This window comes from Erithacus rubecula, assembly GCF_903797595.1.
Source record: "Erithacus rubecula genome assembly, chromosome: 1".
Lineage (NCBI taxonomy): Eukaryota > Metazoa > Chordata > Aves > Passeriformes > Muscicapidae > Erithacus > Erithacus rubecula.
Window position 1 is genome coordinate 17586153 of NC_136658.1, and position 72089 is coordinate 17658241.

Here is a 72089-nt window from a genome sequence, read left to right on the forward strand (position 1 = left end):
ATAATGTAACACAACCTGTCAAACAATGGGGTGGGAAATACTGGAAAAAAAATTCATATTTTTTTCTTTTTTTTCATATTGGGTGCTTGCTGCTATTTGGCTCCATCTTAATTCCAAGTTTGAGCAGAATATATAAATAATAACATATAAATAATTCCATTCTTCAGGATAGCCCTCCTCAAAACAGATAGACCATCTGCAGAATCACATCCACTATTTCTAAGCCATCTGTTGCTGGGATATTTTGCTTAATGCATTCTTGTGGTAAAGAATGTGCATGTACCTCTTGTTCCCTTTCTTTTATCAGTTGATACAATAAGAAATATGAGTGACCTGTAAACAGGGCAGTAAAGCAATGTTCTGTATTAATGCTAGTTGGGAATGAGATTTCCTGCAACATTTGCATGCTCCCTGAGATGAACCAAATTTGCAAAGAATTGCAGGCCAAGCCCAGAGACAATTGTGATTAACCTGATTTAACAAGTATGATCACAGAGAGAGAGGTCTCTCTGACAATGGCACAAAGAGGTTCTGTGTGTATTTAACACAGCTGCCATCTAAATTCAAAAATGCCATGGAATAACTAGGGATGAGGAAAAGGTTGATATCTGCCTCTGAGAGGGACAAACAAGCTGTCATAACAAAGCATGAAGTCAGCAAAAATGTTGTCCGAACTATCATGGGCTGGATCGTGACAAGGAAAGGACAACAGAATTTATTGGGAATCAAATGCAATTCTGCTAACAACATTTTGGCACTGAGTATGGACCTTTTGCCACATCACACTGATTTAAGAGGAATAAATTGTACCACCTAATTAAAAAGAAGAGAGATAATACAAAAGGACAGAGGCAGGGTTAAAGCTGACATTGGAGAGCTGTAATTTGCAACAAAAATCTGGAAATCAACATCCTGCTGGCAAGACATCCACTGAAATGAATGAGGTGACAAATCCATGTGTTGTCAAGAGGGTGCCTGTACCTCAGCTTGTGTTAGAGTCTACTATTTTAATGAAACAAGTTTTCAGGATTAGGTACAAAGTCAGAGAGTTCAATAAACTTTTTGTTGGCTCATCAAAACTGAAACTCTTTGCAAGCAAAGGACCCAGTTCTTACAAGAATCCTCACTCCTAAAAGCTGTTTATTTATTATTGTTTTTACTGTGGAGGTATTCTGGTTCAGAAGGACTGCCTTGAAATACTGAAGCACTTGGAGGTTTGATGTGCAAAGGATACTGTGCTCTGAGCTCCTAGGAAATTAAGACAAAATTCTGCTGACCAAATCCTTTCCTCTGCCTAGCTTAGTAGTTTAGAAACTGTTTTGAGAACATCAGCATTACATCCCTGTTCAGAATAGGAACTAGTCTGAAACCTTTTGGGATAGGAAGCCCACTTTTGTTTATTTTTACTGAGGATCTTCCACTGTTGCCAGAAAGTCTGTTTCCACACACAATTGTTTTCCTTCACAGTCTGCAAGTGACTAAACACTGCACAGCTCTGTCAGAGCTGGTTTGAAACAGAACCATCTGAACAGAGCTGCTGTTAACATTTCAGAGCAGTATAGAAACCAGCTCTCTTGTCCCAATTCAGGGGTTCTTTCTACTTATTTATTTTTAAATAGGAAAAAAAAAAAGGCAAATACATGAAGAATATAGCCAGAATCTTTAAAAACTTCTCATGAGAAAATGAAGCAGAAGGAGAAAATGTACTTGCTCAGGAACAGCAAGCTCAGGGTAGCAAGAGTGGATGAGAAGTCAGGTTCAGACAAGGAACAGATTTTACTCCTCCTCCCTCTGCTGAATCTCCTTTCCAATATTTATCCATGGGCGGTTTTTCTGTAGAAATCAGTCAACACAGGGCTGGAAAGGACACACAAAACTGATCTGGTAAATTCCATCTCTCCAGGTAGGATTGTCTCTACCTGCATTGTCCTCCCAGCAGCTGCTCCAATGTGCAGCAACTAAACAACCCATTTCCTTCAATATGTTACAATTAATGTTTTTCCTCACTTTTCCCTAGATCATCTTCTGATTCAAATCTCTGGTGAACCACAACACCCAAGATTAGACTGAATAGTTTAGCTCTTGCCCCACCACTTCTGGAGAGGATGGCAGAATTACACCATGTGCTTTACAAATATGTCCCTTGCTTATATCTTTAGTATAGTGTTCATGGAACTGTCATGTTTGTGTGCCATTAACTACAGCCCTTTATTTATTTTCCCTTGTAACAGACAAGTGATAATGGGTACATCTAGGAGATAGAATCTGATCCCCCAAAGCTTCTATTGACAGTAGTTCTGAGACAGAAAGGTAGGACAGATTAATTTTCAGGTGTCTGGTATAGCAACAATGTGATCTTCCCTTGAAAAGAACAAGTTAAATACAAAGTCACTGAGTTGCAGAAAAATGGAAATCCCCAAGACATCAGGGTTTTTTTGTAAATCACTTTTCAGAGAATAACAGTGAAACAAAAGGATTTATAGGTCTAGTAATTTTGTCCTTGATAACATAATTGCCATTACTATTCTGATTCCTAAAGGGTCTGATTTTATAGAGGTGCTGAGCAGCTGCAGTTTTCATTGATTTCTGATGGAACTGTAAATGATCAAGACTTTTGAAAAATCCATACCCACTGTGATTAAATCTTTACCAAAAAAATACTTTCATATAACTTGAAATATAACTTGAAAGTTATTTATTTCCCACAATAGGTATTTCCAATACAATTCTCCAATAAATAATAAATCACAAAAAGAACATCCTTCAAAACATTTTCAAAACATCTGATATCTAGCAAATGCTTTGCATGTCTAGAAAGTGCCTAGGTTTTTTTTAATCTTTTGGAGAGTTGTTTTCTAGTGTCAACAGTCAAAGATTTGTTCTTGGATGCAAGTTCCCTCTGTGTATCTTGGCAGAGCTTGGTAGATAATAGAATGCAGTCCGAACCTTCTAGAGCACTCAGAGTTTTTAAAAATCTCTGGGTCACATCTCAGGAGGCTGTGCAATACCCTGAAGCAGACACCACATGCAACAGGATTTAACACTAAAAGTATTTATGAACTTTTAAGTGGTGTCTTATTTTTTAATAGTTTTAACAGGTAGCAGGAAATAATCCCAACCTCTCCCCTGCTGAGCAGATTTTTTCTGAAGTCACATTATTTTCTGTGTTTTAGAAATTAAAGTTTGGATCTAAACAGATGCTGCTTTTGTTTTGCATTTGGAGGGATGGGATGAGGACGGTGAGGAGCCAATCTGACATAGGAGAATTAAACATGCCTGACTCCTTCATTGGCAAAACTGTCGTGGTGCTATTAACTATAAAGCAAGAAAGTAAAGCAGAATTGTTAGCAATAGGCCATCATTTGAATAATGCACATTTGAATGAATAATTAGGCACAGATCAACAGGAGCAAGCAAATGTAAACACCAAAGGGCACCTCAGTGGAGTCTTAAATCAACACCTGATCATACAAAAGAGTTTGCACAAATACCATTATTAAAATATATTTACATATTTTACATGCTTCCATGAAAGAAAATTTTCCATGATGATTTATAACAATTTATTTGATCAATAAGATGAGATTTTGTTTGTGAAAAAGCTACCAATTCCTCACAGAAAATGTTCTGAGAGCAGATGCACACTCTGTTCACCATTTTGCAAATAAGTCTAATGTACTGAAGCATTTTACCAGATTCAACTTTTTGGTGGCTTTTTTATTTTCCCTTAGGTGGGAAGGTTTTGTTTGTTTGTTCCATAATTAAAATATGCTGGTCTTCCAGACAAATTGCTTAAACTATGTCATATTTCTCATAGTTCAACATCAAAAATGAATAATCTCAAGGCAAACAGTCCTCAAAAACACTCTAAAGGGGCAAGTTATTAATTGAAAAGATTCAGGGACTACTGAAATAAAAATGGCATTCACAGAAATCGGGACTAATTCATGAATGATTCACAAGCAGAAGAAACAGTGGAATTCATAATTAATATTCTTTACTTCAATAGCTGAACCACAAGAAAGAAAACACTTTAAATGAATTAAAAGTAGTGACCTGAGTTGCTTACCAAAATAACCAAAAGACACTATAAAATAGTTTACAGTAGGAAAAATAAGACTAAGGATATGACCAGATATATTGCAAATTGTAACCTGTCAAGTAAGCTGATTGATATTCTTCTGCTGCACACTAAATTGTTCCACATTTGCATTCTGTGCATTGTTTTCTGTTGGAACCTCAAAAACATGTTTTTTAGATTAGGTCTTTGGGAATATAAGGGAACACTTTTTGAACAAGAACAATAACTAAATAAAAATGTTCCAAAATGCTCCCTACCACTGATCTTTCCTAAAAGTAGAAAGAAAAAAGAAAAAAAAAAAAAAAAAAAAAAAAAAGAAAAGAAAAAACCCCAAGAAATAAACATTGATTGCATTGATTGGGACTTTAGCATTAATTTTCCATATAACTTATCCATGATAAGGAAAGTAAGTTAAAATAATAATAATAAAAAAATCAGAATGCCTCATTCACAAAGTATTCAAAAATCTGTCACACTGATCAGGTTAAAAGAAGAAAAAAAAATATCTTAGAATTTTCTTCGGATTAGACTGTTCTTATTAAATCCACTTCTAAGAACAACAGAGTCAATAGAAATGTCATATGATTTGTGTTTCAATTGAAAATGGAATTTTTAAATTCTTGTCCATTTTAAGTTCAGCTGAAATCATAAAAAAGGTTGAAAAAGATGAAAAAAGCAGAGATAAATAAAAGGGGAAAAAATGAATATTTTCCTTCAGGAAACAAATATTAAATATTCAAATTTATTCCAAAACTCAATTTTCTTCTTCTTAACTAATTCTAATACAACTTTTCCTTATGCCATCTCTTCCACCATCATCACCACTCTTTGGAATAATACTATAGCAGAGTGTGCTGGCTCTGGCTGGGGCAGGGTTAATTTTCCTCCCCGTGGCTGCTGCAGGGCTGTTCTGTGCTGTGCTGCACCAGGGCTGATAACACAGAGATGTTTTTGTGATTGCTGAGCTGGGCTTGCACAGAGCCAAGGACTTTCCTGCTCTGCTGCTGCCACCCTGCTGAGGGCTGGGGCTGAATGGGAATTTGGGAGGAGGCACAGCCAGCACAGGTGACCCCAGGTGACCACAGGGATATTCCAGACCCTGTGACATCCTGCTATGCATGAACAGTGGGGTGAAGAAGGAGGAGGGGGGAATGTTTGCAGTGAGGGTGTTTGTTTTCCCCATTAACCATTGCATGTGATGGGCCCTGCTGTCCTGGAGATGGGAAGCAGAGAGTTAATTCCTTGTTTTTGCACCTTGTGTGAATGTTTTTTACTTTCCTTATTAAGCTACTTTTATCTCAACCCACAAGTAATCTCACTTTTACTCTTCAAGTTCTCTCCCCAGTCCCATGGGTGTTTGAGGCTTGGTCTCCACAACAGTTATCCCACAACTTTTTTCTTCTGTCTCGTCATCTTTCTATAATCCACCATCAGAGTCTATACACTTCACATTTTTAATACCAGTCTCTATTCCAGAAATGCTTTGTGAAGCACCCAATGACACTTAGTGTTCTGTGTTCCCTAAAAACCCAAAAACTCTGCCTTCATTCCTGGGGAGACTGTCATGCCTGCAGGTGTCTGCAATACTTTTAAAGAAAATGGAGGCATTTAAAATGAATTTTTCTGAATTTTCAATTGGAGCAGAATAACTAATACTGAAAGCTGAGTGTTTCCTTCCAGGGAAAATACTGTAGGCAGATGAAGCAAGATATTAAAGATTTTTTTGTGATTTTCTTATGCCTCAGCCTTCAAAGTTCATCCATTTCTTCAGCTTTTATGTCTTAATAGAGAGTCAGTATCCCTTCCATCCAGAAAAGTTGTTTTTTAAAAAAGAAAAAGCATAACAGTATTTTTGTGAGTCCCAATCTTCAATGATGAAGTTTCAAAAATGAATCTGAAAACAGAAACTGGACAAAATTCAGTCAAACCTCTGCAAAACTTGGAATCATTCAGAATAAGAACACTGAACAAACTGCAAGAAATGAAATGCATTCAGAAATGTCAAGAGGTCCCATTTTGACATATTCAGTTAAAATATCTAAATTTATTAGAAATAAGTGGTTTGGTTACTCAGTTTTATTCCAGTAAAAAAATTCATTTTTTTATTCTCTCAATCCAGTTTTGTCTTCTGCTTCCATAAGAGGCTGACAGACAGGCCTTAGGACCAAAATAAAACCATCAGTAGCACACATTAGTTAAGGTGAGTCATATGATTCCAAAAAATGCATTACTGAATATGTGTATGACAAAAATCTCAGCTTATAAAAGAATGCAGGTTCTAGAAAGGTAAAATTTATCTATGGCAAAATGCTATTTTATATTTTATTTATTTAATATTGATCTGAAGGAAAATAGTTTAGATCACTGTCAAAACAAAATCAATACTCATATTCAGGTCAACTAACATAAAATAAAATAGCAATTTTAATTTTAATTCTCTATCAGAAAAGTATGACACTTAAAAAATGCTATCCTACTCTTTTTCCTACCTTGGAAATTGCAAGGTGGAATATCATTTCAGTGAAAAATTCTCGACTACTTCTAGCCAAAATCCATGTTCACGTACCTGAATGTTTCTTGATTTTTACAGAGGTAAAATTGTCTGTGCTTCCACCAGCATAGATTCATACACAGTAGAAGGAACATTCCTATTCATTAGCCTGATGTTCCATATAGCCCAGTTAATAGAGATACCCTGAATTATGTTACATCTGGGTTAAAAAACAAATTGCAGGGATGAAAAACTCACCAGTTTTTGGTAATTTCTTCCAAAGGTTCAATAACCTCACTGCTAAATATTTGTACCTGATTTCTAATCTAAAGAGATCCCATTTCCAGACATCAGCTCTCCTGATGCACTCATGTGCAAAGCTGATGAGCTCTTTATTATGGCACTGCTGCTCCCCATGCAGGCAGCTACAAGCTGTGATCAAGCCCCCCCAGCCCTGTCTTTGTCAGGGCAAACAGATTGTGCCCACTGAAGTCTGACCATAACTCATGTTCTGGGAGCTTTATTCATTCTTGTGGCTACTCTTTGATGAGAGCACACTGCTGTTAGCAGACTGAACCCACTGGGTCCATAAATTGGTCACAATTTTGAACACAAGGCCAGCTACAGTGCCCCTGGAGCTCAGCAGAAAGCTTCCACTTGGATGGAAGGAGTTTTGATTGGCAGCACACAGCCCATGAGTTTTGGGGAGCAGAACTAGCCAAATCCTGCCTGCTCACCTGCCTGCTCACCTCCTTTCTCTCCCCACCACTCCTAAGAGATTCCCTGCATCCATTCAGGCAGCTTGTATCTCACTGAGACTTTGCCCTTAACAGCATTCTCATTAAATCAAAATAAAAGCAATGCAAAATACAAAAAGCAATACATGTCCAATGTGCTGTTTTTATTGCTGTGATTTAAATGGAAGGATTTGAAATTCAGAACTGAGAATTTCTCTCCACCCATATGTCTTTATGGGGGAATCAATGGGTGTTCATTATCTAAATATTGTTGACAATCAAAAGTACAATATTACTTTGCTGGTGGAACAGAAGTATTCAATGGTTATTTAAGGATCTTTGACACGGCTATGCAGTTTCTGAGACATAACAAAAGATTCAGTAAAAAAAAAAAAAAAAAAAAGTCATGCTTTTGGCACAAACATTTCATCTCAAAGTTCTGCAGTTTCAATGACTGGTTCCTTGAAGTACAGTCAAAGTTCATTCATGTAATTTTCGTTCAAGGCACTGACAGCTGTATTACTGACTTTTTTTTTTTCCCTGAACTTCATAGTATCTTCTCTGAAACAGACTTCAAATAAATGGAATTATTAGCCTGCTTGTGTTTGACAAGCACTCATTTGTTACCAGTCAAGGAGACACTCTCACTGGCCAAATGGTAACAGCCTAAGAGAAACTTTGTCAAAAATTCTCATGTCAGGGAACGACCCATTGGATACAGAGGAACATTTCAGATATTTTTTACCTGGTGGGATAGCCAGCTTCCCGAACAAATAAAATTATATAAAGTTTCTCACCAAATATGACAGTTTAACCCAAAATCTGGATGTCTCCTCATCAGAAGGACAGAAAATACAACAATTTCTCTTCCAAGTTTGAGATTTTTTTCCTTTGAAAAAGTGTTGCTGCAGTTTTGACACCAAGAATTGTGAGACACAGGTGTGCTGATCTGCCTAGAGTGAACAAACCAGATGAGGAATGTGATTCCCTTGGGCCCTGCTCCCTGAGGGATGCTTTGTACAATTCCATGTCTTTTCCACAAGTCACAGATTTTCCATCAGCATTTTTTTCTGCTGGTTGCTGGAATATGCTTTTTGAAGTAAAATGAGTCTTTGAATAATTTCCTGTTGTCTGAAAGCTCTGCAGTAGCTGAGCTCTTGATCAAGAAGCAATATGAGGTAACTTCACTCGTATTTGTAGTCCAGTATGTTAACATGATCTTTTCATCTCTTAAGGGCTGAGTGTAACTGCCAGTCAAACACTTAATTGAGTCTAATGATCTCACAGGCATTAAGAGATTTCATTAAGCCAACCCTGAGGGTTTTTATTTTACATTCATTTCTCATTGTACCAAAATAAAAATTGCTTTTCCATAAAGCAATACATTCTCACCACTTCACGCTTAAATATCCTTATTGATTGTGCTTTTATTTCAAACAAACAGCACCATCCAATCTCTTTGAAGTACTCTTTGTGGCCAGGTTACCTTGGCAATAGTGCTATGTGGAAAAAGGAAGTATTCTCTCTCAGAGAATTTTCATATTTTGAAATCTGCCTCCAGAAGAAAGACCCATCTGCAAAAGAAACAGAGCCCTGACTTTCTATGAGTGAAATAACCTATTGGTTTTTCAACAGCTCTGAAATCACAAATGAAACATCAATTAGTTCTTTTTTTTTTTTTTTGGCAGACTACTGAGAAGAAGAGAGAGAAACTGGCAAGAAAATACTCTTTGCTGCAACAAAACCTTACTGATGATAAATTTTAGCTTCAGAAAGTGAGAAAATTCTGACACAAGTTGTTTAGTCATGGTTTTGCCAGATAGCTCCACTTGGCAACTCATCAAGTTGAAAGGACCCTTAATGAATACTTAGATGGTTTTAATTTTCTCTCTAGCATTTTAGATTTTAGTCAGCATCTTTACTTGTCATACTTCACAACAAATAGCACAAATATACAACCATATCTGGAAGAAGCACATTAATATTAAGAACTATGCACAATGTATAGCTGGAATGAGGAAGCCTGATCATGACATCCCTTTTTAAGTTTAAAAAACTCCCAAAACCCAATGCTTAGCTTAAGCAGTTGTAAAAACTAAAGTTATTTTGTGAAATTGCAGTACTGATACTTGTTCTTTTGTAAAAATTTAAAGTGTAGCCATTTGGCTAAAGATTACAATTGAAAATTCTACTTGCTTTTAACATTCTAAGTGTGCTGGCTTAGTCTGTGAAAATTTCAGTGTGTCCTCTCCACTTTTGTTTTACCTCTGTTGTATGATGTAGACAGAACACACAGACAGAATTTGATTTAACTGGGTTATTCAGGGCAATGCTCCAGTTACCCATAAGATTCACCTACTCAATCAAGACATCATCTTACATAAGAAAATTTGTCCTATAGAGTCAATAGAAAAGGGTTCTATAATAAAGCAAGAAAGGCCTAAGTTGTGTTGCATTCATGCATATCTCTGTGTAAACATCAGGATGAATAGATTCTATTAAATTCTCTGCCACAAAAAAAAATTCAAAACCCCCTTAAAAACTTCATGTCTGGATAGGACAGGGGACAGAGAAGGATGTGTTCAGCTGAATGGCCACCAACAAAAGAAGGGCACAAACCTGCTGGGTTGGGCCTGCAGGAGAACACAAAGATGATCAGAGGGCTGGAGCACCTCTGCTATGGAGACAGAGCTGGGGTTCCTCAGCCTGGAGAACAGAAGCCTCCAGGGACCCCTTAAGGGCCAGGCAGGAGGGCTGAGAGGACTTTGCACAAGGACATGGAGTGATGTAGGTAGGATGTTAGGAAGAAATTTTTTACTGTGAGGGTGGTGAGTGCCCCTGTGGTGTGTGTCCCTGCCCACAGGGAGTGGATGGGGGTTTCAGAATTAGATTTAGATTTAGATTAGAATTACATGATCTTTAAAGTCCCTTCCAGCTCAAAGCATTCTAGGGTCTATGATCTATAGTCAATTCTGGTGAAAACGAGTTTAAACACATTGAGGAGCCAGCTGTCAAACAAGTATCCTACATAAAACCTTCCTTCTCACCCCCTGGCCTGGGTGGCCAAAAAACAAATTCAAATTTTTCAGTCAACTTCTGAAACTCAGCAGGAGGCATAGACATTGATTTACACCTATAAACCTGTGCAAATTGCTTAAACCTGGCTAATACAAAACCAGATTGAACTCACCTGATGGCTTTTATTCAGTCAGCTGGATTTTTTCTTCAGTAAAAGCTGTTCTGCTAACTCATTCCAGAGAATCTGAAGAATATGAGATTATTTGGGGTCCAAACAGACTAGAGTTGCAACCATGGCTTTGATAACATGAAATCCATAATGGTCAACTTGTTTGGAGAAATATCCACAGTACTGCTCCAGAGATGCAAAACATGACAGAATATTTTGGAAATAATATTATTTTGTGTATGCAGCTATTATGTAATAGTTACTTCAGCAATCATCAGCACAAGTTAGCCTTACCTTATGATGTGGACAATGGCAAGAATAAAAAAGCAAATTTATTTAAAACATCAGTAAACTGGATGAAAGCATTTAAAATGATAATTTATCTCTCACTTAACATTCAAAGAAAGAAAAATTAATCTACTGAAGAAGAGAGAAACAAAAGTAACGAAATATATCATATTCTGTGGAAAAAAATTTGCTGGGTAACTAACCCAGGAAGAAAATTTTGTATCTCAGCTGAATCAGGGCTTGTATAGAACAGTCAAACATTGAGGACTAGAAAAAATATGAAAAAATATCCTCTTGTTAATGTTGCAGAACAGATGTATGTGCAATATTCCAAACAATAAGAAGCGACAACAAGAAGTAAATAAATCACAATAAGGTTTTAATTTAATTTTCTTGGTAGTCAAGACATACAAACACAGATACCAAGAAGAGGAATGTGAGTTAGGAATGAGAGCTTCAGAAATATGCTACTGCTCAGATGAGTATCACTGCTCACAGAAACTCCTGAGGAAAAAAGGATGTTTAAAGTAAGGATATCCTTCTCCTTTAAAAGTCTACTGTCTTTATATTGGGGTTTCTGGGGCCAGGTAAACAGTTTCTCTTAGTCTAGAGAGTTAAGCCAGTTCCACAGGATGCCAAAAATCAACATTCTGCTGATTTATCTTTCTGGCTTTGAAGGTGCTTCCTTGATCAAGAATTATGCAAGCAACATCACCACATTGGGATGTAAGGAAATGTTTAAGTAGCACACAAAATCTTCAGCTTGCTTGTCCAAAGTCATGCAGAAAATCTCAGATAGAACTGAGAAATGAGGCCAAGTATCTTAGTCCTAATTTACTCACCAATAGATCTTGCCATCTGAAAATTCTATAATCAGTATTAGTTGTCCAGTTTTGGTTTTTTTTCTCACCCAGAAGTGACTCTATATGCATTTTGGTGCCAAATGTATTGTTACCAACATCAATAAGACATTGTTAAGATGATGAACAGCCTTTGCTGTTTTCTGAAAAATTAGATGAAACTGGTACATTTCCATTAGATACTTCATCTAGTAGGACCATATTAACAAAGGCTTGTTAAATCCTATAATTTGAATATATGTCTGATGAAATAATTCATTAGATAAATAATTACGTAATTAAATGAGAGTCATACATAATAATGTCTAAATAAAGTCTCAGATATTTTAACATTATTATGTGAGCAAATGGTTTAATGTTGTTGCTGCCTGCTCAGTCAGCACATCTTCCTATTTTTTTCATTGTGTTTCACAAGTAACTAAATACCTCACAAAACAGACTATTCTAGAAAGCTCATATCAACTGCTTGTGCAGTGCCCAAGCATGATGTGTAGACAAGGCAGAAACCCAGCATAGCTGGACTATATGAGCAACTCACAGCCTGTAAGTGTTCATCAGTGAATCATTATCCCCCTTTCAAAGCCAGGAAACTGAAGCCACAGAGCACATGAAGAAGGCCCTTACAGCCAGGCATTTCAAGGTACCCACTGCATGTTTGGTTTTCTTGCCTTACTTTCCCTCCTTGATTAGGAAATTTGAGACTTCTCCTGAGTAGCAGCATTGCAAAAGTACACAGAAAGTCTGAAGCAAAGGAAGACAGTGAATCCAAGTTCTGAAAGAGCTGAACTGATGCTTCACTTATGCCAGATGCAAGCTCTCATCCAGAATGAATGTTTACCTGTGGATGCAGTTAGTCTGGCTGTATGTATGTATCAAAGACCGGAAATAGAAATTAAAATAGGTAGAAAAAAGCACAGTTGCATTTGTGACATAACTTTAAGCACATGTAACACTCAAGAGTTTACCTTTCCCACTTTTTCCTTCTCCCTTTATTTGCAAATCCTGTTCTGTAGTCATACAAACAAGAATGGGACGAGGTCCAAGATATTCTCATTCCTAGAGAAAGTTTATCATCACTAGGCTGAGGAGTTGATGATGCTGATTCTCCTGTTAGCCCACTAAAATCACAGTTATATCAAGCAATATGAAACCACTCCAAAAAGAAAGTTTAAGGGCCCCTTCATTTCACAGCACACGTGCAGGCAGAGTTACAGTATTCTCCTCCCAGGAAAGAAATATAGTCTCGAACACTGGACCAGGAAATGAAGGAACAATGCAGGCATGGAGCCACAGAGCTGTTGGATAACTGAAGAAATCACAGAGGATGAGGACAACACTTTCTCATCGATGGGAGAATGTTCAAATATTCCTCAGATTTAGCCTGGCACATGCAATTCCCATGAAATTATTTTATGCAGTCCTGTTCTTGCTTGTGAATTTACCTCTTCATGACTACTTGAAGGTGGCCAAGTTCTGCCAAATTTGACAGGCTAACAGTGGTTTCAACAGTATTGAGTTCCTACAGGTTCCATGCAGATAAGCAACAGAGCTGCAGCACTGTCTTGGTTTGAAGGACAGGTGTCTGCCAATAAAGGCAGAAGCTTCTCTTTGAAATGGAGAATGTAAACCCCCTCACTCCAAATTATTATAATTTTGAAATTAAGGGGCTCTCAGGCAAAGATAGGGAAATTAGGAATAACAGTTCTTTATTATGAAAATTAAAACAGAAATACAGTATTACAAAGAACAATCCCAAAACACTGACAGAGTCAGAATATAACCTGACACCCTGTCAGTCAGGGTGTTGGTAGCAGTCCCATTAAATGGTGGCTGCATCCTCCTGCAGTGCAGATGTGGTTCAGCTGGAGCAGTGCTCCTGTAAAAGGTGCAGTTTTCCTCTGAAGGTCCAGGGATGATGTGGAAAGGTCTGGCTTTCCTCTGTAATCCAGTGGAAAAAGGCTGCTCTGATGTTCCAAATCTCAGTTTTTATCTAGGTAGGAAGGGCTTAGCTCCTCCCCTGGCTGGAGCATCTCCCAGTGGGATGATGTAATTTTAGCAGTCATGCAGTGGGACTGAATGGGCCAGCAGCAGATGGTATCTTCCTGGAGGGAAGATGGGTTGTGGAAAAGATAAAGATGATTGCTTCACCTTGTCTTAAAGATGGCCCATTAGCAGAGGATATCTCCCACGGAGATATGGGTCACTACCCCACCCAGCTTTAACAAATGGTGTTGGAGCACACATTTCTGGCAACATCCTGTATTGCAACCCAAGACAAGCATATTTTCTCTTCTCACTGAGGGAGAAGCAGCAGTTTGAGCTCTCTTGTGGGTGCCCATACAGAGAGAGCGGGTACCAAAGACCTTGCTGTGCAAAAAGCCACCAAGCAGCTTGCGCAAGCTGGGAGAAAGCAAGCTGCCAGCACTGAGCCTTCTGAAACTGTTTCATAGAAAGTCTTCTGTGCTCAGGTCTCACCTGGGTCCCAGAGCTGGGATCTCCAGGTAGAGCCAGGGAGCTGCTGGCAGGCAGAGCAGGGCCCTGCAGTCTCAGAGAGAGGAGTTGACTCACTACTCTTCAGGAACAGAGCTTTGTTATCTTTGCTTTAGAGGCAGGTGGCAAGATAGAAAAGGTAGAAGGAAAAAAAGGAAGCAGATAAGCAAATTAGATCCAGAAAAAAAGTGATGTAATCCCCACTGGACAGACTATCATAATATGCCATCAAAAACCACTGGGAGGTTTAAGGGAATTAATTAGTTTAGAGTTTCTATAAATATATTCTTGAGTGACAGGTGTTCTGGCATCCATATGCAAAGCTGACTGCCCAAATACAATTCCAAACCACCGTCAGGAAAAAAATCATGTTTATCTGCTGAGAAAATAGGTATGTTTCACCAATCTGTTCTTCTAAGGGTAGCACACATGGCAAACCTCTTAACTCTGTCATGTCCATGTACTTGCAATTGCAGAATGAAATGTGGAAATAGGAAGAGCTAGTATCCCTGCACTGAGGCTGAGAATGAGCTTTGTCTTTCCCTTGACATTCTTGGTATTGATTTTTTCCATCTAAAAAAAGTGATAAATAATTTACTTGCTCATCATAAGACACTGAAGAGCAGATTCCACCCTCTACAGTTACTTCAGTTTTTCACTGATGTGAGTGTGAAGTGATTCAGCTCCCTTCTCAAATATTTGCAAGTCCTTCTCCTGAGTGAAGTCTACAGTTCTTTATATGTGTATATTCTTTTGAGTTGGATTCAGTATTCCAAATTTAAAAAAAGCTAGAGTTCAAAATTCTAGCCTTTAGCATTCAACCCTGCAAATATCAACAATTAATTTGCAATACAAAAGCATTCTCTTGTACTAAGAGATGTTATGTTCATTTGATTACCCAACCACAGAATAGCTGAGGTTGGATGAGGTCTTTGGAGATCATCCTGTCCAGATACCCCTGCTCATACAGCATCAGTCAGAGCTGGTTGCTCAGGGGTTTTGAACATTTCCAGGGAGGGAGGCTCCACACTTCTCTGGGCAACACTTCCACTGTTCAGTGAAAATATTTTGATTTTTATTTTTCCAAATATTTATCCACTTGGAGCAAAAAAGAAGTGCTCATTTGCTAAAAGAATATTAATTACCAGCAAAAGAACTATAGACTACTTGCTATGAACTGTATCTAAAGTATGCTCAGTTGGATAGCTGAACTCATAGAGTGGCTGTACTGCTTTCCACTTCACAAATAATTTATTATCCAGCAGCAAATTTTGGAAAGTACCAGGATGATACCTGTGCATACACATTACATAAGCTGTAGCAAGAACTTTCCAACCATCTGACCAAGAGGTGAACTGCAGAAAGTACCAAATGTTTCCTGGGTGGTAATCTTCACCAAAATCAGTAGCTTTCAGTTTTTACCTCTTGTCTTAATCACTTGCAACATTCCCTGCTGCCAGCTTGACTTTTTGTATGTAAGTGGGCAAGGAACCTGGGCTAGTGCTGAACTGTAGAAAGGCTTGTAATAAACAACACCTGTCATTTCTATTTAAAGAGAAAGTAATCTTCCATGCTAAGATATGACTGCACTGGAATGTCATCCTCCCTTGGCTTCCTTCTCACATGGTTTGGTTTGGCTTCCCTCAGGGCAGGGCTGCAAGGAGGATGAACCACCAGTCTGAGTCACAGAAATCCAGCCCTGGGCTCACATCTTTTGAGAAACATAAATCCAGCCAGTTCTTCATAAAAGGTCTCTCAGTGTCCCTCCCATGAGAACCTCTTTCTTATTTGCAGAGCAAAGGAACCCATCTCTGACAAATATTACCCCACAATACCCACTGTCCTAACATGCCTCTCTCTCTGCATCATGTTACTTTCTCTTCCATCCATACTGAGCTACCCTGCTCTGAACATGATGCTTGGAGCCAGCTTCCCAGAGGAAACACCCTGCTAGGAGGCACTGTGCATTACAGGGCTTCCTTCACAACATGTGAAACACATTTATCTGGTGACGACTGAAGTGACCTTTTCTGGGGGTTGAAGGAAATCATAGATAATTAAGATTAAGCTAGGCTGAGGTAATATCAATTTATCACCCTAGAGAAATCAAAATGCATATTTAATGAAAGAGTGTTTTCCTTGATGCTGAGATCATAGGAAAACAGACCTTGGAAATCTGTGGAAATCTGTCTCTAACTCTCGTTGCCTGTACCTGTTGCTTTGCTGCTAAGAGGAAGCCTCATCCAGTTTCATCACTTCCCTTGTCATTAACACAGCTCCTGCAGTGCCCGCAAAATTTGTTTCTAATTATAATAATAAAAATACATATCTGTGGCTCCAGGCTTCCATAGCACCTCCAAAAATTGTTCTTTTTGGGCTCCTTTCTACAAGAGAGAAATGACAAGTGCTGGAGGTTGTCCAGAGAAGGGCAATAGAGCTGGTGAAGGTTCTGGAGCACAAGATTATGAGAAACAGTTGAGGGAGCTGGGGTGTTTAGTCTGGAAGAGAAAAATGGCTCAGGGAGACCTTATCTTTCTCTGCAAATCCCTGAAAGGAGGTGGTAGCCTGGTGAGGGCTGGTCTCTTATCCCAGGTAACAAGTGACAGGATAAGAAGAAAACAGTCTCAGGTTGTGCCAGAGCATGTTTAGATTTGATATTAGCAAACATTTCATCAAAAGAGCTGTCAGGCACTGGAACAGGCTGCCTAGGGAAGCAGTTGTGCCAGCCTTGCTGCAGTTCTGTAAAAGGTAGGTACTCTGTGTAGATACTGCACAAGGGGACAGGGTGTAGTGGTGGGCTTGGACTTAATGAGACTTTAAGGCCTTTTCCAATCTAAAGGGTTCCATAATTCTATGAATTTATACAATAAAAGAAAATCCAGCACCATTAATCCAATAATTTCAGTGGGAATGAAACAATGAACAGATGCTTCTTTCTGTTCCATGATTCCCATGAGAAGTTTATTCTCAGCTTTCTCCAAATATTCTTCAAATCAATGGCTTCTAAATCAGCCTGAAAATTCACCACACAAAGGCAACTTTTCATCCCAGGCCAGGCAGCAATTTCAGTTTGCTCTTGCAAAATGAGAAAGGTCCAGTTTAAGGATTACAGCTTCTACAATATGGCCCAAATGAGAAATTTTCCAATGTATCAATCTCCTTTCAGACCCAGCAGCTTCAATTTCAACTCAAAGTGCTCATAGTATCCAAAGCACTGGGATCACATATGCCCATGCAAAATATTTCCCATAATACATAGCTGCATTCCTCTTTAGCTGAGATTTCCAAATCTAAGGTTATAGCTCTTTTGTGAAGGATAGTGCAAACATTTAACATTAACATGACAGAATCAGAGCTAAGTGTACTAAGGGCCAAATCCAAAAGGAAAGGCTGCAGTCTTCTAGGCAGCTGATGGTGGTAGGGTGGCAGGAAGAACTGGAGAATGAAAATGGCAATGTGTACTGCTTGCACTGCAGAAACATTACTGTAAACTATTTCCACTGAGCTAAAGCTCTACTTGTACTTGACTTGTTGCTGTAGGTGGAAAGTCACTACTCTTTTAAAGAGATATTAGGTGAAAGGTTTGAAGGACAACCTTCTCCCTTTTGTTGGAGGAAGATTAACCTTTGCAAGGCCACTTTAACCAAACATTATGCAAAGTTCTAAGCAGGATAAGCACTCTCATTTCCATCAGAATCTAGGCAATTTTTCATTCTCATGACTTCCCCTACTGCCCTTGAGAAACAGCATTCAAAAGTCCCAAGGTAGCTTTTAAAATCCATTGCCCAGGAATTTAAACTTGCAAAATACATATTTTTACAGCACTCAAAAAACCCAGACTCTCCTGAATATTTAAATGTAAAAATACCACCCAAGTATGCTCAGATGGGACAAAAATGGCATTTGAAGTCCCTTTATCTTGCCAGAACACAAGCTAGACTGACAGTTGATTTCTATATTATTATTAATTTATATTTATTAGCAGAGAGTTCAAAACCATTAATATTTTATAGCACAGAGGAAGAAATATCCCTTCTCATTATATCCTGACCACGCTGATACTGTCATGGTTATTACTGCAAATTTAAGAAAAACAACAACAAAAACTTCAACACTGTAACCGTGTTTTTCCGAGCTTGTAGATTATTCTCTCTGCTGCCAGCAACATGACAGGGCCTTAGAGAATAGATTCAGGAAACTTGCTTATAGGCAATTTCTACATGTCTTTTAACTTTCCTCTCACATTCCCTTCTAGGTAGAAAACAGAGACAAGGGTAAAAGGATTCAAGTGGTTTCTTTCTGTCCTCAAAGTGTATCCTTTTATTACCAGTCCCTTTTTCTTACTTTGCACCTCATTCCAGATCTCACTGTGCACCACTAAGCATCTGTAGCAGGTAACATGCCAAACAGAAGTCCTTCCATCCAGAGACAGAGCCTTTCCCAGAATCACTGACACACCAAATACAGGGGGAACCTTCTTTGATTAATTGCAAGTCTCATGGCAAACAATATATGATAGCTGCTGAAGGACAAAGCAACCTGAATCTGTAGGAATTATTAAAGTCAGTATGTCTCTTCCGGTATTTTTTTTCTACTTGTTCTTTCTAGTATTTCTCACCTGAGGTCATCACAATAAAGTAATCATCTGCATCTTCAATAAAGTAATGAAGGCTTCTTCTTTTTCTGTGTAATGAACTTAGGTTGTCTTAGACAAAAAAAAAGACATATTTTTACATTTATAGAAAGAATAAATTTTTTTCTCTGCATGTAGTAATTAGTGGTGCAAATGGTCAGTAAGCAATACTTCCATACCTTAATAGAATAAAATCTTTGGCTAATTAGGAGATTAAAACACATAATGAATATGTGAACTCTGCCAACTGTTCTAATAGAGGCCGTCAGCTCATTTATATTGTTAATTGAACAATTAGTATTGCTGAATTGTAAACCCACAGGAGACAGGAGTGCAGAACATGTTCCTGAGACACTGCATTGCTCTGCTGGCAGCAGATATCTGTGACCACAGGTGACTCCATTGCCCTCCAGAGCCCTTCAAAAACATGGGTGGATTTTAACCACTAGGGAGAGAAATTTAAATGTGCAAATATTTGTATTTTGCTAGACTGATTATAGTTCACTTCTTCAGAAATATCTCAGCACATGAAGACTGACAGGTAAGTGAACATAGGAAAAAAAGATGAAATGGTCAAGAGGAATAATGTACCCTGTCCAGAACTTCCAGGCATCAGAGACACCCCTATCCATGACTTCTTTTCAGATGGTGGAAAATAACATTCTCACTGGGGATAATCCTATTTTTGTGCATTGGTGTATATATATATACACACACACACACACATATTTGTTTAAAATATATGTCTATGACTATTCAGTGTACAGATTATAAGCAACTTGCTGAAACACAGTACTTCTGAACTTGCTGCTTACTGCAGGAAAAAAAAATAATAAAAATGCATAAAGAAGAGCATCAGACTTAGAACAGCTGCTGACTGATGGCACACAAGAGGGACTCTGCAGGGGAGAAGTTCCTACTGGGTTTCTATCAGCCTAGAATAATGCATGTGTTGGACTGAAGAGATTCATCTATAAATAGGATCAGTCTTCCTTCTGCATTCATCAGCAGACATAGGCATAACCAGGAATTTAAGGTGAATGATGCATCCAGCAACAACAGAAAGAAAATGGTTTTGTGTCTTAATTAATAGAGTGCAGCAATTTACTCTTGGAAAAGGGTTATTTCTGAAATATTGCTAATATCAGTACCTGCACTGAACCTTTAATCTGTCACAGTTCATGTTGGGCACATAAAGTCACCTAGGAGCTAATTGAACCAGTATTTTTACTGTGTTCTTGCTGTTATGCACTGGGAATGCCAGTTTGATCTGAAAAATAGTATATTGTTTTAATGGTCTGTCAATAAATCATCATCACACTGCTGGAGAACTTTGAATGAAGATGTGTTTCCTTCGTAACACGAAGGCAAAAGAAAGGAGAAGCAAGGGGGAGAGGAAGTGGCACTGTCTCACTTGTCTTTTGACATGGGCCTTGAGACTGGTTGTTCAATCCTTCTCTTCCAGTGACTCAGTAAAGCCACCACTGAGAGTCTTCACCCAAGCCAAATGTGAGTTACTGGTGTCCTCTTCAGAGGATGGTGTCTGGTAACATTAGACAAGTCTGCAATCTCTGTTTCACTGCACAACTCCATCTGTGTTGAGAATCCACTGTTGCCTGAGCATCGCTTTCCTGAAAAGCATGATAATATTTTATTTTTAGTGCTCTGTATCTCTCATGTTACACAGGATTATCATCACCTATGTGGTGAAACGTGGCAGATGCTTAACAGAACACAGTTATAGACAAGTTCAGGAAATTAAAATTGTACTGGGTCAAATTGGGACTCTGTTATACCTGTGAAACAACACAGTAGTTATTCTGTACTGAGCACATTTAAACAAGGAAGTCTTCTTCTGCATGAAAAGTTGCAAAGCAAACTGTAAGCAAGTGGAACACCATTATCTGAGATAGAAAGTGCTCTGTCTGCCTCTTCCTAATAGCATTGATAATGTTTTCATATATCTGTTTTTGGGAGATCCCACATCAAACTTCTTAAGTACCTTACACAGGTAACTGAACGTTAACTGGGACTTGCTTAGAAATAACTGCTATGCTTTAACATTAAAAATACCAAATAATTTTTCAGTGCCAGAGTATGTGAAATCCTGAGTTGTTAACCATTTGGCACACCATGTTTAAATTTAGGGAAGCAAATCCCAAATAGAACTATTCATCCATGGAGAAAACACATCTTTGTCACAGGATATTGTGCATTGTTAAAAAAGTTCACATTTCAAAACAGCAGTTAGACAAATTCATGGAACAAAAGTCCAACAAGTGCTACTCACTGGCAGTGAGAGGATCCTGGTCTGGACTGAACTTTGATCTGACTCACATAGCAACTCTTCTGTTCTTCCACGAGAATTCTGTTCTCACTGTTACTGGACATAGAAGATTTACTGTGTGCAGCTGATACAAGCTATGCAAAAACCATGTAAAACCAGGCACCATTACTGAAAAGACCCTGATCACTAAGTCAATATTCACCTTCACAGTTAAATTTATCACTCTATTGTAGAGGGAAAAAAATGTCTTGTAAGTCTAATGCAGCAAGTAGGGGTTACTGTATTTTTAATGACGCACACCATCATTGCTACCACATATTAATACAGTTGTTTCTACCTTGCTGCAGTCTAACTGAAGCCATACTTTTGAAAAATGACAAAATTTTTATTTGTCTTTATCTCTTCTATGCTAGAGTATTGAAAAATTCTAGAGCAGTATAAGAATTTAAACCAATGTCTTAACACAGAAATAGATAATGAGTTTCATACTGCACTGAAATTTTATACTTTTCCCCTCCTAATCTCTGACAATAAGGGTTCAAACAATCATAGTTGTGCTTCATTAGTAGCTTTAATGTCAGTATACACTGAAAATTTTACATGTTATATGAATAGTTGCATTATTCTCTTGTGAAAGAAGACCTAAACACTAATCTCAAAGTAAAGCAATCAAGTGTGTCTTTACTCATGCACAGAACTGTGATGTATTTGTGAGAATTATTTGCATTAGTGTTAGTCAGAATGGATTTGAGTGTTGAGATGATCAGTGATTAAATCTACAATAACACAAAGGTAGCTCTCAGTGTGTTACACTTCCCCATACTGAGTAAATACTAGGTAAAAAATTACATGCACTAAAAGGTTAGAGCTCTTGGAACACAGAAAAAAATGTAAAGTATACCAGACCTTTAGCTAGTCTGTTAAAAAAAAAAATCAAATCAATCTTTATGACTTCTGAAAATTGATATGTATTAGTTATGAGTCTTCTGTGGTTTCTTCAATTGCTTTTTGTAAAATTTGCCAAGTTTTTTTTTTTTTTTTTTAATAACTGAAGCTGTGCATTTTATGTTAAAATTAGAAACTCTTCCTTTGTGGCCTTTTAAACTTAATTATACATCACAATTGTTTCTGATTTTAGAGCTATCACAGATTCCACCTCTAATCTCTCTTTATTACTAGCTAACTCTTTACTATATAGCATAATAATGAAAATGCTAGACAAAGAAACAGCAGAGGTATCTCCAAAGTTTCCAGCTCAAAAGCATTAAAGCAGCTCCTTTCTTCTTAAAATTCACTGCTAGATTTGGCAGAATGTATGGGATTTATTTGAAGACTGGGCTTTCAACATTGCATTTCCTTTTGGATACTATCAGACAGCCTTAGTCTCACTGAAACCTGGTATTACCTTCATTTATGTAAACCTGGAATAAATCCAGTAAAGTTAAAGTGGTTATATAAAGTGGTTATATAGAATAAAGGCAGTGTAAGATAATAGCAATTCCTCCTCACCTGTTTTATACATTTTAAGGCTGAGTTCACCCTTTCCCCACTGTATGGCAGCTCACCATGTTATTAACAGCTGTGCTGGTGCTTCTTTCTGGTGTTTGCCTCACACACCTTCACCATGGGAGCCATGGCTACACAGGGAGTCAAGCAGTAAAGAGAAGAAGGGGCCATGGCATCTGAAGTCTACATTTCAATCATGTAAATGAATGCTAGATGGGAAGTTTACCAGCCAAATAAATTGCATACAGTTCAGCTACATCCATTATAGCTGGCAGAGAAATAATCCCATTGAGAGAACTTTTCTCAGGTGACTGAAGCTGCTGGGGAGACACTGGAGTGCTGCTGTCCCCAAGACTATTTTTTGGCTAACAAAGGAGAAGGTTTTGAGAATGGTTACAGAGGAGTGATCTTCCAACAGACCAGAAATGCCCTTTGCCATGGACAGGTGACAAGCCCTCTCTTTCAGTCTGCTGTGTTTATCACCTTGTATTGGGATTGTTTCCTGGCGAGCAGAACACAAGAATTTGAACTTCTATAGCCTGATACACGTGACTACCAGTGAGTTACACAACAGTCAGGTATACACTGTGATTTGGTTTTATTTATTTGCTGCTTTTTGTTCTCAATTGCTTGTTTTAGGAGAGGATGTATTTCCTGCACTTTGATTTCCTGCACTTTGATTTCCATGAGTAATTATGTGTACATCTCCCAAGCAGCCAGGCACCACCAGAGTACTTCTCTGCCTTCTCTCTCACAGGCAGGGCTGACACCCACCTGCTGAGTCTTTCCTGCTGTCACCAGGCAGCTGCTGAGAGGGACCTGCAGATCCTCCATCTGACGCATCCAGCTGCAAAGGACAGGGAGATGAGGCACTCATCTTTGACTTTCTGATCTGCTTAGCTTGAGCACCTAAACCATAAGTACTTGCTGCACATCCACAGTGCCTTGAGATTCCAGTTTTCCTGGGGATGATATTATACAAATCTTAAAGTTTTTCCATCACCTCTCAGCAGTGTTCTCTGGAGCACTGCCTTGTCCCTTTTCTATCTGCAATTACAGAAGTTTTGTATTGTAAAATCTCAGCATGAGAACAACTCTTAAAGAAATACTTTGCTCGAGCAAGCCCATTCATCAGGGACATGAAAACTGAAGTCTCCTTCCTTCTTCCAGGTAGGAAAGGATGACTGAAAGGAAGTTCACTGAAAAAAACACTTTAACATGCTTTTCAAAATAGCCTGGATTTGATGAGTTTCTGAATGTGATCCAAATAGCTGATATAATTAACAAAACCAAATAAGCTACCATGTACTCCAGCATTTCTCCAAGTCAGAAACAGAAATTATGGAAAATAATAAAATTTTCCCACTTTCTGTGCAAACCAGGTTTTTTCCTCTTTTTCCTCCTAATACTACATGTTGGAGGACTAAAAACTCAGGTTTGTCCTTACAAAGTTTGTCACAGAACTAAGAGCAGTCTGGAGGGTCTCTACAAAAGAGAGTATGTGCACATTAGATAATGATGGCAAGAAGAGGCCAGCTGGACAGCTGGTATTAAAATCTACTGAGACAGGATTTAATTTTATTTATTGCATGGTTAATCCTACAGACATACCTAAAACAATAAAGAGACATCCTTATTTTCTAATAAATCAAAAAATTACATTATTACAGCAGTCAAGGCCAAGTAAGGTTTAAAAGCAGGTTATTCAAGATTATCTAACAAGAATTTCCCTTCTGTGTTATCTACCTGTTTTGCAAATGCTTATAGCTAAAGAACATTTGATGTTTGATGACCATTCTCTACACAGCCATTCTTTCTAGCAGGGCTATTTTCATCTATTTTTTACAGACAGAACTAATAAAATTGTGAGGAAATCTGTTGGCTTAATATTTTGTAGCCTTTAGGCGGATTTACCTGTGATTTGTGCAGCTCAGGAAGCCAGGGGAAGGACAGCCTATTTTGAGAGAATGTTCATCTGAGTACTTCTCAGGAAAATTTGAGAAAGACGTATTTTCCTTACTGCCATACAGTTCTGTGCACAATCAACAAGCATTTTGCTCTGAGCCTTAGTGATGAATGTTCCCAGGGCACTCTTCTAAACATCAGGGGTTTCCTCTGAATGTCCTTGGGCAAATGGCAGATCAAATGTCTTCTCACTGAGGCTGGTGACATTCAGGGCTGTCTGGTTGCTAACTGCTGCCTGAAAACTAGCTGCCTTTCACTTGTGGCAGGCACACACAGAGATTCTGAGAAACACTGTCCTTTGGGATAGAAAAGCACTGAAGGAACATTGGATCAACTTTTTTTTTAAAAAAAAAAAGAAGAACAGCTGAAGGAATGCTCAGACCATACTGTAGATAGAAATACTGCTCAGCTTCATATTCTCCTGCTTGCCCAACGTCAAAAAAGTCAAGCCTGGCTTGAAAGAAACGCTGTTAAGTCTGCTGAGATGCTCTGAGGAACTTCTCAGCAATAGGGATGTCTATCAGGAGCTCACACAAATGAGCTTGTTCTCCCCCAGCAATTTGCCATTAATCCTCCTGCTTTGCTGCCACTGCAGGACTTACTGCAGCAAAACCCTGATCCGAGCCTCTTCTGGGAGCCTGTCTGAGGCAGAGAGAAAAACAAAACCCAGGAATACTCCAGGCTATCAGCACCAGGTAACTGAAATTCAAGGACACCTCTCAGGACTTCCACAAATAGACTTCCACAAACTCCTCTGGTTTCTAAAAGCCCCTGCTTCTTCTAATCTCTCTCACTTTTTTTTTTTAATTTTTTTTTTCTTCAAGGGAAGCAGGAATCTGCTATTACCTGCCTTGAACAAATGGGAATTGATGATGTGAGCAACTTGCTGAAAATCAACCATCAGCATTGAAACAGAGGAAACAATTGGACTCATAGCTCCAGAATCACAATTTTTTGCCCCAAATTTTAGGCAATCATTCCTTCCTTACATTAGGAATTCAGTGTAGATGTAATGGATACTTACTTCTTGAATAGGGTGAAACTATGTAGGTCTCCTCCTGACTCTCACACAAGATTATTGGTAGTGACAGAGTTCAGTATCAAGACAGAAAGCTTTGAAAATAGGGGTCCCTGTCTGGATTTTGTGCCCTTCTCAGCATAACTCCATATATCCCAGCTGCTCTGACATCCAGAGCACAGTACATCACACCTGCAGCCAGCAGTGTTTTATTTTCCTTGCTTCTGTGCTGAAGAGTGCATGACGGGAAAATGGGTTCTCTCCCAAGATGCCAGTTAATTCTTACTTTCTGAAGTGTCCTTATTTTCTTTCTATGCTTATTTGGGTAATCACACTTCACCTCTGGGGCACAGATTTGGAGTGTGCAATTCAAGCTGTGTTATGTTGCATTATGATGCCATGTAATGCAGTATAAATGCTTGCTTCCTCTGGGATACTGCATTTTGAGGCACACTACTGCCAACACATAGGTTTCTGAAACACAACTAATGACAAAATCATAAAATAAGGAGGTACTAGTTCCAGCTTAGTAAAGGATAAAGAGGAAAAAAACCAAAAACAGAATGAAAGACAGAGCAAAAAATATAAATACTGTTGACAGTTTCAAATACAAAGCTTTTTGACAGGTATTTATTGAACTTCCTTTGGACTTTATTACAGCCAATTCTAAAGATAAAATACAGACTCTTTTCCCTACCTAGCCTGCTATTTTGGCATAGTATCCAATTTCAGTATCTCTAACAAAAGCATAATTAGACTCATGATTACAGATGTGGGACATCTACTCCCACCATGTTTTAAGTTCAAGGTTTAAGACCTATTTTTCCTAGCCTACTGCAACTTTTATTCTGCATGAAGCTTTCTCCTTTGTTCAAAATCTTCAATTATTTATAAATATTTTAATACATGGCAATACAAAAAAGCTGGACATTATTCTATACAAAAAGGAAAGTCAGAGATAAAAAAAAAGAGCTGCAAATATTCTAAGATGATAACAAGAATAATCAAAAAACCTTAAAACCTACTACCAGTTGGCTATTGTCAATTAAATCACTTTAAAACAGGTCTCAGTACTGAGGGATTGCTCCTGGGTCTTTTGTAAATTTCTTTCCTAGGTATTTATCAGTGGACAGAATCACTGTTGAGATGAATGGCATGTATTCACCAACACCCCTGTACCCAAGCATACAGTTTGTAATTGGCTTCTGTCACATTACTACATTTTAGCTCCATGTAGTTGTAATAGGAATAAATGAATGGCTGCTCTGGAGGATAAACACTGCTGCTCGCTGAGAAAATTGCTCAAAATTGGACCAGCCTGAATCAACTAGACACTGAGCTTTAGTTTCACTAATTTCTTTGTGTGGTTTAATATCAGGTTGTCACCTCCAGTACACTGAAAACACAGTACCTGTGGCTCTTACACAGGAAATTATCAATGGGTTCCATCTCAGCCAACTCCTGTCAATCTCCTGGTTTGTCACTGATGATTTAGAGATTTAAAATACAGAGGGAAGGCAGGTATCTACTAACAAAGGCAGGCAGGGGTAGGATTAGCTCCACTATTCTCATACCTACCCTTACCTTGCCAAAATATACCTGCTGATCTGCTGCTTTGCCCATGGTGCATTGATACACCACTGTGTAAGTGGGCTCATCTCTTAGCTCACCACAGAGCATTTACTTGATCAAATAAAACTCTGCAGAACAGTCAAAAATAGATTTGGACCACTCTGGTTCCTACTTTGTGCAGTTCTGAAGTAAAAATGTTCAGGTCACTATTTTTGCAATCCTTATCAGTGTTGTCTGTATCATCTAGTTTACATTACATGGTACAGGAAAATTATATATCCAGAACTTCATCAAAGGCTGAGGGCACACAAATGTCTTCTAAGTTCCTCTCCTGCTGTTGCTCAGGGACAGAGTAAAGAGATGTTTCTGTCTGTGGCATCTGGCTTGTTTGGCAATCTGAATCAAATGCCTTGAATCTGCAGATTTTCAGCTTTTGAAACAAGTAAACACTGGATTTTAATGAGACTGAAATAAACTGTAGTCTTGGTCCTCGAAGGAACCCAGGGGAGTAGCAACAGGAGCACATGAGTGAGGTAAAAAATTAGAGCAAGCTAACATCAAGCAATCCAACATAAAATAAATGGATTCCTATCAAACAAAACCTTTGTGAGGTGCATCTCTCTGCTGGATACAATGTCAAAATGTCTGCTTTTTCCATCCAAAGACTGACAAGTGGAGGCAGATGCTGTGTTTCTCCAGCTGTCTGGGCTACTGAGAAACAGAGGCAGCAGATACTTGGACAAAATATTTTATTTATGATGTTAACATTTCCAAACTTTATAACATCTATCCCAAATCCAACTGGACTAAAATTGCTGAAATTTATCCTTATAACCATAGGAATTTAATTTATATTACAAAACGTTTACTGTCAACAGTAAAACATCTTTTTATAAAAATTGTAGATATGAAAATATCTATATTCATATGAAATAATTAGATATATGAATAGATATATGAGTGGGTTACTTTCTTTTTTCTCTCCATGTGAACAGGCAAGACCAGCCATTTAAGATAGATTAAACATTATGTTCTTTTTTTGGAAAATGTCAAAATCTCCCCAAAATACTCCAAGGTTTTGACTGATTCACTTAATTGCTTTGTCTTATTTTTTTTTCCATCTGTTGAGTGAGAATATTGAAGTATGTACTGTAATTCATTTTTAGAAGTACTTTTAAAAAGCAGCATTATATTCAACTCCTAGCTAAACTTATTTAACATCATTGAAATCAAAGGTTAGTTTCTCACATTCATTTCTCTCCTTTTTCACCACAGTTTTTGGATGAGTATGCTCTTTTTAATTTGCTTCTTGTTTGCCATTCACATAGGTAAATGATAAACACATAGATCATATATATGTGAGCTATAATTTCATCACCAAAGATTCATCACCTCAGAAATTCAGAAGTGATCACAAACCTAAGATTAGAGAAACCAAATAATTCTAGTGGAATACTTCAAAGTATTTTAGGTGTCTTGAACTACTTGTGTTTGACACGTGTAGTCCTTTTGAGGAAGTTTAGAGAATATGTTAGGTAGCAAACCAGACAACCCAACAGGTCGTTGGCAATCCTGGAGATGCCACACTCAACTGAAAGGAGTTGCTATGAGAATTAGCAGAATTTGGTTCAGTATTTCTACAGCATTTGAAACTGAAGAACTCGACATGGACACTTAAAATTGCTCATGGTAATTTTAAGAAGAAGCCTTGAGAGCCCCAGCCCAGTGTACCACTTAAGCATGTGCTTAAAGCTAGGCATGTTCCTTGGATGTGAGGGGTGATTATGGGTCCCAAGCAGGTGTGCAGTTCTGTATATGCATGGAGGGAAAATATCCTTCCTGACCCCCCGTGGGCAATCATCTCAGCTCATGAAGCATGAAATTAGAGTGGCCTTATCTTTGCTTGCATACTGTAACTACAAATGTTATTAGCGATCATAAATTTAACAAGGCCTATTTTAAAATCCATCCACAGCATTATGGCATGACTTTTGAAGACAGTCCTTTTTGAGAACTTACAACTTTTTCCCTTACATCTTTTAATTTCATTTGGGTGAACTCGGGGAGGAAGGTCACCGTCAAACCTGCTGAAATGCAAATATTGACAGTAGTGCTTAGCTCCATTTCTCCCACCTTAGAACAAACAGCAACTTCCCAATGTGTAGAAATAATAACATTAAAATAAATAGCACTCTTTCCCTTTCTGGAATCTATGAAAAATCTTTACACCTTGGGCAAAAGATCCCAATTTTGAAGTGTTCTGGTCTAGTTGAAGTTTGTATTGTTTAGACCCATAACGATAGTTTGCTTCTCTATTTGTCCCTTCTTTAATGAGGAAGTCCCACCACAGCTCAGCAGAAATGACTGATCACCAGTATAGAGAAATCTCCAATACTGGCAAAGATAATTGGCTGTATTTGGATGACAGCAGGAAGAAGTGCAGGTTAACTTTCCTGTTCAGAGAGATTCTCTGCAAGTATTCCTACTGTTTGGAAGGAGAGAAAAGGTGAATGGCAGAGCTGCTTCCCACACATGGAAAGCCCATCTCCTATGCACAATGAGCAACATGTGTTTTTCAGTCCAGATGACTCTGTACTTCAGCCTGAGGAAAAACAACAAAGCCACAGTGAAAACAGACCCTTCAAAACCTGGGGTGGGGCAGAGTGTGTTTCTCACTTGACCTTTCTTGAAACCCTTCCCCCAGCAGATGAGCTCCCACTGAGACTTAAACCATGAACAGCAGACAAACAGACGTTAACAGCATCTTCACTGAAACCCTGTGCTGGTCCAGAGCTCCTGCTGAAAATGCTGCTGGGCTTTTTCCTCCCTCCTGTAGGCGTCTGTGCTAGTGCAGGCATTCTGAAAGGATTGCAATTTTGCTGCAGGCACATGAAATAGAAAAACCTGAGCTGTGAGGGAGAAAGACCTTTGCTGAACATCTCTCCAAATAAGCTTATTTAACAGTCAGATGGGAAAAGACTGGTCTATCTTTTCCTTCTTGCTTCCCAGACTTTTGAATACCCTGTGATTTACATTGCATTCGAACCTTCAGCACTGCTCACCCCTCTTGGCAAGCTCCCCCCTTCCTTTCCATTCCTGATCTCCATGTCTTTGATTACATTGATTAAAATAAAACCAATATGTCAGAGACCTACTGAAGCAGCTGATTCGAAATATCCACAACAGTAAAAATAAACATTGGTGAAAAGCACCTGCAATCAACAGAAATAAAACTAAAAGCAAAAAATAAAGTATTCCATAAAAAAATAAAATGACCAATTGAAAAATTTAATAATTTCTGTTGGGTTTCTAATTCCTGTGTATTGGATAAGGTGGTAAGAGTCGAAGAAAATGAGGATTTGCACCAAAATAACATTAAAATTAACTGTCAATTTTAATGAAGTAGAAAAGCAGATACAGAACCTCTCTGCAGTACAGCTGGATCAACCTCCTGGTCAGGGAACATGGAACAGACATGAATGCATCTATGATTTTCTATGCCTTGGACTGGAAGTAAAATATCTTCTTTTAAAAATATAATACATATACACTTTTTTTTTTTTTTTTTTTTTTTTTTTTTCTTTCGAGGGAGAATGACTTTCTAATGTGAAGGAAATGCAGGGGCAAAAATGGCTCCTAAATGTGCCAAAATGAGGTCTCCAGTTGGTAAATGGGTAACAGCTTTTCTTGTCTTATTTTACCCCTTTTCTATAGCTTCTGAGCATTATTCAAAAAATAAATGCATTTCAAGTGTATGGCTGAATTTAGGTGGAAAGTGCTGTTGCATCTCCTTTTTTTTTTTCTCTTTTGCTCTTCCTTGCTCCTAATTATTCCAAATGATTTTGAGCTGCAAGGCTTTTACATTAATGGATGCCCCCATTCAGCTGGATTGAAAATCCTTTTTACTATGAGCACTGGAGGACAACACACACAACACTAAAACCAACTGGATGGTTTATTTTATTCAAGCACCAGTTGCATTAATATTTGAAAGACATTAATTCATGTGTTTAAACACTTAAAAAAAAAAAAAAAAGAAGAAGGATGGGGTCATGCAGGAAGTGACATCTGACTGGAAAGGAAGCTGCCTACTGCTTTGTGTGAAACATGATGTCAACAGAAGAGAAATCAGACAGGTGAATCTAAAAAGATATACACCCCTTGTAGAGGCTTCTAAGCATCACCAATCTCATCTCTGCAACCTTCCATGACATATTAAGAGCTTTAGAGTTTTGCATCACACCCTGAGGTGACCTATACTATTATGATATTATGCTCATTACTACTTTTAATGCTAATAATGGGATTTATGACATTATGAAGCCAAACAACTGCACCTAGAGGAGTGAAGAGAATGCAAAAGCTTGCTGTATCTTGTGCTGTTTTCTCCCACTGGAGTTCATTTAGTTGAATATTGGGACTGACAACACAGCCTGGCAGCTGATGATGGGTTCATCTGTGTCTGCTAGAGGTTCAAACCTTAAATCAGCTCTTGAGGCAACATTTCTATCCTTGCTGTACTGGGGAAATGAATATGGCTCTAATTTGGAGACAAAGCATCAGGGCTATGAAGGTGACTCATGCTGTTTTACACAGAGGTGCACAGAATCACCTTCAAAAATATTAATACACTGAGAGATATATTTTTTCCTTTTTAAAGCTTACGTCAGCTGTATGTCATCCAACAGTACAAAACCAAAAGTATGACAAAATAAAAATGTAACAAAAGCCAGATAAGGATAGGCATCTTCTTCCTTCTTCTCCTATATTTACAGAAAGGCCTCTGCAGGATGGAATGCACTGAAAGTAGTTTGTGACTTGATCTGTAAATATCCAACAAATCTGAATACAAACACAAAAGGAGGTATTCAAAAAGAAGCAAAGTGGCCTTTCTCTTCCTCTGTCCTTTATAATTTGAAAAAGACACAATTTCCTGTGGAATACTGCCTACCTGTCCCTGGTGCTCCCACCAGTAGCAGGAATTTGTCTGCTGCTGTTGCACAGAGCTCTTCTGATGTTGCCTGGATGAGCCTTCAAGTCTGAGAATGAAATGGTTAAACTTCTTTGGCTCTCCAGGTGCTTGTCCTTTTCTCTCCTGCTGCAGACTAGCTGACCACTTTTCAAAGGTGAGGCCAGGAAGAGAGAGCATGTGGAAGGGAAGGAGGGGGATTGGTCTCCAAGCATTCCCACAAGTTGCTTCTTTTCAAAGGCTTTCTTGTTGAGCATGGAAAACAACAGATTCCCCACAAATGCTGACAGAGCCACCTTATTTCAGCTTTTATTTCCTTTGTTTGTTTCTTCAAAAAGACTGACATTATTATGGGAAAGAACATTGAGAGAACAAGTGAAATTTAAACAACATCCTGCTCTGAAACATTCTGGTTACGGCAGAGAGCATCTGTGCCACTGTATTTTAAATAGGCATTTGGAAGAGAAGTAGCTTTGACAAGATGATAATTTAGTCCTTTTGACTCCCTCACTTCAAAGTGAATCTATCTGGAAATTCTCAGAGGAGCAAAGTTTTGCTGAAAAATGCCAAATTCTTGACCCTGACCTATTTTGTTTGCAACAACGGGGGTGATACAAACTTCTGTCAGAGGAAAGCAGTGTTTCTGGGATGTCAAATAGATTCATCCCTGCTTCTGAGTCACTGGGAACCCTGCCTGGCAATTTCTGTCATCAGCTGAAGAATAAGGTCATTCTCAGTTTGCCTTGTTTTTAATTGGCCTTCAATTGGCAAGAGCTGTCTGAAAAAAATAAAAAAAACCAAAAAACCAAAAAACAACAAAAAACTAAATAAACAAAATCCCAGCAAATAAATGAATAAATCAACCTCAACTAACCAACTAATCAAAAATACAACCCCTCACTAGCAAAACAAAAAAACAATCCCCTCACAAATATAGGGAAAACCATACCTCCTTTTTGTGAGGTGACCTTGATTTCTTTCTCTCTCAGTAAAGAAAATAAGACTGTCCTGTCAATACTGGATGTTACTGATCTGAGATCACTTGGGCTTTATCTACACAGGGGATTTACACACATTTTCCCACTGAGCAGGAGGCAGCAGCAGCAACACTAGAGGTTGCAGTGAATAAGTTCTCAAGCATGACCTATATTTTGTCTTTCCAAGTGACTTATCAACTTTTCAGGTGTTAGAATACATTTCTTGGGAAAAAGAATGGAGGAAAAAAATCACTGATATTTCTACCTCCACTAAATCCAGGCCAACGTTTCACTTGGGAAAAATTGGTGGAAACACGCTGAAAGCAGTGAATTAATGTTTATTCACAAGCAACCTGAGGATCTGTATTTTCATACATGAACACAAACCCACAGAGGGAGTAAGAGCAGGCAACAACTGGCAGTAGATGAATTTTTTCATTTCCTGAGTTTGGCAGTATGTTACACCTCCCAGGAATAGATTTGCCACTGGCCTAACACTTCCCTACATATACAATATTTCAGAGGATGCTGCTGAGGTCTTTTCCTTTACTAATTTAAATATTTGCCCATTTCACAAATCTCAGCTCAGTTTCTCCTACTTCATTCCTCACTACTCTATGGCACACAGTGGCTTAGTGCATATGAAAAAATACCAATCCTGCAAACCAGCAGATGCAGAAAAGAGCTATGTTAAATTATTTTTCTAAAAATTGAGTTAATCCAGCCACTAACATCCATTGACTCAAATTTTTACAGCCCTTACAATGGCATCTATCCTCTGGTTAGTTTCCCCTGTTTTTCTGTAGAGTGTAAGCTTCTTCTCTGGTAATTTCTGAGCAGTCTTTGCTCTTGGATGCTGCACTTTGTGACACACTGCAAAAGTAGCAGTGAAATTAGCAGTCATAATCTATGAGATCTGAAAGCTTCCTCACATGAGTTGCTCAAATGAAAGACTTTTCTTTTCTGCTTGTAATGACGTGAATGAGAAAAGGAACAAAATTGGCCACAGCTACTCAGTGCCTGATTAACAAAATACATGCTGCTCCAGCACACTCCAAGGCTAGTAATTCAATTTAAAGGTATACATTAGAAGCACTTTACAGCTGATTCTGTGCACTTTTAATTGGCTTAACTACCAGGTTTCCAGGAGGAGGTGGAACTCTTGCTGAGATGCTCCCTCAGTACAGAACGACACGTTTCGACAGACTGTCAGTTACCCACAATGAGCTGGAGCTGTTTTGTACCCTTTCTTCTCAGTGTTGTTTTCTGATCATAAACATTCCCCTTGTTCCCACAGCCGTCCTACTAAGTACTAATGGAAACAAACTTATACCAGAAGATTTCGTAATGTATCACAAAAGCTTAAACAAACTAAAAAAGGACAAAACATTGCTCATTTCTGACACTTACCAAAGCTTTTGTTCCAAAACTTCACTAATACCACCCTTTTAAGGAAAAAAAATTAACTTTAATGTCTATCATAATTCAGTCATTAATAACAATATCACAGTTTTGCTTGTTATCTCATTAACCTGGTGTTCCTCGTGCTTCCTCTCATAAACACTATTGAAGAGTGTTATTATAACCTTGCTGTTCATTTAATTGCTGTTAAAAATCATAATGATCAGAGCAATCTAAGTAATTTTTGGCAGCAGATTCCAAGCTTTCTAACAGACTGCTTTCCACCTGGTTTCACTTCAGGGTTCATAATTTCCCTGTGGCTGGCAGCCCCAGTGTTGCAGCTGCATTTCTGTCAGGGTCACAGGCGCAGCTGGGGTGCAGCATCTTACACAGGGAACTGTGGCAGCTTGGCCAGATCATTAAATCCAGCTCTTCCCCTCACATTTTTTGTCTATCCAGGAAATTCAAAACAGCAGAGGAAGATGGGGGCTCTGCATTTTAAGTGACTTTCAAGATGTGTTTATTTTTTCTTAGAGTGAGAGGCATTCAGTTGTGGGAAGCTACAGAATTTCCATCAGCCAAGACTTTTAGGATCAGCTGGAAGCAGAAGTGGAAAAATGTAGCATCTTTCATTATTTTATCAGAACTACATGCAGACTATGTAATTGAATTTTATCCACCTGATCTGGATATCTGATACTGAAATCTGAAAGCACCAGTAAATCTTGGTTTCAAGTTTGCTGTTCATCAAGCTTAATATACTTGACGTACAAGAAAAAATTTACAAGCAAAAAGGCTTAACCTATTTCTGAATGGAACTTAAACTAATAACAAAGTCAATTTGATATTTAAATTTTACATCTGGAACAACACATATGAAATGATTAATAGAAGTTTTTTCAGCTTCACCACAATCCTGAACTCTGGAAAGTCTGAATATTTGCCCTGAATTTCTGTAGCATCCTTATGGTATGACCTCTAAATTCTGTGGTATACAGAGATCTGAATTGCAATTAATAAGATAGTATTGTACTTAGCAGTGTTAATTACTTTGAAATGTTCCAGATGCATGAGTAAATCAGTTTGTGTTTTTCTCTGAATATCTAAATAAAATTACTTGTATGGGAACAAGTAGCTGGCTGTGGATTATAAATCAAAGAACCCTGAAATCTACAATTATGCCTCTGCAAACAAGGTTTTCTGGATGTAGTAAAGAGATGCAACTTTCTGAGATGTGGATGCAAGCCACTTCCCCAGATCTAAATATCAAAGGTTGAGGGAACTCTGCAACCTCAGTATAAATACATATCTGAATATATATAACAGACACTGCAGTGGAATTCATCCAAATAACAGCACAAACACTCCTTTGAATGATAAGGAATCCAAAATCAAATACAAACTTTCTGAGATGTTCTGTAAGTGAGCAGTTATTTCAAAGGAGGTTGAAGGTGTTCAATAGCCTTGAAAAATCACAGACAAAATTGTGCAGAGCACATAGCAATACAGATACTGGTATTATTACTCTTTCCCTCAAGAGCTTTGAGAGAGACAATCCCCAGCACAGACTCTTTCAGATTCCAGCCAATATTTCAGGCTCCAGCCCAAACAATTGTGCTAGTTACATAAGCCACTTTCCCAAAAAATACATTACTAGTCAATAATTTTGCACTTACAGATACACATCTTCTACTCTTTAAAAGCATTATTAGTGGAATTGAGGGGGCTTCAGGGAGGAAATGTAGCTTCCAGCATTTCACACATTAAAATATTAAATAAAACATGGAAGTTTAATAATGAACTTTTACAAATAATTTGTAGCCATGATTTAAAAACTAACCTAATCACTTCTTCCAATCAAAAAATGTGTCTTTAGAGCTCTCCAATTTACCTGAAGGTTCCTAGTGTGTCAGAACTTGCATCTTCTGAACAGCTACAATTGTTTGCAATGCCATTTCCATATTTCACAGTCCTCTGTGAGGTGAGAGAAACAATTCCAAAGACTTTACTACCATTAGAAGTGATGACTGTCAAGGACTGCTCAAAGTTAGAAAGGGAAGAAAGCAGAAGGAATAACCTCCAGCAAGATGTTTCCCCCCAAAAATGAACATAAAAGCAGAAAATTCAGGCTTCATATTGGAATCATTCTTTGCCTCCTCTGAATCTTTGGATAAGCCAAGCTTTTGCCAATGATCAAATTGAAAACAAGAGGATAGCAGTCTCCTAAACCAGGTGTGCCAAGCAAAGTGCCAATGGTCAAGGAAAATAAATACCCACCCACTGTATGTTCTTTCTTTCTCTCCAATTCCTTTAGTCTGCTGTGGGCTGCCAATGCTTTCCATGCATCACAATTTAGTGACATGTTGAATTTTGACTATACTTTCCAGAAATGAGATGCCACATATGAACACAGAATTAGGATTTAAATGGAAATAATTTTACAGCTCTAATTACATGGCATGTTTGGCACAGACATCAATAATGAATGCTTGCTTAGTTACTCAAAGAATTATTATTCAAGCAAGTGGTCTCCACTACCTCCAAATAAGCTTTTAAAAATCAAATCTATCTTACCTGGCATTTTTAAACTCAGGAATTAACAGACCAAGCCATCAAATGTTTATATGATGAGGATTTTATTCTATGAGGAGAACAGTAGTCCAAACAGTTCAATGTATCATTCCATAAAAGTCAGAATTAAAGCACTGTTAAACCAGATTAAAAATTGGGTTGAAAATCACCTTCCTACTCCTAAGTAAGAAGAATGCCATAATCTAAAGCTGTAACTTTTTTTCTTGCTCATTTAAAATCAGAAAACATATATTTATAGATATTTCTAACAAGCATGGTATGCTGAATAGAATACAAAATATGCTAAGTAGTGTAGCATGATAAAAACAGTGTACTGAATTCAAGTCATTTCAGGGCATTGATCTTGACCATCTTTTTGTTTTACATATGGACTCAACCCACCTCTTGCACATGAAGTGATACAAGTAGTCTTTTTGTGGTGAAAAAGTAGAAATATACTAACTCTGCTGTGTAACTTGACTGATATATTTCATTATGCAGATGCCTTTTTCTTCACAGGCTTTAAACTCCCAGCAAAGTTATCAGAAATCCTTAAACACATAAGTCCTTCATTCAGCTTTTTTAATTTCTGGCTTATTTCCTAATGCAGGAATTGGCTACAGTAATTCAGGTACAAATGAAACTGCCAAGAGGCAGCTGCACTCCTTATACTCAGCCAAATACATACTCTGACTCCAGCTTTTTACTGTTATGATTTTGTTTCACAACATCAATAAGGCATTTCAGCTGTAATGGTCTTTAGGGGTTATTACTGAACTTCTTGGGTGGTTATAGCTACTCAGCCTCTGGCTCTGTGACTCCACACAGACTGAGCAGTTGTGCAGAATTCTTTGTAGGTGTTCATTTACATGGATCACACCACATATCCTTGGATAAGGCAGGCAGCCCACAAAAACTGTTTCCTCCTTGTCTCTTAGCCCTAGAAGAGACTGGATGCATACTTCATGCCTTACACCCCATGGAATCTCTTCTCATCCAGTGTTGTCCCACCCCACTGGGCCATCACAAAAGGGAATCAATTTGTAAACTGCTGAAATCAATCTCAAAGGAACATATTTTTTGCTTATATTTGAGTATCATTCCAGAGGGGAACAAGGAAGATACTGACTACTATTAGAGTTTTCTGAATGTAAATGTTGCAAAAAAAAAAGAGAAAGCAAATGAATTTACTATATAGATAGGATTTAATATTTAAAACAGATGGGAAGTTTGTTAAAGAAATTTGTGTGCTTAACATTCCTTAGGACAGGGAGTACCGGATCATTCTAAATTGAGCAATCTTAAATTGGAATTACTGAATGTCAAACAAAGTCCTTTAACAGAAATGTATTCAGATATCCTAGGCTTGCTCCAATACATCTGTTCTAAATTGCTTGAAGGTGAAAGCCATCTTAAAGCAGTCTAACCCATGCTCACAGCCAGATGAAGCTGTTGCTGTTTCCCCACTTTTGTTTGTTTAGCAGGTTCATTTACATGGCTCCACTCAACTAAAATATGCTTGAAAAATCTATTGGATTTAAGTATTTGTAATAGTTTACTAGAAGGGCTGTTCCATTAGTTTCTCATTCTCAGTGAACTTCTGGACACTTTCTCATATCTGTATAAATTAAATATATGTTATCAGAACTTCAGCATCGACCATTTTAGCCAGATCACCTGGAAGTCATGCAGCAGCAGAATAATCTTGAAGTTTCATATGTGTGTCAAGGAGATGAGCCTGTGGTTTTATAAAATGATTGCAAGCTCTGATTTATGCCTGCTGCAGAGGAGCCAGGTTAATTTTCTCCCTTTTTGGGATTGGTTCTCTACCTTGCATACTCTTATCTTCAGATAAATAAGATGAGCTATTCCTCAGGCAGAACAAATAAGAATTAGATCTCTGCAAGATGACATACTGCTGCAGCCAGGTTGAGCCCTAGTCCTTTCAAAAATTCCTCATGAAAATTCCCTGTTTACTTTGGAGTCTCTGTCCTACCCCTGTGCTTTGTTTTGTCTAGAGTCTTTTGGGATTCTTGTTGTTGTTGTTGTTATGGAGGTGTAATAACTGAAGTGAGGACATCTCCCTTTTCTGTTGTAAACTTCCAAGACTGTAAACTGTGAACTTCCAATACTCCAAGTATGATAGAAATTAACCAGCTTGTGGCAAAACACAGTTTTTATTTTCCATCTTCCTGGGTTTTCACACAGGCCTGTCAACAGGCCAGTGTAGATAAGCCTATCTATAGGTAGATAACACAGATACTATAAATTAGGTAACCTCTAGAATTGGCTTTGATATGCTTACCACAAAATAAAATAAAATAAAATAAAATAAAATAAAATAAAATAAAATAAAATAAAATAAAATAAAATAAAATAAAATAAAATAAAATAAAATAAAATAAAATAAAATAAAATAAAATAAAATAAAATAAAATAAAATAAAATAAAATAAAATAAAATAAAATAAAATAAAATGGAGAAAGAGCATTATTTTGAAAGACATCAGTTCAGCATTACTACTATCTGTCTTTAATGTGGTTTGCAGGTAGCTTAGTCAGAAAAAAAATAAAAATTCCGAGTGCTTCCTTTTCTGGAAAAAAAGCTGAAAATCAAATGGGGCAAATCTTCCTGGGAAAACAGTTGCAAGCTCATGACTGAAAATACAGAAATTGATCAATAATAATATTAATGTTATAAATGTAACTTTTTTTTTTGTTTTTTTTTTTTTAAGTGGCTTGTAAAGATGCTGCTTTCTTAGTTCTATTTTATAAAACTGAATGGAAACAATCTGATGGAATTCACAGACTTCTAGCTTGCAGAACAAAAAGTGGGAAAATGTTGAAACAAATTTTATTCTGAGTTTTCTTCTAAATAGAAGGAATTTAATATCTGAGATTTATCATTCTGCTTCAGTTCCATCCTATGTAACTTCACTGGAAGTCAGACGTTCGAGGCAAATCAGTTGACACGATGCCAAAATGTCACTGTACTCTGACCCTCAGGGCAGACACAAAACATTTTTCTGCAAAAGAGTTCAAGATACATCAGCCCAAGTGACAACTTGAAGTTCTGAGAGGGAATATTGGTATACACACTCTAGATCTTTCCAGTCTTGAGAGGGATGCTGAAATTCTGAAATAGAGCTTGTTCAACCTCCTCTATGCCATTGATATGGCACCCCCATCAACACATTACTCTGAGACAGGACAAGGTTTTTGTTCAGGACCAAGGCACTGAGTTGTAGCTCTACAATCACCCAGATCTAACTGCCCCAAGTTACATGATAAAGCCAGTGTGCTGAGAAAAGACTACAAGGAACCTGACTCTGCCCTGCACCTGGGCTGTTACAAATTTTACTGTTGCCCCCATTCCTTTTTCTTGCACCAACCAGGTATCTCCAGATTTTACTACTCCAGATTCACATTTTATGATGATCAGAAGTAGAAAAGTCGATTATCACATTTTAAGCAGGCTTATCTTTAAGAAAAGTATATTTTTTTTAAAGTTTAAAATTTTTGATTAAACTGTTTTTATCTCAGTATACAAATAGCCTTCTAGAACTACTAGTTCAGATTTTTTTGTTAAAGAATACAGATCCAGTAAAGTAAGGAAAAAAAGCAGCAATGTATCTCAGCAACAAAGTTGGACGGGGTTGAATTGAAAAGACTACAGAAATTCAATTTTGTTTATTTCTATGATACAAAAACGCATTGGACAGACTTTGTTACACCAGGATTCTCTCCAGAAAATATTAATGACAGAAATGGGTGAATTTCCTTGTAGCATATCCTTGTATGAGATAAGCACAAGGGACAACATAAGCCTCATATTCTAATTTGACAGGAGCATATCTGACTGGGCAGATTATACCAAGGGAATGAATGAATAACAGAATTCTAACAACCTAAATCTATATTTCTCCTATAGCTTGAGTTACTGTGAGCTTAAGTCAAATCTACAAATGTTCAGGACATACAAAAACCCCAAATTCTATGGAAGTCAGAAAACAATAGCATTGCAATAATCCTACCCAACTATTTTCATTTTCTCTAGCTTTAGCTTCTATCAGAGCCTTCTTAGGTGCCCTGCTGTGCTCATTTTTGTTAAGAACTTGTTTCAGATTTGGAATTCCAGAAAATTAGAAAGATTATTCTTACACAGGTCTCACAGCACTGCTGGGTGAAATCTCTGACAGGAATGACTCTGTCCCTGAAGGACCCAATTTCAATCAGGCAGAGCTCCAAGGCAGCAGGAGACCCAACAGAATGAGAGCAAGAAGGCTTTGTTCCTGGAAAGGTAGAGCTGTGACCATGCCCAGATTGCTCCAGGACAGCAGCCAGAGACTGCAACAGTAGAAACACCTGCAGGGCCATGCAGGAGTATTGGAATGGGAGGGGAAATAATAGATGAGGATGTAGCTGGGGGTCTCTCCACTACCTGGCATCTCTCTCTACCTCAGGAGACCCTTTCCACATCGAGGTGCTCAGAGGCAATTAGCAGACATCAGTAAGCAGGTGGCAATCAGAGGTGAGGAGCTTGGGAAGAGGCACTCAGATCCCAACCCTGGCAGATGCAGCTGCTGGAGCTGCAGTGACATTCTAAAGCTCTTTTAACATTTTATCCCTAAGCACCTGACACCACGATCACCTGGGTGCTGCTATCTCCTCATTTGCCCCAGCCAGAACCTTGCTCTCCTTGCTCAGCTACTTTTCTTCCTGTTTCTTACAAATGATCCTCTCTTGATGACCAGCTGCTTCAACTGCTCCCTGGATCCTTCCTCTCCTTCCTTTGCCTTCTCATCCCTCCCTGTGAAGTCTTTGCATGTCACTCTGCAAGTCAAGCACCATCCTCTTCCCTAAGGTGCTTCTCTTTAACCTTTACCTGCTCCAGGACATAGCACCTGCTGTGTGCTCTGGATTTCTAAGGTACCAACCATCCAAGGTGGACAATGGCCCCATGAAATCCCACTGACCTCCCAAGTTTACACAACTTCTGTCCTTGGTGGTGTTACATCTTTTTCAGTATTTTTAGTATTGTGAAATATTAAACTGCTGCTGCCCACCACTACTGCCCAGCCTGCTGTTAATGTGCATTAGGAGAACACATAAATAACACTAACAAGACTTGGTGAGTGAATGTGGGGGAAAAAAAAGCTACTTAGTTTTGTGGAAAACATACTTCTGGCTATTTTATTAAACAGGCAAACGCCTACTTTCTTCTTTACATATTAAGCTGACCATGCACTACAGAACACATGTACAGCAGTTTCAAGTGTTATTTTTAAATGTTATAAATAGTTTTCTTAAAATACAAATTTATACAACCAAATGGCATGGCCTAATAACAAAATGGAGAAAGATCAAGAGTAAAATGCCACATACAGAGGTACAAAACCACACACTCCTGTGTTGTGTGAAATCATTTTAAATATAACTTTCTGATGATGTTAAGAGAGGTACTGACAAGAGATGGAGGAAAGGGGATGTGTAGATCACAGGAGTAAGTTCACAACTTCTCTCCCAGAAATTCTGGGACAGCTAGGTGGGAGGTATCACTTACACACAGACTAGGCAGGAGAAAAACTGCAACACCAGGATGTACAGTGAACTGTGTTTAAGGTTTTGGAGGCATCAGCACAAATTCACTGTCAATCTGCCTCCATGCAGCCTGTCAGAACCAGTGCAGTGCACAGAACTACAGCCAGATACAAGATGGACAGTAGTCTGAAAGCTTTGGAGCAAGCATAACACATTCAGGCACATTTTAATCCAGAAGCCCACCAGCCTGAAACTCTCTGGTGTCCACTGGTGCCTCCTGGCAAGGTTTTTTCTTACCTAGAAGTGGCCAATCCCCCACCCACTAATGAAAGCAGTGTCTCATGGCTACCTACCATGCTGTGCTGTCCCTCCAAGGCAGCCTGTTAGTGACAGAAGTCCTAACACCCTCCTCAGCTCTGCTCTGGCCTCTCACCCAGGTACTTGTTGATTCCTGTGATGTTGTTCTTCTCATCATCTTTCATGTTGGTCCCAGGGAATTCTAACCTGTCCTCCATGCCTGGTACCTCTCTTAGCCCATCTGGGACCAAAGCCCACTGTGACTGGTGGTCCACAGTTCCATTTTGCTTCTTCCTCTGTGACTTTTGCCACAAGCTTCTCTGTTTATTCTTGGCTAGAAAAGGTGCTTCCTCTGTTCAGCTGCAGGCTGCTGTAGCGTCCAGAGGCCACTGGGAGCCTCATGTTCTCTCCCAGAGCCTTTTCATAGTGAACACAAGCGTTTCCTTTCCTCCTCTGCCTCACACACTCTGCCACTGTCAGTCTCAAGTTCACTCTTAGGAACATGGAGGCTTCAAATCTGACAAGCAGTATTAAAACCAGACTAATGTGACATGGTTCTCAGCCTCTTACTTACTAATTTTTAGTTTATATAAAAAAGCCACTATACAGGCAAAGCCACTCAGACAAACCATTCTGCAAATGAACATGATTACTGCAAGTTTTTCTTCATGCTTTTAGCTAGGCAAGACCATGCCTCATTTTCTGTAACTTGGAACACTTGTGAACCAGAACATTTTATTTTCTGAAGTTATACCAGAGACATGGACATGGGTGAGTTTAATCCCTTTGGGAATATTTGGCTTTTGTGAAAATGTTCAGATGATAATCAAAGGCTTAGGAAGCACCATTTGTGAGTGTAAGTGATGGCATTGCTTCCCAATTACACCACACAGTGACTTCATAATCAATGTTTAATTCTCCAGAGCACTGGAAAATGTTTTTAATTGTTTTTCTGTATCTATTTCAGCTGGGTTTTGAAAGTTTTCTTTATCTGTCCTATTTCCTAATACTTCTGGTTTGCCCAGGGGCATCTATTGGAAACATTAAAGAGTTGGGATCCAACCATATATTAGTCTATGAATGAAATGTTTTCCTTAAGCTGGAAATGTTTTGAATTCACTACAATTTCTAATCATCATCTGGCACAAGAAGCAGCAGTCAACACAATCTAATTGTGTGCTGAGAATTGTTTGCAAGAAAGTTATAAATACTAATAAAGATTAAGTTTAACCATAAAAATTGTATGACATAAAAATAAATAATGGTCTGCTGCCTTTATGGGCTAAGGCAGTAATTTTGTAAAAAAGAAACATAAATACCATCAAGAACATTCTGAAAATACTTGTAATAAACACATAAACCAATCATGAAAAAAGCAAAATAAACTGAGAACTCGCACAGAAGAGGAGCTAGATGCTCTGAGGACATTTTCAGTGGATTTCCAATTCTTATAGTACCAGTTATTAATTTAAATCCTGTTTAAACCATGAGTGACTGAACTGAGAGAACTATCTACAGCAATCAATTAATACCAGTAAATTTCTCTGCTTTGAACTGTCCATAAATCATTATTTACAGTACATGAATCATCATTTAATCATTTAGAAATACATGTTTTATGCATTGTATGAGCCTATGGAACGTTTGTAAATTATTTTCTGTTCATAACTTGTTGTCTGTGCTGTGAATTTCATCATAGTCATATATTAAAAAGTGCGGCAGTATTTTCACAAGTTCTTCCATCCATTCTGTGTGATTTAAAGTAAACTTCTATGTACCAGTTGAAAAAAAAAATAGAGAATTTCATTGTGAAAGCTGATGGCAGCTGCTGTCAGAATACTATTCCATCCAGAGATGAGCACATGCCTGGATAGAGATAATTCATGTAATAAATTCAAGTCTTTCAAAGCATGGAAAAAAAACCTATGCCTACACTTGCACCACCATAGTAAGGTAGCTATTGTTTAGTGCTACATACCAGATAACTAAAAACCTGTAAAAATCTAGATATATTTACAGAGATTTTCCTGGAGAAGTAGGTGCTAAAGATTGGAATTTGCACACTGTAGGCTTAAAAACAGAATAGTCATGAGGAACCCATCATGAGACATAAGGCACAGCTTCTCAGAAAGTGTTGAAGAGGGATGACTACAGATCTCCAGATAAAAACACTGCCTGGGTTGCTGCCTGTGAGTTCAGGGGAGCCTGTGTATTTGCAAATATTTGGACTACTCCCTGCATATCTCTTTTGCCAAAACACTACTCAAAACACCCACTGTGCATCTTCATAATCTGTCCTTCATGGAACTTAACACTTCCATAATTAACCAGCTGGTAATCCAACTCATGGAAAGATGTCCCTGCTGGAAGAGAGGGCAGCTGCAAAGCCTGTGAATTTTCTCAAAGACCATCCTCAACAGTGGAACAGTTTAGTCTGTAAGTTTTAGAGTTCTGTTCCTGGATTGCTTTCTTTCATTTTTACTTTTATCCCTGGCAATTCTAAAGTGTATATATATATATATATACATATATATATATATATATATATGTATGTATGTATATATGTTTTAAAATAGAGAGAAAGAAGCAGTTGGAACAGGACTTAACAAATATTAATGGAAAAATACATTCATACAAATGTGTCCAAGGCATCTTCTTTATCTATGAATGTGCTGATAAATCAATTATATGGAAGTGTGATCAGCAGAGACCAAAGAGATAGCAGAGACTTTCTAAGACAATTTCAAATCCCTATCTGAAGGGACTTCTGGCTGAAGAGATCTTTCCATCAGTTGCCTGCCCACCATCACTATGATTTAACCCCAGCCAGCAACCAATGCCACCAGCTGCTCACTTGCTCCTCTAGCAGGATGGGGGAAAATGTGGGAAGAGTAAAAGAAAACTTGTGGGTTGAGATAAAGACATTTTAACAGGTAAAGCAAAACTGGTGCAAAAGCAAAGCAAAATGAAGAATTCCTTCATCACTTCCTGTGGGAAGGCAGGTGTTTGGTCATTCCCAGAAGAGTGGGGCTGCATCATGAGTAAGAGAGACTTGAAAAATTACAATCATCACTCCAAATGTCTCCCTTTCTTCTTCCCTACACTTTATATGTAGAGAATAATTATAAAGTATGCACAGCTGTGTGAGCATGATGCCAGGCATAGTGGTCAGCTGTGGTCAGCTGTCCAGTCTGTGTCCCCTCAGAACTCCCTGAGCACCCTCAGCCTACTCACTGGTGGGGCAAGGACCAGAAGAGGTCTTGACATTGTGCAAGCCCTGCTCAGCAGTACAACAACCCAGTTTTAATAATACTGTTTGCAGCACACAAATCTGAAACATGGATCCTTACTAGCTGCTGAGATGAAAATTACCCTACCCCACTCAAAACCAGGCCAGTCATAGAAGAAGCTGTCTCACTGAAATTAGTAAAATGTGTTCACATCAGCTAAATCAGAATTTCACTCCAATGACTTATATGACAATATGTGAATATTTTTGTCTTGGTCCAGCTCCCAGAGCGTGGATGATAGAAGTGCTGTAAGAAACCAAAACCAGCTTGAAATTTAAGGTTTTTTGTGTTTTGTTGCAAATTCACAAATCAGTTTATTTTCCCAGAAAATTGGACAAGTGCAAAGCAAAAATAGACTGCTTTTCTGAGAAAACATGACTTAAATATTAAAAATAAAGTGATGTATAAGCAAAAACAAACAAACAACAAACAAAAACAAAACCCCCAAACTTAATCTTAAAGTCCACATAGCAAAATATGTAAATTTTACAAAGCATTCTGTTGGATGAAATCACAATTAAAGAAAAAAAATTTCCAGGAATTATTGAAATCATTCCAGTTGATACATCTGGATTCCATATTAGGCTTACAGTAACTGTAGGATAATAATTTTGACAAAGACACAGTTCCCCCTGTCACAATTCAGATGCATTGTTTGAGCAGTTTGTGAAAGCAGAACATTTATTATTTGGATCTCATTAATTCTATCGTAAAAGGCAGATATTTTCTTCAAAGAAAATGGCACCCCTGCTGAGCATTCAGATCTTGGATAAAAACCCTCTAGAACTGAGCTTGAAAGGAAAAATGCAAAGAGTGCTACACACAGGTCCTTGAAATACACCTCAATACACCACTCTTCCCCATGCTATCACAAAATCCTTTTGATAGGTGATTATAAGGGATAGGTAATCTTAGTGACATGTTCAGGAGGGAAAATGTGACTTGGTTGCCTGAAACATGAAAGAATGCCACAAATTAGATCTAGTCAAGTAGTACAAAAAGTCATTCATTAACATAGACACAAAAAGAAAGTACCAAGTTAGCACTATCATTATTCAAGGAGGTCAAAATTAGTCCTTCATGTACATTCAGTTCATCAGCAATTTATTTGCAAGAACTTCCATGAATCTTAAAAAACCTCAGAATTTTAGCACCAGTAATTATCTTGAAAAACTTTATGAAATGTGCATTTTTATTCAACACTCAGCCTTTCCTATTTTAATTCTTCCAACAAGGAAGTATTCTGTGCTAGCTACTGAACAATCCCACAGGGCCAGTGATGACCAAAGGCAGGTCAAGATGTCAAATAAAGAACTGATTCCTTGCCTCAGTGGTCACTACATATCATCTACAATGCAAACAATTTGCATACAATAAGTGAAAGGACGTTTGTTTGACTAGAATTCTTAGATGGTATTTGTTTGCCTAGGAGATGAGAATTATCACTTTGGATTAAAATATTGATTAATCTAATTGATAACCTAGTTCCACAAGGCATCAAAATGATATTTCATTATTTTTTTATTTAAAACTTTTAAAAAATTATATTTAATAACGAATTTAATAAGAGAAAAGCTTACTGCAGCTGAAGTTCTGCAGCTCACTGGATGGCTTGTGTGCTGGTGGGCATTTTTCCACCTTGAAACTTTTTTTGTTCTGCCTAAAACAAACCTGGAAGGTGCCATCATCCATAGTAGGTCTTTTGTATTTAAAGATATCTACTAAATAAAGGCAAATGGATTTTGAAAATGGCAAATAAATGGATAAAGCACTGTCAAATTTTTTAACAAGAGTCAAACACCAACAGATTCAAATACAAATTGATGAGATAAAGCTGGCTACAATGAGAATATGTAATTTTTGGTATATGAGTCTGCTGAAATGACTGTGGTCTACTTATCAGCAAGGAGTTACTCAGGAATAGAGAGATTCCTGACAACAAGAATCGAGAAACATGGATTGACAGAAAAAAAGACCAAAAAAAAACCTGTTGAAATCAAACTGATTTTCAATTAAAACAGAAGGAAATTAGAGTAGGAGACAAAGGGGAAGTTATGCATTCATTATATGTGATGTGAGTCAATACTGTTAATTTTCAAAGGAAAGGCAATTCTGCCTTTATAATCTCCTTTTCTAAAACATCATAATGGGTGGTAGGAGTCAGTCCTACTAATATCTGGCCTGCAGTAAGTGTCCAAACCCAGGACAGGGACTAAACTGGGCTGGACCACTGGACTCCAGAGCTTAGATTCCAGCAAGGCCACCAAAGCCTTCCACACATGGATCATGGGGCTGGGGGTGGGTTAGATGGACCTAATAAATATTCATGGTCTATAGGCAAGTAAGTCGAACAGAGATGTTCTGGTTTGCCTGTGTTATCTTCACCTTTGTGAAAATGTGACTCCTCTAAGACTCTGGATATCCTTAGGGTAATAGGAGCAGGAAACTCATGAGGCTAAAGAGTCAAATCAGCCAAGAGGGATGCCAAAGAAGATCTTTGCAAAGTCGGCAAAGAGAAGGATAAGGTGTGCTAGCTAGCAAGTGTACTTATTAACAACATTCCTCAAAATTGTGATTGAGCAGGTTCTTTGCTGGCAGGGGCATGGGTGTAGGACACAATTCACATCAGGGCAGCCCCAGCTGTGGCCCGACCACAGCATGAGACACAGACACCAAGGAGGTGAATCTGGGTCACCTTAGAAAGGAAACTGGGGAGCCACTGGTGAACAGTGCACTTGAGGGAGAGTAAAACATTGCTACACCTCCAGAAATGAAAATATGTTTGAAAAACTCCGTAGCAGGAGAGCTACTAGGGAAGAGGGAAAAAAACCCAGAAAAGCAACAATCCACATCTAAAGTTTTACAGTAGGTTTCCTAGCAGGAGGAAATTATTGGATTGGCTATTAGCACGGGGCCCATTTCTTCCAGAATTTATTTGCTAGGATGCATATTGAAGCTTCATTATTCCACCCTGGTATTTTTTTTGAGCTGTGGGTGTTCTGCATGATTAACAAAGACAAATATCATATTTTACCATGGCTTATTCCACTCTAGGCAATAGGATTTAGTCCATAACAGAAAAAATCAAATACAGGATTAGGAAATGCCATTTTTTTTCTCAAATACAAGCTTGTCAACCTATGGAATTTGTGTAAAAATGTATTTAAATGGATATTTTTAAGGTGTTTGAACACAGAATGGTATTTTTCCTTTTTTTAAAATTAAATTTATTACTTCTCAGAGCAAGTAGCTAATAGAGTTGGCAGAAGACATGGAGTGCACACAAAGTCATTGAACTGTGTAATAAAGACACCTTGGTCACTACCACACATTTATGACTGTTATTTCTTTTTTGGTATTTTAAGGACTTTCAGAGTTGCACCTCTCAATAGCTGGACTTTGACTCAGGATGTTATTGAGGGCCAATGACAGGGACAGAACCTCTCAGAATAATAACAGGTGATTTTCATACTAATGACATTGCCTTATAGTTGAAGTCGGATTTCCTTTTAAACTGAAAATACATGCAGATTTAGCAAATAACCTCATAAACATGTGCAAGACCTTGGTGTCCATAGTCAGCATATGGACAGATCATGAAATTTGTCTTACAGAGACGTCACTGAACATGAAAAGCATATAAAATTTGTAAGCATCCAATTTATGTTTCATTGTATTATGTTATATTGTGTGTAGCCTAAGACTCTTTCTGGGCATACCCCAATTTGCTGTAGCAAATTTAATTTTGGCCTGCCTCACACACAGTACTGACAAAGATATAAAAATTAAGATTTTTATTTTCAGTTAATATCTCCCAAGCTTTACAGAGCATTTCATGGACTGGCATCTGATGAAAGGCAGATGTGACAGAGCCATTTTTATGTCCTACTGTGTGCCATGACCCAGCATTACATCCCCTTTTGCGTGAACACATTGCAAAACTTCAGTTGGCATGAAAATCTTGATAGTGTTGATAGAAATGCTTTTTTTGCTCCTTGTTGAAATGGTTTACCTATGCAAAGAGAAATATTTTTGCTGTTTATTTATTTATTTATTTATTCGTTCTGCTTTGTGGCAGTTTTCATACCAGTCAAAGGTGTATTTTACCCCTTATCCAGAGATTGATAACACTTGTGGGGTGCAAACTCTCTGAAGAGGAGATGAGGGCTAAGTTTAAATTTGATCAAGATCAAGAGGAAGAGAAGCAAGTTAACCATCCAGATCCTGTTGAAGTTTGCTCACAAAAAGACTCTGGAATTAAAGGGATTGGAAAGAGGTGTGGGCAGCACCATCTGTTCCTGGTTTTAAAATTAAAAAGGGAGATTCCCTGCTGTAGGTGCCAAGAGAAGGATGTGAGCATCTACTTTACAGAGGGGATTTAATTTTGTCACTCTTGATAGAGTTCTGCTTTGTTCAGCATTGGCCCTGTGATACCCAGCATGGCCATGCCCTCTGCACCCTCTGGGTGCCACCCAAAGCCTGTCTTTTGGGAGGCACTGGCTGCTGCCATTGCTGCCCAGGAGCTGCTGGGTTGATGGGGAACACTTCAGCTGCCTGTGCCTCTACCTGTTGCAAAATAATGGCAAGAGCTGCAGCAAATTTTTACCATCATATGCCAACTACTGCTCTGCTGTACTGTTGCCATGTTTCCCTCTGCCCACTTCAAGAGGCTGAAGAGGTAAAGAGAACAGTCTGCCCCCAAGACAGCAGTGATAACAATCATTATTACACCCACAATGAGAAAAAAATGGAGGTTTTTGTAGAAAGCTGCTGCCTGCCATGTAAATTAGTTACTCACTATTCACCAATCTTGTTAGTTAACAAATGCTCAGTGTTTCATTAGTTCCCTTGACAGCTGCTCCAGGGAAAAAAATTCCATTGAGACTGACACAATGAAACTGGCATTTCTGCTCTTTCTGCACATGCTACCAAAGGGCTTGAACCCCCACAAACTCCTTCCAGAATAACTCTGAAAGTCCTGGCTTTTGTCAGAAGAGAGGAAAATGCTACAAAAAAAGGGTCAGGAACAGTTAACCTCTATCGTTAGCACTCCTGAGTTATCAGCAGTAGGCATGTTCTCTAGAACTCAGAGCACATTCTACTGTATATCACAGTATCATTGTAAGTTTTATTTAAATTTCCACTAATAAAAGAAACAAGCACAGCTTCCAAGAGGGAGGAGAGGGAGCTTGACTTTCACACATGACACTGTATCACATTTTTAAAAACAAGACAATCTGCTCCCTCTCCTGATATTTAACAAGCAGCACAAGGCTAGTTCAAACTACTTGCATAATCTGATATTAACTCTTAGACTTCCATGATTGATATGCAATATTCTCTCTTACAAATGCATCATTTTCCCCCTACACTTTTAATTTTTTACATCTAGGACTTGAAGAAATTAATAAATTATTATTGATCTATTAGTTTATTTTCATTACATCTTCCCCTTCAATTTTATGATTTCTTTATCAGTAAAAAAACCCTTTAACCATATTAAAACATTAAAAAACTTGGCATTTTTTACAATTATGCTTCCCTTTATTTATCTGAAACAATATTTCATCTTCAGTCAAGTATCATTAGTAGAAATATAGCTATGATGCACATCCTTTTGAGCTGAACTAATAATGGCAAACTTCCTGCACATATACCTTTAACCTTCTGGTATTCAGATCAGTAGCCCTGCGATGTATTGGTCTAAGAAGTAAGCAAAATTATGAAGGTAGGCTTTAAAAATACACTTTATATTAAAAAATATCCTCCTAGTATTCTAGGTTCCACTTTCATGTTACAATCCCTTGTGTTAAAGAGCCATCTTCTATATTTGACCTCTTTCAAGGATATAGCATGAGAAAGAGAAGTTAGGAATTTACTGAGAGTAAAGGAATTATACATATGTTGTATACTCTAACCTAAAACTCTGATACAAGTACTTCTGAAGGCAGCATGAGACTTGGTGGCAACTGTATTAATGGTAACCCAAAACCTTAACCTTTAGTGACCACTGATGTCATTACCAGGGCTGAAGTTTCATGTATTTTCTTTTTTTTTTACTATATAAAACAATAAATGTTTCAAACAGTCAGTTTTCTCTATATTAAGCTATGACTAAATGACTCAACTTAAAAACTGATCTTCTCTCAGCAGGATGAGGGTAGATGCCCATGCTCATTTACATGGCAGTCATGAGATCAACCTGACTTACCTAAATTTTTTAAAGCTTGAATTGAAAACAAAGCTGTTACACACGTTATAAAATAAAATCACAACCATACATTATGTGAAAGAAAGACCATCAGCTTTATATTGCTTTTCCTCCATTCTTTTGCATGAATGTGACCAAAGAGAAAACAGAGAGTGGAGAAAGAACAAGTCTGGCCAGTTACAGAACATGTCCTGGGACATGTGCTAGAGACAGGATATTTAAAGGCTTGCAGAGAAAAAGTTAAATTCATGCAGGCTTTATGTAGAGATAAATGTTAAAATTTTAGAGTACTCTTTCTGGAGATTCAGATGACTTACCCTCTTTCTAAAATTTATGATTAACAAAACTACAGGGAAAATTGACAACACCTTAGAGAGAAATTTCACTCTTATAATGCTGTAGACTATACCTGTACACCAAAATGGAGCTGTAATTGCAAAACAGAGCAGCACTCTCATGTTAACTTTATTCTTACTATTAAAACACAAAGAAAGTAGACAGTTAAGGACAGATTCCTTGATCTCTTGTACCATAAGCTTAGATTTATGCCTCCAGTTTAATGCCACCTGCATTAGTTAAAGAAACTCTGTGTAAACATAACCTGAACCTCTGCAAAAGGGACACTAAGTTTGCATAGTTATTGATGATGGCAGCAGACACGGTGGAAAGGTACAAGGGAGATGCTCAGAATTATTTCTGAGAAGATTTTCTGCTTATGTTCATACTGAAACCTGCCAGTTACAGCCTGGACAGCAGCAGGTGAAAATGATACTGTCCAGTTGGTGGCATTCTCATCAGAGATGTGCTTCTCACTTGCTTTTAAGTTATGTTCAGACTTTCTTAGATGTGTAAAGCTGAATAAAGAGAAATCAAAGAGGACAAGGCAATCATAAAAATAAGGAAATTTGGGAAAACTAACAGATATATATATAAAGTTTCACAAAAAAAAACCAAAACAAAAATCAAACAAACAAACAACAACAAAAACAAAAACAAAAACAAAAACAAAAACAAAAACAAAAACAAAAACAATGCAAAACCAGAAGTATTACACTAATAAATATCCAAAAAAGGAAATAAAGGGATGGTCAAACACGTGAATTATACAGATATGGTGATTGTTGGACAGAAGCATAAGGAGGATACAAAACAATCCACAAACACCACTTAGTAACCACTTAGTAAGGTGGATGTCAGTGAAATTCAGAAACCAATGTTCAACAAGTGGAATTTGTAGTCTTGCTCCATGGTGAATGCTTTAGAGTTCAAATGTTGACTGACAGCTATGTCACAAAGTATGTGAAGAAACCATTACAAAGTGGAGGGACTTGCTGGGGATGCTAATGAAAAAGGAAGCCACCTACTTGAACTGGAAATGAGAGAAACTCCAAAGAAAAAAATAGGAAAGAGTGGGCATCTGGAAATCTACTGCCAAGGAACAACCAAAGGACTGGCTTTACTTTGTAGGAAGACTGGTAGGGTGGCTTTGCTAGTGTGTGCAAATATGAAAATGAGAGAAAAGGTCACAGAAGAAGGGTAATACACTATTTTCCATGTGTACTGGGTTAGGACAAGCAATACTATACTTAAGTTCTAGCAATTGAATTTCAGATAAATGAGGACAATGGGAATATGGAGGTTTTGGTGTTTCCCTCAGGAGATTTCTAAAGAAGAGATGAGACCAAAAAAAAAAAATCAAAGGAATACTTCCTTCTTAGAAGTATTGATACAGAGTCAAGGGATGTCTGCAGAACAGGAATCCCAAGGTTTGCACTCTATATTGTCACACAATTCACATATGCAAGCTGGACAAAATCTGAAAATCAGGAGACTGCTGCTGTTAATTTGTCCTTGAACAACTGAATGGCTTCTGTACAAATTTCCAAAGATCTTACATACAGCAAAATCCTCTCTCAGCCACATTGCTAAGGTCTGGGTTAGTAGCCAGAGGAAGCATTTTTGGCTCTGCAACAGAACTTCTGTTTGCTCATGAGGAAGGTCATTCATCTGTCCATATCAGTGAAATGAGGAACGTGTCATTTGCCTCATTCACACAATAGATGGGAGCAGGTTATCCAACTCATGCACATTCCTGACTAGTGTGAGACCAGCAGAAATGGCAAAACACACACCCAAGGTGTCATTGTGCTGCACACAAAAGCATATGGCCATTGTTGGAAGACTGATCTTGGGCTAACACAGACACAGCTCTGGGAACAGTTTGCACATAAAAGCCCTGAACTGTAGACCTTGCAATATTAATGCAACTCTGCGTGTTAGTTTCCTGTGCTTAAGACTTTATATTCATGAATATGCAAATTTCATTAAGAACTATTCAGACCCCAGTGTCTGGGGGTGGGGAGGGGAGGAGAGAAGAGCATCACGTGTGAGTCTGCCAGCTGCCCTGCAGTGTGCATGGAGATGAGATGAGGTCACTGAGTATTTACACAAGGAGAAAAAAAAAATGGGGGAAATACTGGAGCAGCAGGTGATTAAAGGACACAAAGAAAACTGGGATAACAGCACTAGAATCACTGTACGTGTGTCAATATCAAATTGCATCTGCAGAGAAAAAGTCAAAATATTTATCCTGAATTAAACCCAACTGGAGTAAGGGTTGCATAAAACAGTGAAATCTGTTCTTTTCAAAGGAGATCTAAAAACAATAACTTCATGTGCAAATCACAAAAGGGTCTCCTCCCTTGTGTGGTCGAGCTATTACTGTAAAGTTGCTCTCCTCAATTCAGGATTAAAATTCCTTTTATCTTTGTCTAGATCTCATCTGCAGTATATTTAACAGAATCAGACATTGAAAGTGACTCACTAACAATTAGGCTTCTGCTTTTGAACAGAGAAGTCTTTGAATGTGCATGCAGTAGGAATGTTTTGGGGATGTTCTTTCTTGCAAGATGAAATTTTTAAAAAGATATGTTTCTCTAAAAGAAAAGGCACGAAAATCATTCAGTGGTAGAAGAAGATGTTTAAATTTCATCTGTACAGAGGGATGATAATGTTCACTACAGAATGTCAAAAGCAGCATCACTGAAAAATTAGATTGGAACAGTGAATTGTATGCAACCTAATTATATTAACAATGTTACAAAAAATCCAGAAGCCTAACAGCTGTTCCATATCTGAGCTGCAATAAACAGAGCCTTAGCAGTCTCTGCCTGAGCCATTCAAGCACCAGACAAAACTCAAAGCTGCTTTAGCTGTTTATAGGCTAAAAACACAAAAAAAGTACAAAATCCAGAGCCATTTGGTCATTTTTCCCAACATGGTTAAATAGACAGTATAAAGGAAAGTGCTTATGCCCTTTCTCTGATTCTCCACTTCTCGTGAGCAAAGCCACCTCCCCTTGGACCCAGAGCATTGTGCTGGTGCCTGGCACAGACATTTAGCATAAAGCAGGACCATGAGCAGCTTCCCTGGCACTTAAAGCAGCAGAAGGGAACAGCCAGCCTGGCCCATCCTGGCCAGAACAGCCTTTCTCCCCCAAGCCAGTGCTGCTGTAAGGATTTCCTATGTGGTAACTCAGCCATATGGGGAGAAACTGGCACAGCAGTGCTCCTGAATATTTTCCTAAAGTACTCCAAAGTTTATCGTGCTGAGAGTAAAGATGTGCTCACAAAAAAGTTTCCAATTCTTCCATGGGAAAAATAAAATATCTTCCTCTAGCCTTGTTATAAACTCAGCTAAGTAGAAAATTACAAGAGGATTATGTGTTGATGTGTTTCAGCTCCCCAGCTTCCTAAGGAAAATACCAATACCTGCAATTATATGTGAGTAAGAGAAGTATGGGAGTAGTGGAGACCTGAATTCTGGTCCTGAGCTCAGGTGTGACTGAGTCTGCAAGGCAGTACCCTGAGAGAAGATTCTCCAGCTCTCCCAAGAGAGATTGGTTCCCTAATTAACCCAGCTCACCCATCCCCGAGAATCTAGATGATGACAGAAACCCAGAAATTATTGCTCAGGGCTCCTATACTGAATCATTACAACTGTTCTAGGAAGAATTATTTTTTGTTTCTGACATTATAGATTTTTAACATCAGGGAAAAATATAATGCCCATGACCAATAAAATAGGATTCAGACTCAGATATTCTCTTTCCTTTGGAACTTTATCTATAGCTGTAGTTCAACTGAGCATCTATTTACCTTTCCAACTGTATCTTGAAAAAGCTTCATTTTCTTTACTGATTTATATACAAAAAGTTCTCTGGTTTTCCCACTTCCTATCCATCTAATCTACACCTTCTTTTTTGAGCTAAAAGCCGTTGGGAAAGAAAACAGCTTGTCTTTTGCAAATATATTTTGATGTCTAATAAACAGCTCTATTCATTTTTTGTAGCTTTTGGTAAATACAGTGCCCAACTAAAAGTTACACTGTTCTTAATTTTACCACTGACAGATTTTTACAACTTGCAATAGTAAGTTTAATTTTGATTAAATAGAGTGTCTTCAAGTATAGATAAGTTGCAATCAACTACGACTGGCTGACTGATTAGGTGAGAAAAAAGAGGGAGGGGAGAGACTGGCTCACTTTGAGTATTTTTCTTTTTATTGAGAGTACTTTCCATACTGTATAAACATCAAACTTTTCAGAGAAATTAGAAATCAGAAAACAGAAATCAACTCACTACTCAACATAAATTCATTCAGCCCAGACTTCTAGTAAACCCAACAGGTAGTTAAAAAAAGGTTAAGTCTCAAGTTTATGAAGAGAACAAGTGTTCTTTGGAACTAAGTTTCCAACATCCTATCCACAAAAAAACCTGTCAATTCCAGCATACTTTTATGATGACAACCTTCAGCTTACCTATAATTTATACAGATCAGAAATGTCCATAATGCTTTTTTCCAGGCATCATTCATTCCTTAGCATGCATTACTTCCCCCCCATCCTGGGAACAGGATGACAAAGACAATAGTTTGGACATCTAATGAAATAACTGTTGCTGCCTCTCTTACCTTTCTCCTTCTGCTCTGGCAAATCTACTCTCTCTTGAGTGTGGTCCATGGCAGCCACCACCTCACAAACAAACCAGAGGCTGCCAGTGCCCACTGCAGCTCCTGGACAAGTCCTAAATAAATGGCTAAGCCATAGCCCAGCAGAGTGCTCCTCACTGGCCAGCAAAGCACTGAACTGCAGCCTGAAGCTCCCCACACAGCAACCCCTGCATGCTGCAGGTGATGGAATGTGATTTCACACCTCCTGCAGTGACATATCTGAGATTAAAACACAGCTGACTCTTGCATGTGAGAAGAAACAATCACCTTGGACTGGTGACTGGTTTAGGACAACCACACCCACTCAAGGCTCTGAGGGATATTATGGATTAATTTCTATACCACTCATAAGAATGTTGCAACTCTATGAGGAGAAATTGTGGCTTTTGCAAACTTAGAAGAGACTCATTTTATGCAGAAAAAGCACAGAATTTACAATGCACTTCAGCAATAAGAACACATACTCAAGCAGAAAGGAAGCTCTCCTGTGTAAGGAAAAAAATACGCCTACCACAAAGTTTTCCTATTAATGAAGATGTATTTTAAAAATCAAAAGTCTTCTCCAGCTTAGACAAATATTTGTGGTGTTTCCAGACAAAATGGTAGTCTTATTGTTCCAGAGACACTTTAGTAATTGTTTGGAAACATTTCTGGGCAATTTTGCACAGTGGTGAATAGGATGAGTATATTAATCAAAGCCTCTTCATGGCCAAAAGGGAAATCCCAGTACTTCCCCAATACTGCTTCAAGTGATCTCAAGATTTGCCTAGTCACTGCAGGAAAGTAATGTCTTTTGACTTCTGCACTCCCCTTAGGAAATCTGCTGTGCTACAGACAAGAGGTGTTTTTGCTGGTGAGCATTTTAAGTGTCAAATCACAGATACAGCCAGACAGTTGACAGTGCAGCACTTTAAAAGCACATTTTTCCAATCTCAAAATATGCATTAATTAGTGATTATTAGTATAATTAATTGGATAATTACAGTACATTACAGACTGTTATAATTTTAGATGATGGTTAGTAGCAACATCGCATTGTTTTATTCTTTTTAATTACTCTTCTTACTGTTTCTCAACTGGATAGTGCTCTTAAACATTACATTGAATAAAGGGGAAAGTATAAACTGTTGATACTCCAGAAGTAGCCCTCAGAGGCACCACCACTCAGAAAACCCTCACATTCCCCCTGCTGTAAGCAGGGAAGCTGCCTGGGGCACCAAAAATGAAAGCCAGTTGGTTTGGACTGGGGTAGACAAGGGACAAAGATGTGTTTATTCCTCCTCTAAGTCTCTCTGGATATTTGCTTGTAAGCACCTCTGTGATTCCCTCCCACTGAGCAGAATTTTCATATGTTCTCTGGCTGTGGAGATTCAAGGAAGAAACTTGACTCTTCCATCCCTTCTGCAAAGCTGAGCTAGGCACAGGATACACCAACCCCAAATGAACTAGCTGTTATTATTATTATTATTTAGAAGAACTTCCCTTTTTCAGAGGGAATACTGGCAGTGAGAACTGCATCATGAGTCATATTTGTAGAGATTCTGGTATAGAAGAAGAGCAGAGAGTCACACCTGCTGGGATCCCTCCTGGAAAGGAGCAGAGCAGTGGAATTAAACACAGGAGGGCAGCTACAGGCACAGGCTGCATCCTGCTCCACTGCCTGAAGTTTGGGATGATTTACTTTAATATAAGTTTTCTTCACAGAGTTTACAGATGACATCTGAAGTAAAATTCACATTTCACAACTGAAAGAAACTTCGAGGTGGTTTCCTGAATTTCTTTAAAGAAATTACATACATAACTATGAAATATCTGCAGGTCCAGAAGAGAAAAGCAAAGACATGCCAAAATTAGACTTGCTTCTATCCTATTGCATCAGTAAAAGTGAATAGCACACAAACCAACTTGCAACTTTACTGTTCCAGGATTCCATACATTTCTCTATATGGTAAAAAAAAACCTTTTTTCTTTTTCAAAAAAGTTTTTGGCTGTATGTGAGTTTAATAAGTGGTGTAAAATGGGCAGACAGGTGATCTTGAGTCAAGGTCTTCTGAGAGAAGTTGTTACAGTGGTGTATATAGGACGAAAAATTGTTCTCAGTCTGTAAGAAGGTACAAATAATTTACAATAAAATTAGGCATTTGGAGCCACTGTGGATAGAACCAGCTGGGATTGATCCAGGTGGATCCAGCTAAGCCAGTAGCTTATTAGCAATAACAAGAATTCACAGAAATATAAAAAAGTATCATTACTAAAAGCAAATGACCTGTGGAAGCAGAAAGATTAATCAGTAAGACTGATTCCCAAATAAAAGTCAGTGGTCTTTATGTGGACTCTTTCTCATCTTTTCTGCCCATTTGAATTCCTGATAAATTAAAATTGTTTCCCAAAAAAAAAAGTCTCATACCTGCAGTGCCCAGAAGTGTCCCAGAGCTCTCCTGAATTTAGTGATGTTTCAAAGTTCCTGGGGGAGAAAAAATAAAAAAAAAAAAGAAAATCTAAAACCAAACTGGAACTTGATTCTGAGAAAAGTCTAACAGAAGGGCTCGGGGCACCCCACACAGTTTCTGATGGGAGCAGGTTGAAGAGGTGTTTCTCTGTAGGACTTCATCCTAATTTCAAAAGACAAGGACAGTCAGCAAAGTCATTAAAAATCCTAAAACAGCAGAGCAGCACCCCAAGCCAGTGTCAAGTATTTTCCATGCTATCTCACAGAATAAGCAAAGGACCAACTTCAATCCAAAATCCAGTGTGTTGTAGCTATACTGCTGGCCATTTGGACAGCATCTTCAGATCAGCTAGATTTCCTGCTTGATCTTTTCCATCAGTGATATGGGGGCAGTTAAGAGTCCAAGGTCCAGACCAAATGCAACCACTGGGCCAACAGCAAGGGCTCTGTTACAGAGAGCAATGTGAGATTTCCTGGCTTTTAACCAAGAGCTTTTTAGTCAATGGCATTAGAGAAACTCAGTATTTTCCATCTGGTTCCCAGTTCTCCCTGACAGATTTCACTTGTGTTTGCAGTATTGATGATACATCACACACTTGTACCATGACATCCCAATGGTGGTCACTTAAATCACTGTTAGATCTCACTGAAGATTATCTCTCTCTGAGTGGGGCATTGACATTTCCTTGTTAAAGACTCTCACCCTTAGGGGAGTTTCTGTCACCAGAGCTATTAACAGAGATCTGGATCTAAATACTGTGCTGTATTACCTGCATCCAGATGGCATAAAAATGGAAATTCCTGTAAGATTGAGACTTGACCTTTGGATGAAATCCTTTCTTTCTCTAGTTACTGCCTGAGGTACTCTGAGGTGTTTCTCTTCAAGCATAAAAGCAAAATGGTGACTTATGATTAACATGAGAGAAAAAGAGCTTGCTCACGACTTTATAACAGAGGAAGTCAATTTCTAAGCCATTATTCCAATAAATCATGATGTTGCTACCTACTCATCCTTTCATGGGTAGCATATAGCTGGGTATTACTGCTGCAGTCCTGGTACATCCTCCTCTCCCTAACTTTTTATTTTACATATAAATACATAAATAAATATGTCTGTGTGTGTATGTATATATATATGTGTGTGATTAATGGATATTTCACATAGCACATCCTAGACATTCTAGAGTTCTAAAATGCATATGCTGTAGTAAAGATAATCCCTTTCAGTGAAATACTTTAACTTTGAGTTACCGGTAACACTTCTGTTACATATTTAGAAGAATTTGCTAGGGAGATAAAACTCATCCTTCTTTGAAACAACAGCAGAAAACATATGTGTCACTTCATTACTACTTCAATACTCTTTTCTGAGGGCTAACCAGCAGCAGAGGTATTACAGCAGTTTTCTGCATGGGGTAGAACTGACAAGGACCTCTTATGAATGCAGGTATGCCTTTCTTGTAATCCCCAGTCTTGCTGTCTCAGGCTGTGCTTTAATTTCCCAGGTGGGCTGAGTTGCAAGTGAATTTGGCTTGAAGGAATGACTAAGAGAATGTAAATATGAATAAGGTTGTATTCTTTTAGTAAGTGGAGCCATCTGTTGCCACATCTAGAAAAATACTGTCTGTATGGAAGTTATTGTTGATGATGTTACAAAACAGTCTCATTCACTTCTTTGGTGACATACAGTGTTAAAAGTTTAATATATCAGCTGTCTGAATCGAATTTGTAGTGGGGATAGGATTTTCTGAGGGAAGAGGTGCATCCTCACATGTTGCTGCACATCAGGAGCTTCTTCCCACAGAAATTCTTACAAGTTTTTCATAGATTCTGTAAGCTGTTCAGTCCAAATTAGGGTCCAATAATTTATTGCATTATAGGGAAAACTTCTATCAAGTGTATTCAATAAAATTCACCTTGCAAGCAGCCAACAAGGCCAGTCTCACGCTGACGTTGCCACTGCTGCTGCTCAAATTTATGAATATGTCATTAGTCATATCTGCAGGCACCATCTGACACTTAGTATTGCACCACTGTACAAGAGAAGTCAAAAAGGTCTGAAGGTCCTTATCTGAAGATAAACCTTCTAAAAATTCCATTGCATTTCTTTATTTTTGGGGAAGGGGTAGAAATGACCATTTGACCATTTGGTTTTTTCAATTTATCCATATCAAAATAATTATGAATCTGTAAACAACTCTGAAAGCCTTCTCTTATAATAAAATATTTAATTTTGCCTACTTGGATAAAATGTGCATGCTTTAATATTTTATTGGTCATAGATCTGGAATCAAAGATCATCTAACTAAAGAAATGTAACATATTTTTAATACTGCAAATACCTCACACAAGTAACAGTAGAAGGCCTTAATAATAAGAACTGTATGATTAAATTACTTTCTTTTTCTTTTGCAGTCACTGAAAGTCTCCATTTACTAAAGAAAACTCAAATATCTAAAAATGTGGCTTGTTATATCTGAACTAATTACACAGTTCATGGTTGATGTTTTCTATCCATTTTATTCATTTAGATTCAAGCCAATTAGAATTCAATTAATTTTCCTGAACATCATCTTCTGTTTGGTATCACCAGGTCCATATAACTCTGATTATCTAGCGGTAAATACAATTTTTTGATTAGTCATTGCAGAGAAGAGAAACAAATTCAAATGTAAGTTGTTTTCTGACACCCCTTCATTTTATTGAAGAGAAGCATGTGAAGTCAATTAAATGTATTTAGGCCACTTATCTAGTTAATGTGATTTTCAAAGATCATTTGGTGTATGTGATAAGATATAATCAATATAGCCTGCAAGAGCCAGTTGAAGCTTTGTACAACACAGCTGAGGAGGTCACAGGGATATGCAAGTGTTCGTGTGATTTACTTTAGCTTTTAATGATGTACATCAGTGCATCAGCACACTTACCTTGAAGCCAGCTTCTCCAGAAAATGTTGTTTTCAGAGCACTGAGAATAACATCAATGCTTTCTGTCAGATTCAGCAGTAACTGTGTTACTGTTGAACTGTGCTCAAGCTGCAACAGTTTGAAAAAAATGGAAAGAATTTCTGCTCTCCTCTTTCAGAATAGGGGATGATGATATTAAGAGGGCTTATGTGAACTCTTTGAATCTTGCACGAAGAGTTTATAAAAAATCTGAAATTTACTATCAAGCTTAAGAGTATGTTATCTACTAACGAGAGCTAGTCAGTTCTTCCCAATAGGGCTGCAATTTTACAAGGGGTTACTTATCTAACCTAATTTAACACATCAGTCTTGCTCCTTTCCTCTTCTTTATTTTCATGGCACCATTTTAGAGCTTTGCACTCCCCCACTGCTCAAAAATCTTTTGTGCCTTTTGTGAAGCCAAATTTTTGGTGGAGCAGAAATTTGTCAGAAATTAAGGACCTGGCATGTTACAAATCTGGACAACACATTCTTCTGAACCATATTAAATAAAGACATTTGCCAAAAAGGTGAAGGAGACTAATGTAGTGTCAAGCTCATTAATGTTGGACTAGCACTGAAGATGGATATTGTCATGTTCAACCTTGTATTAGCAACATCCATTATTCAATAAATTATTAAATTAATAGACAGATGGTAACAATGGGTGCATGTCCTCATTTAATTAATTGATGAGAAGGAACTGAACTTATGGTCATCTTATGTCTATAGATTTAATAATTTATAGAATAATAATTTATCGATTGCCCACTCTTTCTACAGGAAATAGAATTCTGTTTCAATAACCATCCATTCTTGTCGGCAGCTGTCATTACCAGGCTCTCTGGTGGCTGTACATGAACTAATTGCAAGATGGACTAATTCTTCTGCAGCTTCATTCTAAATGCTGGGACTGGAAGGCACTTAAAAAAAAAAAATCCCTCCAAAAATCTCTCAGTACTTAAATAGCCTTACAACAGCAGCAGTCACAAAATTGACCTCTGAAAAAAATGGATAGATATAAGGAGTAAACGGTGTTATGTTTCATTAGTTTGAACAGACCTAATTTGGCTCTTGTTGATTAAGTGAGCTTTTCTAATTGAATAAAGTGCAGTTGTTTTAAAAAATATAATTTTGATAGGCATTATCACAAGTGGAATAAAAGCTCTTTTTTAATTAAAAGTATTCTTTTTATATTTGATCCTGTGGCTTACATTGTAATATATTTTGATATGGCACCAAATATGCAAAAAGGGAAATACTTACTGCAGTTATTCATATATAATAGCCATTTTGCTACTTCTGAATTTTATTATTCAAGTGATGATAGGTTCTCTGAAGACAAATGATACCTCTCCTGTCTTTCACTTTACAGGATAGTCTGAAAAGCTAGGTAAAATTTACAGTGTTTTTGATTTAATTATACACTTTGCCTGTACTATTTTGGGCTGTGCAAAATGATAATATTTTGCTGGTTGCCAGTTTCAAACTACTTCTGTGAATCTGCAGGGAAAAAACAAGCTGTAGGACTGAATGAAAATGTTGGTTTTCTGTCCACATATACAGTCCCTCCAGAAATAATATCACAGCAGCACTCTGAAGGGAAGTTTCCTCAGAAAAAGGATTCCAACTTTATTTGAAACTTTCAAAAATTAAAAAAAACCAAACTGCTTTTCCAAAGAAAGGAGGAAGGATGGATTAGTGTCCTATTATATTTGGGAGTAATTTAGGCCTAAAAAAAGAAGAGAAGCATGGCTTGGCTAAGGGATAGTCAGTGAGATATCATAATTTAGATTGCTATTATTCACCTTGAGATGGTTAATTAAAACTTTGGTGGATTTTATAACAAATTTAGGTCCTGGTTTAAGTAACTTGAAGTACATTCTTTTAATAGGAAGGCTTAGGTGTTAAGCAATGTTAAGGCCAGTCAGAAAGCAGACAAGATTAGCAGAAGAAGCTTTATTATATTTCTCTTCACTGCAATTAATTTCTGAACAAAAACACTGCTGAGATGAAGTCACTACAGGTAACTCCACAAAAAAAAAAAAAAATGCAGTTAAAAGCTTTACAGTAGAACTGAAACTTTCCAAAAGCTTGGAAGGCAAGTGAAAAAGGCTTAAATGTTGAGTCTATCCCTGTCTTCAAGCAGTGGGTAAAAACAGAAAAGAAAAAGAAGTGGTGTTATTTCTGACAATAGTTGACTCTGAAGCTCTTGATGATTTTAGTAGTTTTCAGTTAACTTGCAGAAGCAGCTGAATTAAACTGTATTACAGAAATTTGAACTGCATTCCCTGTTAAAGAGAGGTGAGAGACAGTTTCTAAATGAAAAATACTCTATAGAAACCTGTCTTACAATTTTACAGGTTTTAATGGAGTTCTATGTAAGAAACTCACCCTCTTTTGGGATGGATATAAGATAAAACTCCTGTTCTGGCAGCTCCAGAATCATGTTTTAGCACAGCCAAGTGAAATCAGGTTTGCAATAGTAGTAATTAAACTGAGCCAAAATTTCTATAAGTCCACAAATGGTGATCAGTGACAAAAAGCAGGAGCCAAAGCAATACTACACTTCTAGAATTAAAAATCAAAAAAAATCAAAAAACCCAAACAAAAAAACCCTACCATAAAATTGCAATATCAATAAAGCTTTAAAGAAGCAAAGAAATTGGCTAATAGAAGATGAATAACCAATGAGGCATCTGTTAATTTCAGGTCAAGAAAGGTTTCCAATGTAATTCATGAAACAGAATGTTTGTAAAAGCTACAGGCAGGAAGGAATGACCATATGAAAGAGGGAGATGATCTGACCTCCAGGAGTCATTAGGTGAACAAAGCAGAAGGACACAAAAGCACATTCCCACTTCCCTAGACAAAAACAGAAGTTAATTTAACCAGTACTTGGCCAAACAGGATCATGTCTTCCATCTCAGCAGGGAAGTTAAGTACTGCCAGGAAATACATGAGAATTTTAAGACCCCATTTCCCATAGGTGGGAAGCCCTCTGCAGAAGAGGACAGGGGTTGAAATGTCCAGTTTTCCTAGGAGAATTCATTTATATTCAAAGTCACAAATAAGGGAAAAGTAATTAAACTTTTAAACATTTGACAGTTTCCATCTCAGACTGTTTCAACAATATTAGTGCTTTTTACCTACTAGGTTTGATTATTTTGAGAGTCAGCTCACTTTTTTTGAAGGGTATAGTGAAGAAAACATGCTAAGTTTAGAAAGGTATGAAATTAATTTACAAGTATTTTGTCTTAAGCTAAAGGTTATCAAGGAAAAAAAATAAACTGGGAAAAAAAAACCCCAAAAACCAACAAATAATAATTTAAAAGTGTGTGCAGATGTGTTGTTACTGTTGACTGACAAAAAAACCACTCAACACCCACCCACTCCTGTTTCTCCCATCTCCTCCATCATCACAGGGAAAAAAAACAGCAAAACTAAGCAACAGACAAAAAGAATAAAAATGCTCAGCCAGCTACCCAAATAAGATCAAAAGTTTCCCTGGAGTAATATTGTCCCTCTCTGCAAAGAGGCAGATGCTACAGATAAAGAAATAATTGCACATCTGAAATTCCCTTACACTGTTATTGCTACAACTTATCTGCAGATCTGACCACAGCACACGGTTAAATGGGCACTTATTTACACAGAAGAAAGATTTAGACATGTCACTACAACTAGCTGCCATTGCCCATCTGAAGTATTGACAGGAAAGAGTTTCAATCTATATTAGAGTTTTGCAAAAAGCCTGCAGAAAGCAAACTCTACCATATATTTGGGTCACACAATTGCAGAGCAATAATAAAGTGCAGTTTGGCCTCTGCTGAGACTCTCTTCCCCAAAATGGATTGTGTTAGATGTTCACATTGCAGTCCCTGAAGACATGTAGCAGAAAATACCTTGGAAAAAAATCCCAGTCGGGGCTGGGTCCCAGAAATGGCCACAGCATTCTCAGCAGCTCTATAAAAAGCAATGGTCAGGAACACAAGTGGAAGTAAAAGAGAAAGCCTGTGGGAGTTTGTGAGATTTCCATCACAGCCTTACAGTTAACAAAAAGGCATTTTTTCCAAATTCCAATGGCAGACAGAAAAGGACAGAGAGATTACTTGTCCCAGGCAAACAAACAGCAGCCACAGCAGGCTGGGCCAGCTGGGCCAGGACAGAGGACACCCAAAAATAATAGTCTTAATACTTCTTGACAGTGCTGTAGGTAATATTTTAAGAAAGACTCACAAGCCTGCTAAAGCACACAGAATCCCAAAAAATAATCAAACTTTCATCATGAGAGTGATGAATATCGAGTTTACAAACACTGGAAATTCTGTATTGTGTTTGGCTGGGAAAGGAAAACTCACATTTTTAGGCATATGCTAGCTAGAAAGGCTGATGGGCAGACCCAGATGACACCACAATATATGGTGAAAAAGTTTATCTGAATTTAAGAGGATTTTGAGAGGGGCACCAACAGAGCTTTGAGGTCCATTACAGGAAAATAAAGTACTTCAATTTACATTTGATGAAGAAAATTTAAAGACTTGCTTAATAATAAATAATTAGTCCTAGTGACTTCAAATTATCTTACACCAAAAATCAAATAATTTCTGGCTATGAATAGAAAAATAAACCTATATCAAAAATATTTTACTGAGCACAGAATCATGGATGTTCAAGTAGCAGGGCAACAGCATCTTTAATGTTGGTTTCTTTAATGTTGGTGTAACATAGCAGCTGGAAATGTATGCAATAATTACTAGAACTGATTATTTTGACTTCTCTTTCCCTTCTTTTTTGGTTGTGGTAATGCCTTAAGTTGTAGCTTTCATATTTTCCAGATTCTGTACTGCATTTGTATATAACTCTGAACTTCATATAAAGTGTTAGCAAATTCTCCTCACAGTTTAGTTAGACAGAACAATCCTTTTCCAGCCTGAGCACCAGGGGAACCATTGTAGCTTCAAGCCCAAAAAAGTGTAAATAACAGTGAATTGAGGAGAGCACCCTAGGAGGATGGGACCTCATTACCAGAAGCTGTAATTGAACAAATAACCCCAATATGTAAATGGACCAAAACTTATAAAAGTGTGAAAACTTGTGACACACTGTCCATCTTGGGTCCATCTTGGGCAGAGCCACGGCCAGGCTCTTGTACTGCCCAAGGTGAACCCTTTGAAGGCCTTTTAATAAACACCTTCTTTATTCCTTTAACACTGTCTAGCCTCTGTTCCAGATATCCTCTCTAGGCATCATCTGTTCTGAATGTCCATACCACTATTAACCATAAACATGAAGAGTCCCAAAAAAAAAAGAAACCCCCCACAGAACTGTTTTAAGGTCATTTAAATGAAGTGTGTAATACTCTAATCTTTCTCAAGTTAAAACCTTCTGATTTAAAACTGTTAGCAATAGCATGAAATAAACATATGCAATTATGAAGTATTCAGAAATTTTATTGAAAGGAAAAAAACTAATACAAAACCCAAATTAGTTAACTTTCCTTGTAAGAAATAGTGTACATCCTGTGTTATTAAGAATGCAATTACTGTGTAATGAGGCACAGCTGTAAAATATTTAAACTGTTTTTCAATAATTTTAGTGTGGTAAAACTACAAGATTTCTGACAATTTTAGCATTGTTAACATGATGAGACAATTATTCAACAGGCATTTGGAAATGACCATCATACAATTATCAAAAGGTTTTTTTCTCTTCATGAAGAGAAGGGTAAAATTTCTGAAAGTGGCTGAACTAATTAGAAGTATAAATTTTACTTTGAAAGACAGGACATGCACAATGACTACAATAAAAGGTGGTTTTAAATGCTGTTTTTTGTACAAAATGGAAAGACAGAATTTCTCCACCATCTACCCTGAATATATTTGATCTACTCCTCAGACAAAGTCTAGCAGAAAACATGGAAAACTTTTCCTAAACAAGAAATGCTTTTAACTGAAATTTTTCAAGCAGAAGTGACATATAAATGAAAGGTCACTAGCAATTTTTTTACTATGTATCTCAGCATTATAATTCTGTTCCTAGTTTGAAAACATAAGCTGTGAAACAAAGACAATGCCCTATTCTTGTGTTCTCACTACACAAGAACATAACGCCGTAAATTTCAGCCAGTACTAATCTTTTCCATGGTTAATAATTTCTTCTATTTTTTCTGTTACATTTACAATACTTAGAGTGTAGGTCTAAATCCTGTCTGAGACCTGACTTCTTTCTCTAGCAAATCTATGTGGAAAAAGGAAACAGGGTCTCACTACCTGAACTCTAGCTGTATGGTGGTGCCAATCAGAATTTAGCTTCAGAGTTTAGAAAACAAAGATTATAAAGGCAAAAAGTGCCATTGTGAACCTCAGAGTTGTATAGTGAGGCCCACTCAGAAAAAAAAAATCGCATCTTGTTCATTCATGGCCTCTTCAGAAGCCTGGGGAAGATTGGTACCCTTTGAAAGGATTCATATCTAGCCACTCAAGAAAATAAATATTAGCTGCTCTGGAATAACCTGAAGATGGAGGAGAAAGACATTTGACAGGCAGTATTGATGCCTTAAGCTTTACCTTTTATATTTTTCAGTATGCATTAGTATTTCTGTATGCATTAGTGCATAATTCTGAACTTCATATAGAGTGTTAGTAAGACCTTTGCAGTTTGGCCAGACAAAATAATCCTTTCAGACCTCAGAACCAAGATCATCATCACAACCTCAGACCCTGAAAAGTATAAAAAATGTGAATTGGGGAGGAGCAAATTGGGAGAATGTGACTTCATTATCTGAAGCTGTAACTGGACAATTAACCTCTGATATGCAAATAGACCAAACTTGTATCTACCTGAAAAGATCATGACTGTTGTCCATCTTGGGTGTAGCCTCTGCAAGGCTTTTATGCTGCCCAAGGTGTATCTATTAAAGGTCTTTAATAAATATGTATTTTGTTCTCTAACTCTGTCTAGCCTCTGTTCTAGGTAGCCAGTCCAAGGCATCAGTACCAGAGCATGTCAGGAACATAAAAAAGGTGATGAGAACTGTGAAAACAATCCAGTAGACTTCTTGCAAATACAGAACCTCTCAGACATAAAAGTCACTGAGTAAAACATGGAACTTTTTCCAGTTTTCCTGCATTAATAATTCAAAAAGAAAGAACAGGTATTACACAAACATTTGTTTTTTCTACTACAAACCAAATATATTCTGCATTTGCTACCTACAACACACACAATATGGAGGTAATGTGAATCTTGGATGACCAAGTCATACAACCAGGTGTAATATATAGTGACTTGCTGTTGCCACAGCATGGAAAAAGCCTTTATATAGAAAACCAAGATTAAGGAAAATGAGTCAGGGAAGTCACCCACAGAACAGCTTAAGACATTTGATTACTGCTACAATTTTTATATAAATAATTATGAATGATTAGCCACAGAATTGTCATTCTGTTTGCAGGTAAAGCTTTTAGGTTTTGGAGACACTAGGACCTGCACAATGTGTTATTTCCCATCACTGTAACTATTATATTATAATGATATATTGCTGCTCCTGGGAAATACGACTTAGAGGTATTTTATTGCTGCATGTTCAGGCTAGCAACAAGTAGGCACTTGAGCCTTTGTTAGGGAACAGTGGCACAAAAAAATGTGAATAAAACTGTGAGATTTCATTTGGAAGGGTGTGGATATCAATTCCTTAATGGACATGTGCACAAACTATTGTTTATATTGTCATATACTACATGTATAGTAATATACTATAGTCATATACTATATGTATATGTATATGTATATGTATATGTATATGTATATGTATATGTATATGTATATGTATGTACATGCAGACACAGAGTACCAACATGATAAGTGAATGAGAAAAACTATGAAGAAATAACTGAAATTCTTGAAGAAAGCCCATCCTTACTCAGAGATCCCATTCAGTCTCTAACATTCACTTTCCACTCTCCAGGCAACTGAGTCATAACTCCAGCTACTTCCAGTCTCACACAGGAAGGTGAGAAGCAGATGGCTAAATTTATAAAACATGATTTATCCATCTATAACACTCCATATTTCCTCTTCACTATCCATCTTGCCCATCATCCATGCGCTGTGACTTTGAAGAGACAGTGAAGATACTAAACTAAGATTTAAGAATTTTCCCTTCTCTATTCTACTCATGGTATTTGAAGCTAATTTGCACCAGATAGTGCAAAACTTTTTTACCTTTCATGAATATCAACAACACTGACTTCTTGAACCATGCTTCTCACTATGTCCTTAAAATGGTTTCACCTCATTTGTGACGAGAGAAACATAAATGCAAGTTGCTGTAATTAGCCACAAAGAGAAAGAGAGACTGCAGGTTGGGTATTTCTAGGTCTAAGATTCTCTTGGACTGCTATTACCACAAAGGGGAGAGGTGTGAAGTTGAGACAGGAGTTTGCTGTTGCTCTTTGCTACTGGGACCACTGCTCAAATAACTTGAAAATTGCTGCTGGTAGCTTGCAGTGAGCATTCAAGAATGACACTTCTGGATTTTTTTCACCAGAAATATACTTGCAGTGAAGAAAGAGATCAAAACACAAAGTGCAAGACAGAGTTTACTAGGGAAGTAAACTGGTGGAAGTATCAGTCCTGCTCATCAGTGGCTGGAAATGATGGAGACAGGATTCTGAGTCAGTCAGAGTGCTGGCCTTTGGCAGCATTACAAGCAAAATGACAGCCAAAAGAACTTCGAAAATTTATCTTTTGCTGCTTATAACTCATACCAGAATACACAAAGAGCCAAACCCAAACAAACGACCAGTATGAAAGTCTTAGAATACATTGTTTCTGAGCAGACAACTGCGGCAGAGACAATTCGGCACTCTTAGAAAAACTGCTGGACACTCAGAGAAAGCCAGTCATAAAGAGAGACAAATCATTGCTAATGTTTAAACACATCCTAGTCCTTGTACAAAATACACACAACAAAATCAACTCAAAGTGCTCCTGTATCAGTTCTATAAAGTTATCTTTTTCTTTCCAAACAGTTCTTTACGTATCCACATAGAAGTGAGCTTCCAAGCTCAGTTTTACTCACAATTCAACATCTGCCTTTTTATACACTTCCATACGTATAATTGGCACATTTTCAAATTCCTAGTCTTTTCTTGAAGTAGAGGTTAATCTTCCTTAGAAGCTTGGCTTTTATTCTTGGAAACTTGCCTTTTATTCCTGTTTAATTTTGCTCAAGGAAGTTCTTTTGCATTTCACAAAAGTGTTTCATGAAACTGCTTTGGAAATCAAGTGGTGATGCTCAGAGCATATTAC

General features: G+C 37.8%; 1 long non-coding RNA gene across 1 annotated transcript; it reads right to left on the minus strand.

Moving 5' to 3' along the window:
* Positions 1-19606: 19606 nt before the first annotated feature.
* Positions 19607-22679, minus strand: LOC306807801. The gene is made up of 2 exons (XR_013775817.1): positions 22620-22679; positions 19607-20398 (listed from the first exon to the last, which is right to left on the minus strand). It is a non-coding gene; the product is annotated as an uncharacterized lncRNA (long non-coding RNA).
* Between the last annotated feature and the right edge of the window lie 49410 nt (positions 22680-72089).